We start from the raw sequence: 71,608 nt of genomic DNA on the forward strand, positions 1-71,608 counted from the left end.
CTCCGTGGGCAACCTAAGACCACCATCTGCTGCAGCTTAGATATCCTTTCTCTAGATCTTGATTACGCTTCTGTTCATCAGCAAGATGATGATCCAGTGTCAGAACATTCCTGGCTGCCCCGAGTGCCTGAAATCACCAATTCTCTACTTCTTTACTCACTGCTGTTACCTGCTCTCTGAGTTCTGAGACTTCCCTATCTCGAGCCTCAGCCTGTTCTCCTAACGTTTGAATGCCCAGCATGAGACACTGCATCACTAACGCTTTTCTCTTTTTACCACTTTTTAACCCAAACACTTTAATCTTTTTTAACTGGACACTCTTCACTAAGGACTGCCGTGTCTCTCTCCATCCTCCTGTCATTGTTTCCTGTCTTATCCCATAGGTTCCCCCTTTCGACTCAATCCACTCATTAAGAAATGGCTGGAGCTCAACTGAAATATCCCCTGAGCCTCCCATTACTAACTGAAGGTTCCTTTCATCACGACAACTAAGAGAATGCTCACCCATCGAACTGATGTGTGGGAAACACTTCTTCCAACAACTCAGCCAACTTTCTGCTTCATGTCGGGGACTTCGAATAAGCTAACGAACTTTTGAAAATCACGTCGGGGTCACCAAAATGTTGCAAACGGCTGTCTTGCTCTTTTTGCTTCGTTGATTTTACCGTCGAATTGCCCGCACACACTCCGTTGTAGTAAAGGCAGGATCGGGTCTTTTATTTAAACATTCATACTAAACAAACCAAGTATGAAAGTTACTGAGAACACTTCACAAAGGCAGCTTGCTTCGATTTCCGTGGCTGCTTGAGACACACACCTTCCGAATGTCCAGTGTCTCTGCTGTCTATGTCTCTACAGTCCATAAATGTCTCATCTTTACACTGAAAAAGCCTTTGAACTCTTATTCGTTCCATTTAGACAATCCTGACTAACTGCTTTCTGAATCTTTTAACAGACAGACTTAATATTGCTTGTTTAACCTGCAGATGCCATTAAATAGTAACAAGGTTACACTCAAATGCTAAACATACAGACATCATCAAATCGTTTTGTCCTGAGTTTCCATTATTCCCACCGTAACAAGGTACCCAAATATTTAACATCCAGACAATGACCAGTTACTCATCTCACTGGCTGGAAGGCACCACATTGTCCAACAGTCTCGTTACCATCCAAACTTCAATCTTCCTGTTATTTAATCCAAACTTCAGACTGCATGCTGAAGCAAAGAGTTCAGCAATGCGGGACTGTGCTAACACAGAGCACAGGATTTGACAACTAGACTTGTAGATCAAGCATCAATGACAAAGGCAACAAAACTGCCCACCAGCACCAGGTGTCTTTCACTTGTTTGTCCCAAATTATTAGCAGCTGCGACAGCACACATTCAGTTTCCAACGAGATTTAACTCAGATCGCTGGATTCATGTCCAGAGTGCTCACCATTACACCATGGAACCAACGATGCCAAATTCTTTGAAACATTTCTCAAAAACAAGATCATCTCCAACATTACACTTTGGCTCGGCCTTTTCTCATCCACACCGTCAGTTTCCCCACTTTACGCTCTGCTCATTATCGATGCAGAGCAATTCACACAGATACTGTCGAGGCTATGGGTTCTCAAGTAGCTGTTTCTGTTTCATACTGTTCATCACAGCTTGTACTTCAGTCTTGCCAGGTAAAAAGTGCATTGGCATTGCAATGCATTTATGCAAAATACTTGGCATGAAAAGAAAATGCAACTTTTTATTGATTGCAAAACATGCATTGCCTACATTTCAAAAAGCGTTGCTTTTATTCATGCTGCTGAATGCATATTGCACAGATAATCTCAGCACACATTGTGAAGGTAAATGCAGCAACAAACTAGTTTCTCCTCCGCTGATTTGTAACAGGTAACTGATGGTTGAGCACACGATTTGATAACTAGACTTGTAGATCAAGCATCAATGACAAAGGCAACAAAATTGCCCACCAGCACCAGGTGTCTTTCACTTGTTTGTCCAAAATTATTAAATTATTGACTCTCATTCAGTTAGCATTTCTTTAATTATGCAAATGAAGATCATCGGTTAATTAATGATGTTTTCCGGTGAATGCAGGATAACATTTTACAAAAAGCCCCAACGCGGGGCTCGAACCCGCGACCCTGAGATTAAGAGTTTCATGTTCTCCCAATTGATCGAGCGGGGCTTCTGCCAAATGCGGGTTTTTGTCATTGATTGCAGCCAGGCGCCTGTTGGCTCCGCCCCAGATGTTTAAACTTGCTGTCGAGGAACTGCCAGGATCTTCTTGAATGGTGGACCAGGCTCGAGCGGCCGAATGGCCGACTCCGGCTCCGAATCCTTACATGTTTATCATCTCATGACTTTTCACAGGAGAACAAACTCGCCCCTGAGCATGCATGAGGAGAAAGCTCCAGAAAATATTCCCGCCCGGCAAGCTTTCGCGTGTGAGGCGAACGTGTTAACCGCTGCACTGCGGAAACATCTCCACTTTCAGCACCAGGTCAGACGGAAATGTTAAGCGAGCAGGTGAACTGCAGAATGCCACTTTTGAAGAGTTGGTCGAGGTGTCAAACAATGAGTTTCGCTTCATGATTAAAAGCAGAAAGTGTCAGACATTGGATTTGAACCCACTCCTCCGCATGCAATTACAATCCAAGCACAGCACCTTTGACCGCTCAGCCATCCTGATTCGGTGCTACTGTGTCTGGCCTCCTGCAGGTTGATTTTGAACTTTTGTGTCCTAACACATGAAATAAATGAGGGCAGCAGGCGTATCTCTGCCTGACACCGGGGAAACAGTGAGACAGACCTTGGTGCAAGGGTCTGGTTATTAAGACACAGTAAAGAAAATATTTATTCCGGAATTATCCCAAAGGTCAGGAACCCTGACATGATTTCGATAGCAGTGTCCTCATCTCGAGTGAGATGTGTTACCGTTGCCCACTTGCTCTGCACAACGAATATGAGATGTTTATCAATATGAACGTTCCTCAAGATAAGGGCTTTAAAATCCCCGCCCATTCCCACTCGGAGTCAGAAGCAGCGCTCACTTGCCAGTAACCGTCCGTTTTTTTGTTGAACTTTTGTTTTTATTACACGGGAAAGCATCATTACTTAACCCAAAGCAATCTTTTGCACAATGAAAGAAATGCTGACTGAGGGACAGTCGATACTTCAATCATTTCTTCTGTGTTTTGCATGTTAACTGTTAAACCAGATCCCATTTTACACAATTTTTGTCGGGGATTGTTTCAAAATCTTCATTGCTGATGACACCGGGAATCTGGGGCAACTTTTGTCAAATTTAACAGCACCGGTTAATCCGACCATGCACAGAAAATAGAATCAGTAGTGAAGATAAAATCCCACGGTGCTCATTTTCAGATTCAACATCGTAGGATTTCAAATAAAGTGCAAGAATTTTGCAGTGAAAAGATTTGGAAGTGTTATTTGAATTTTTGTCTTTAATGGCGACTTTGTGGCGTCTGACTCCCGTTCATGCCTCTGCTGAATAAGAAAGGAGAGTTTGACGTTGACCAGACTGCACTGCCCCTGATATTTGTGAGCTCATCCTTTATATTCAGTGGTTTCTCACCCTTTGATGGGCTGCAGTGTAGCGCATATCACGTTGGCCTCACACGCGAAAGATCCCCGGTGGATCCGTTTTCTCTCACTGAAAGTTATCTATTTATTGAAGTGGAATAAAGAGCAATTAAGGAATAAGGGAGCCCTTTTGCCGGGAGAATAAATAGCAAATAAAAACAGCAATTGCTGGAAATCTCAGCTGGTCAGGCAGCATTTGCCAGGAGACGAAACTCACCTCGGATTGTTCCACTATAGCAACTTTAAACATAATGTCGCCGCCCGGGATTGAAACAGGGACCTTTCGCGTGCAAAGCGAACGTGATAACCACTGCACTACAGAAACCTCTGGCACAGCAGCCACAACAGAGGGGAGCTGACCAGTGAGCTCCCTCTGTGCTGATCGGGAATGTGTTGGCTCACCTTAAACAACTTCTGTCCCACACTGAAAGCTGTCAATCCTTCTCCTCCGCTGCCCTTTACAGAAATGTCACGGATCACCCAGCCACCGTGTTCACTTCCACATCCTCACAGTGGGGCCACAGAGGCTCCTACCGTCTCCCCGCGATCAGCGAACTCAAAATTAAACCCGGAACACGTGTCCAGCAACGGGCAGGAGAAACAAGAGAATCTGTAAGTTCGGTCCGTAACAGAAAGTAATGGGGTTATTCATGGTGATTACAGCAATTACTAATCGTCTCACAGACCTCACTTATTTTTATTTGACGAATTGATTGAGTATTGTTACCACGTTGGTGCGCCGGATCTTAACCCCTCGACCACCAGGGAACAGCTATGATACATGTAGATATATTTATATATATTTATATATGACCGTGAATATCAACGGCGAGCTGCCGAGACCTCATGGCGCAACGATAGCGCGTCTATATTTAAGTGAGAGAAATTATTTTCTACAGTGAAACCCATTTCATCGTTTGTTCCCTTTTAAACACTAGAAACTAAGACGAGGAATAAATAGAGAAATCAAAGCACAACGATATAGGCAAGAGGAAGAGAGAAGGGGAAATAATGTCCCCACCCAGAACTAATGCAGAAACCCCTCTGCTGCGCTCGGGGTGGCCACCCACAGTCTGGATACACTAACGTCCGAACAGCTCATTGACTGTTGGAGTGGGATCGTGCGGCGCTTCAGAAGACAGGTCGAAAAAGCAAAGTCACTGATTCGGTCTCATGTGCTCCGGCTACAAAGAATAGATACACACAATAACATGCTTTTATAATTGTTACACTTTATCGCCATTCTTGTCAAGCAGTTGTTTCGTTGGTCCAGGGATATGATTCTCACTTCAGGGTTGTTAATGGCAATTTGCGAGAGATTCCACGTTTCAATACCGAATGAGACCTTTCAATTTGCATAGAACTTATGCAAACAAGTGTTATGTATGTAAACCTGTAAATACCTTGTTTAACCACCAGAGGGCTCATCCCCTGGAGTCCCAAGAGATCCCACAATCCCTTGGGAGCACTTGTACTTAAGGAGGCCTCACAGGCTGGAGAAGCACTCTGGAGACCTGCAATAAAAGACAAAGGTCACAAATTACTTTGAGCTCTTTAGTCATGCAATATAACTGGCGATGAGATACAGATGACGAACCCCACCGCAACGATGCAGAGACCAATGGGCATCCTGGAGAAATTTTCGGAGGAAGATGATTGGGAAACCTTAGTGGAGCGACTCGACCAATACTTCGTGGCCAGCGAGCTGGAAGGAGAAGCGAATGCTGCCAAAGGAAGGGCGATTCACCTCACTGTTTGCGGGGCATCATCTTATGGCCTCATACAAAAGCTGCTTGCTCCAGCGAAACGCACAGAGAAATCGTATGTTGATTTGTGCACACTGGTCCGTGAGCATCTTAACCTGAAGGAAAGCGTTCTGATGGCGAGGTTCCGGTTCTACATGTACAAAAGGTCTGAAGGCCAGGAAGTGGCGAGCTATGTCGTCGAGCAAAGACACCTTGCAGGCATTTGGAATTTGAAGGACATTTGGAGCACATGCTCAGGGACTTCTTTGTACTTGGCATTGGTCATGAAGTAATACTTCGTAAACTAATTTTGACAGTCGACACCCCAACCTTGAGTAAAGCTATAGCGATAGCCCAAGCGTTTATCGCCACCAGTGACAATACCAATCAAATCTCTCAGCACACGAGTGCTGTACAAGTACTGTAAACAAAGTAATGTTGTTTTCAAATCGTTACGTACAGGGCAGGGCTCACATGCCTGCAGCTGTACCTTTGCAGATGTCTCAGAGTCCATCATCAAGGGTGATGAATGCTACGCCATTAACATCTTGTTGGCGCTGCGGGGGTGATCATCGTTTCCATTCATGCCGCTTCAAGGGATACGTTTGCAAGGGCTGTGGAACAATGGGACACCTGCAACGAATGTGCAGGCAAGCTGCAAACCCTGCAAACCACTATGTTGCAGAGGAGGGCAGATGCACGGCAGATCACAACGAACCAGAGCATCAGACTGAGGAGGTAGAGGTATATGGGGTGCATACATTTACCAGAAAGTGCCCCCGATAATGTTGAAGGTTGAATTAAATGGACTCCCGGTATCAATGGAGCGAGACATGGGCGCGAGCCAGTCCATTATGAGCAGAAAGACTTGATAAATTGTGGTGCAGCAAGGCCTCAAGGCCAGTCCTGACTCCCATTCGCACTAAACTGAGAACTTACACAAATGAACTGATTCCGTAATCGGCAGTTATACTGTAAAGGTCTCCTACGATGGAGCGATACACAAGTTACCACTCTGGGTGGTACCGGGTGATGGCCCCACGCTGCTCGGCAGGAGCTGGCTGGGGAATATACGCTGGAACTGGAACGATATCCGTGTGCTCTCGCCCGTCGACAACATTTCGTCTGCCCAGGTCTTAAACAAATTCCCCTCGTTGTTCGAACCAGGCATCATGAAGTTACAAGCAGCAAAAGTGCAGATCCACCTAATTCCCCGGGGCGCGACCTATCCATGACAAAGCGAGAGCAGTACCGTACACGATGAGAGAGAGGATGGAGATCGAGCTGGACAGGCTGCAACGAGAGGGCATCATTTTGCCGATCGAATTCAACGAGCGGACCAGTCCGATTGTTCCAGTCCTCAAGGGAGAGGGCACCGTCATATTCTGTGGTGATTACAAAGTAATTATCAAATGTTTCTCCCTTCAGGATCAATACCCACTACCAAAGGCAGACAACCTTTTTGCGACGCTGGCGGAGGAAAGACGATCACGAAGCTGGACTTGACCTCAGCCTACATGACGCAGGAGCTGGAGGAATCATTGAAGGGCCTCACCTGCATCAACACGCACAAAGATCTCTTCATTCACAACAGATGCCCATTTGGGATTCGATCAGGCGCGGCAATATTCCAGAGAAACATGGAAAGCTTACTGAATTCGGTCCCACGCACCGTGGTCTTCCAGGACAACATCATGGTTACAGGTCGGGACACAGATGAGCATCTGCAGAACCTAGAGGAGGTTCTTAGTCGTCTTAATCGCGTGGGGCAAAGGTTAAAATGCTCGAAGTGCGTTGTCCTGGCGCCTGAAGTGGAGTTCCTGTGGAGAAGAATTGCGGCGGACGGCATCAGGCCCACCGATTCGTAGATGGAGGCAATCGACAACGCACCTAGGCCACAGAACCTGACGGAGCTGCGGTCATTTCCAGGACTCCTGAACTACTTTCGTATCTTCTTACCGTGTCTCAGATCACTGTTCGAACCACTGCACGCTTTACTGCATAAAGAAAACGAATAGGTATGGGGTAAAAGCCAAGAAAATGCCGTTGTAAAAGCTCGAAAACTGTTATACTCAACCAAATTGCTTGTGCTGTATGATGCATGTAAGCGTTTGATGCTAGCATGTGATGCGTCGTCATACGATGTTGAGTGTGTATTGCATCAAGCTCATGAATCTGGGAAATTGCAACTGGTTGCTTATACATCCAGGAGTCTGTCTAAGGCTGAGAGGGCCTACAGCATGATCAAAAAAGAAGTGTTAGCATGTGTTTATGGAGTAAAAAAAATGCACCAATATCTGTTTGGGCTCAAATTTGAATTGGAAACTGACCATAAGCCACTTTTATCCCTCTTTTCTGAAAGTAAGGGGATAAATACAGATGCATCGGTCCGCATCCAGAGATGGGCGCCCACATTGTCTGCATACAACTACGCCATCCGCCACAGACCAGGCACAGAAAACTGTGCCGATGCTCTCAGTAGGCTGCCATTGCCCACCACAGGGGTGGAGATGGCACAGACCCCAGATTTAGTTATGGTAATGGAAGCATTCGAGAGTGAGCAATCACCTGTTACCGCCCGACAGATTAGAACCTAGATGAGCCAGGATCCCTCATTGTCCTTAGTAAAAAACGGTGTGCTCCACGGGAGTTGGTCTAGTGTTCCGTTCGAGATGCAGGAAGAAATAAAGCCGTACCAGCGGCGCAGAGATAAAATGTCCATACAGGCAGACTGTATCAAGTAGTGGTGCCAAAAAAGGGCAGGGACACTTTCATTAGTGATCTCCACAGTACCCACCCAGGCATTGTAATGACGAAAGCGATAGCCAGATCACACATGTGGTGGCCCGGTATCGATGCGGACTTAGAGTCCTGCGTTCACAGATGTAATACATGCTCGCAGTTAAGCAATGTACCCAGGGAGGCGCTGCTAAGTTTTTGGTCTTGGCCCTCCAAACCGTGGTCTAGGGCACATGTCGACTATGCAGGCCCGTTCTTGGGTAAAATGTTCCTTGTGGTTGTAGATGCGTACTCCTAGTGGATTGAATGTGAGATGATGTCCGCTGCCACCACTGAAAGCTTGCGGATCATGTTTGCCATGCACGGCCTACCTAACGTTCTTGTCAGTGACAATGGGCTGTGCTTCACCAGTGCTGAGTTCAAAGAGTTCATGACACGCAATGGGATCAAACATGTCACATCTGCCCCGTTTAAACCAACATCCAATGGTCAGACAGAGAGAACAGTGCAGCAATCAAGCAGAGCTTGAAGAGGGTAACTGTGGGCTCACTGCAGTGTCACCTATCCCGAGTCCTGCTTAGTTACCGCACAAGACCCCACTCGCTCACTGGCGTTCCCTCCGTGGAACTGCTCATGAAAAGGGCACTTAAGACAAGGCTCTCGTTAGACCACCCTGATCTACTCAAACAGGTGGAGAGCAGGTGGCTTCAAGAGAATACATATCATGATCAAGCAAATGTGCCACGCGAAATCGAGATTAATTATCCTGTATTTATGTTGAACTATGGACAAGGTCCAAAGTTGCTTCCCAGCACTGTCGTGGCCAAAGAGGGGAGTAGGGTGTTCCTGGTCAAACTTTCATATGGACTCACCTGCAGGAAACACTTGGACCAAACCAAACTCAGATTCACGGACTATCCAGAACAAACCACAATAGACTCTACCTTTTTCGCTCCTCCAACACACACACAAGTGGCACTCAACCCAGCGGTTGACCACGAAGCAGAACCCATCACCCGCAGCAGCCCAGCAGGACTCACCACGCCCAGCAGACCAGCGAGGGCCCAACAAATGACTCACCAAAACCAGCATTTGCACCGAGAAGTTCAACCAGGGAAAGGAAGGCCACAGAAAGACTCAAATTGTAAATAGTTACACTACTGACTTTGGGGAGGCTGGGGGGAGCGGTGCGGGGGGAGTGTTGTTACATATATAAACCTGTAAATGCCTTGTTTAACCATCAGAGGGCTCATCCACTGGTGTTCCAAGGGATCCCACGATCCCTTGGGAGCACCTGTGCACCAGGAGTCCTCATAGGTTGGATAGGCACACTGGAGACTTGTAATAAAGGACGACGGTCACACCTTACTTTGAGTTTGCAGTATCTGGTCAGATTCTTTATTCAAGACATAACACTCTGTATTTAGGAGACTGGTTTAAAATGTTTATTGCTCATGTGACAAGGAATCTGGGGCGACTTTTGTCCAATTTATTTCACAGCAAAAATAGTCTCAAAAATCACGTTCCGCCCGGGATCCTTTCGCGTGTGAAGCGAACGTGATAACAACGACGCTACGGAAACACTGCGGTTCAAATGATGTTAGGAACATAACCAGATTTTTAAACTTGCTGTCGAAGAACTGCCAGGATCTTCTTGAATAGTGGACCAGGCTTGAGGGGCCGAATGGCCTACTCCGGCCCCTAATCCTTCCATGCTTATGATCTTATGACCTTTCACAGGAGAACAAACTCTTCCCTGAGCATGCATGAGGAGAAAGCTACAGAAAACATTCCCGCCCAGTGAGGTTTCACTTGTGAGGCAAACATGTTAACCGCGACACTGCGGAAACATCTCCACTTTCAGCACCAGGTCAGACGGAAATGTGAAGCGAGCAGGTGAACTGCTGAATCCCAGTTTTTTGGAGTGAGTTGTGGTGTCAAAAAATGAGTTTCACTTAATTATAAAAAGTAAGAAATGTCAGATTCAAATCCACATCTCCAGAGGAGACTGCGAACGGAACACAGCACCTGAGACCGCTCGGCCATCCTGACTATTCAGTGCTGGGTGTGGCCACCTGCAGGGTGATTTTGAACTGTTGTGTCCTGTCACATGAAATAAATGAGGACAGCAGGCGTATCTCTGCCTGACACCGGGGAAACAGTGAGACAGACCTTGGAGCAAGGGTCTGGTTATTGCCAAACAGCAAAGAAAATATTAATTCTGGAAGAACAATTTCCAAAAATACAGTAGCCCTGACGTGATTTGAACACGCAACCTTCTGAGCTGGAGTCAGACACGCTACCATTGCGCCACGAGCTCTAGACCAAAAGCATGGGATGTTCATCGATATGAAGGTTTCACAATACAAGTGGCTTTAAAATCCCTGCCCATTCCCACCAAGTGTCAGAAGCAACACTCACCTGCCAGTCACTGTATGTTTTTTTCTGAAACATTTGTGCTGCTTTCACGGGAAAGCATCATTATTTAACCCCTCACCTTCTTTTGCACAATGAAAGAAATGCTAACTGAGGGACAGTCGGATACTTCAATCATTTGTCCTGTGCTTTGGGGAGCGGGCAGGGAAGTGGACCCGAGTCCATGATCGGATCGGCCATGATCGTATTAAATGGCGGAGCAGGTTCGAGGGGCGTATGGCCGATTCCTGCATCTATTTCTTATGTTCTTATGTTCTTCTGCATATTAACCCATTTTACACACTGTATTTTAGGATTCTGGTTCAAAACCTTCATTGCCGATAACACCAGGAATCTGGGGCAACTTTTGTCAAATTTAACAGCACCGGTTATTCCTACCGTGCACAGAAAATAGAATCAGCAGTGAGGATAAAATCCCAATTCAGTAGGATTTCAAATAAAGTGAAAGAATTTTACAGTGAAAAGATTTGGAAGTGTTACTTGTATTTGTGTCTTTAATTAAACTTTGTGGCGTCTGACTCCCGTTCATGCCACTGCTGAATAAGAAAGGAGGGTTTGACGTTGACCAGACTGCACTGCCCCTGATATTTGTGAGCTCATCCTTTATATTCAGTGGTTTCTCGCCCTTTGATGGGCTGCAGTGTAGCGGATATCACGTTGGCCTCACACACGAAAGATCCCCGGTGGATCTGTTTTCTCTCACTCAAAGTTATCTATTTATTGAAGTGGAATAAAGAGCAATGAAGGAATAATGGAGCCCTTTTGCCAGGAGAATAAATAGCAAATAAAAACAGCAAATGCTGGAAATCTCAGCAGATCAGGCAGCATTTGCCAGGAGAATAAACTCGCCTTTAATTGTTCCTCTATAGCAAGTTTAAACATAAAGTTCGTGGCCAGGATTGAACCAGGGCCCTGTCTCATGTAAAGAAAACGTGATAACCACTGTACTGCAGAAACCTCTGGCACAGCAACCGCAACAAAGGGGCGCTGACCAGTGAGCTCCCTCTGTGCTGATCGGGAATGTGTTGGCTCATCTGAAACAAATTCTGTCCCACACTGAAAGTTACAATCCTTCTCCTCCGCTGCCCTTTACAGAAATGTCATGGATCACCCAGCCACCGTATTCACTTCCACATCCTCACAGTGGGGCCACAGAGGCTCCGATCGTCTCCCCGCGATCAGCGAACTCACACAGTTTGTAAAATTAAACCCGGAACACGTGCCCGGCAAAAGGCAGGAGAAGCCAGATAGTCTGTAAGCTCGGTCTATCACAGAAAGTACAGGTATTCATGGTGATTACAGCAATTATTAATTCTTTGAGGATGTAATGAACAGGGTGGATAAAGGGGAACCCGTGGATGTGATGTATTTTGACTTCGAGAAGGCATTTTTACAAGGTGCCACATAAAAGGTTACTGCACAAGATAAAAGTTCACGGCGTTGGCGGTAATAAATTAGCATGGATGGAGGATTGGCTAACTAACAGAATACAGAGAGTCGGGATAAATGGTTTATTCTCGGTTTGACAATCAGTAATTAGTTGGATGCCGCAGGGATCGATGCTGGGGCCCCAACTATTTACAATCTATATGAATGACTTGGGAAAAGGGATCGAGTGTAACATTGCCAAGTATGCTGATGATACAAAGAGGGGAGGAAAAGCAATGTGTGAAGAGGATACAAAAAATCATCAAAAGGATATAAACAGGCTAAGTGAGTGAGCAAAAATTTGGCAGATGGAATACAATGTTGGAAAGTGTGAGGTTATGAACATTGGCAGAAAAAATCAAAGAGCAAGTTATTATTTAAGTGGAGAAAGATTGAAAAGTGCTGCAGTACAGTGGGACCTGGGGTAATTTTGCATGAAACACAAAAGGTTAGTATGCAGGTACAGCAAGTGATAAGAACATAACATAAGAAATAGGAGCAGGAGTAGGCTATACGGCCCCTCGAGCCTTCTCCTCTATTTAATATGATCATGGCTGATCCGAACATGGGCTCAGGTCCACTTCTCTGCCCGCTCCCCATAACCGCTTATTCCCTTATCAGTTAAGAAACTGTCTATCTCTGTCTTAAATTAAATTTATGATCAGGAAAGCCAATGGAATCTTGGCCTTTATTGCAAAGGGGATGGAGTATAAAAGCAGGGAAGTCTTGCTGCAGTTATACAGGGTATTGGTGAGGCCACACCTGGAATACTGCGTGCAGTTTTGGTTTCCATATTTACGAAAGGATATACTTGCTTTGGAGGCAGTTCAGAGAAGGTTCACTAGGTTGATTCCGGAGATGAGGGGGCTGACTTATGAGGAAAGGTTGAGTAGGTTGGGCCTCTACTCATTGGAATTCAGAAGAATGAGAGGTGACCTTAACGAAACGTATAAGATTATGAGGGTGCTTGACAAGATGGATGCAGAGAGGATGTTTCCACTGATCGGGGAGACTAGAACTAGGAGGCATGATCTTAGAATAAGGGGCCGCCCATTGAAAACTGAGATGAGGAGAAATTTCTTCTCTCAGAGGGTTGTAAATCTGTGGAATTCGCTGCCCCAGAGAGCTGTGGAAGCTGGGTCGTTGAATAAATTTAAGACAGATATAGACAATTTCTTAAACGATAAGGCAATAAGGGTTTATGTGGAGCGGGCAGGTAAGTGGACCCAGTCCATGATCGGAGCAGCCATGATCGTATTAAATGGCGGAGCAGGCTCGAGGGGCCGTATGGCCAACTCCTGCTCCAATTTCTTATGTTCTTATGTTCTTATGTCCCTTTGTTCCTCTACACTTCTCAGTGTCCTACCATTTAATGTGTATTCCCTTTCCTTGTTAGCCCTCCCAAAATGCATGACCTCACACTTCTCCAGATTAAACTCCATTTGCCACTGTTCTGCCCACCTGACCAGTTGATTGATTTCCTCCTGCATTCCGTAGCTTTCTTCTTCATTATCAACCACACCGCAGATTTTAGTATCAACTGCAAACTTCTTAATCATAACCCCTATATTCAAGTGTAGATCATTGATGTAAATCACAAAAAGCAAGGGCCCTAGTACTGAGCCCTGTGGAACCCCACTGGAAACATCTTTCCAGTCTCAAAAACACCCACCAACCATTACCCTTTGCTTCATACCTCCGAGCCAGTTTTGGATCCAACTTGCCACTTTGCCCTGGATTCCATGGGCTTTTACTTTTGTGACAAGTCTGCCATGTGGGACCTTATCAAAAGCTTTGCTACAATCCGTACACACTACATCATATGCTTTGCCTTCATCGACCCTCCTGGTTACCTCCCCAAAAAATTCAATCAAGTTAGTCAGACACGACCTTCCCTTAACAAATCCGTACTGACTGTCGTTGATTAATTCGTGTCTTTCTAAGGGAAGATTTATCCTGTCCTTTAGGTTTTTTCCAATAATTTACCCACCACCGAGGTTAGGCTGACTGGCCTGTAATTACTCGGTCTCTCCCTTTCTTCCTTCTTAAACAAAGGTACAACGTTAGCAGCCCTCCAGTCCTCTGGCACCACACCTGAAGCCAGAGAGGATTGGAAAATGATGGTCAAAGCCTCTTCTATTTCCTCTTTTGCTTCACTTAACAGCCTGGGATGCATTTCATCCGGGCCTGGGGATATCCACTTTCACAGCTGCTAAACCTCTTAATACCTCATCTCTCACTATGTTTATTTCATCTAATATTTCACACTTCTTCTCCTCGATAGTAGTGTCTGCATCGCCCCTCTCTTTTGTGAAAACAGACGCAAAGTATTCATTCAGAACCATCTCCACATCTTCCGCCTCCACACACCGATTACCCTCATGGTATCTAATAGACCCACCCTTTCTTTAGTTATCCATTGCTCTTAATATATTTCTAAAACATCGTGCATATGCTGGAGAAATAAAGAGCTGATGTTGAATTGAGACCTACTCGACTCGACTCTTTAGAAGAACCAGAGGTGCTCTCGGTCGAAAAGGAACTGAGACAGTACGGGCACATTTCACCCGGACAAGGTCCGGTCTTTGAAGTGCTACATCAACAGCCCCTCTCTTTTGTGAAAAAGAGGCAAAGTATCGATTAAGAATCATAGCCACGTCTTCTGCCTTCACACACAGATTTCATTTGTGGTCTCTAATAGGCTCCACTCTTTCTCCAGTTATTCTCTTACACTTAATGTCTTTGTGTTTGTGTTTTTCCTGATTTTACTTGTCAACATTTTTTCATGCTCTCTCTTTGCCTTCCTGATATATTTTTTAATTGCACCCCTGCACTTCTTATATTCCTTTCGAGTTTCTACACTTGGTGGTCTCACAATTGTACAGTTGTAGCAGGATTTCCCTGCTTTTATACTCCATCCCCCTTGTAATTAAGAATAACATTCCATTTGCCTTCCTAATTACTTGCTGTACCTGCATACTAACCTTTTGTGTTTCATGTACAAGGACCCCAGGTCCCTCTGCACCGCAGCATTTCGTAATCTCTCCCCATTTAAATAATTATTTGCTTTTTTATTATTGCTACCACAGTGGATAACCTCATATTTCCCACATTATACTCCATCTGACAAATTTCTGCCCACCCACTGAGCCTATCGATATCGCTTTGCAGATTGTTTGCGTCCTCCTCACAACTTGCTTTCCCACCTATCTTTGTATCATCAGCAAACTTGGCGACATTACAAACATGCAGAGCACAGAACAAATTATTGACGGATTGACTTTCTCTCAGTTCGCATTTCTTTCATTGTGTAAAATAAGATTATCGAACCATTAATTATGTTTATCCCATGAAACCGCTGCAGTCCGTGTGGTGAAGTTGCTCCCACAGAGCTGTTCGCGAGCGAGTTCTAGACTTTTAACCCATTGACGATGAAGGAATGACCGATATATTTCCAAGTCAGGATGGTGTGTGACTAAATCTAACAATGGCTGGTGCCGCAGGCACCAAACATTTTAAAGCAATGTACTAAAATGCAGTGTGTAAAATGAAACAAGATAATAATTCACAGAAAAATAGAAACATAGAAAAAAGGTGCAGGAGTCGGCCATTCGGCCCTTCGAGCCTGCACCGCCATTCAATGAGTTCATGACTGAACATGCAACATCAGTACCCCATTTCTGCTTCCTCGCCATACCCCTTGATCCCCCTAGTAGTATGGACTACATCTAACTCGTTTTTGAATATATTTAGTGAATTGGCCTCAACAACTTTCTGTGGTAGAGAATTTCACAGGTTCACCACTGTCTGGGTGAAGAAGTTTCTCCTCATCTCGGTCCGAAATGGCTTACCCCTTATCCTTTGACTGTGACCCCTGGTTCTGGACTTCCTCAACATTGGAAACATTCTTCCTGCATCTAACCTGTCGAACCCCGTCAGAATTTTAAACATTTCTGAGATCCCATCTCATTCTTCTGAACACCAGTGAATACAAGCCCAGTTGATATAGTCTTTCTTGATATGGCAGTCCCGCCATCCCGGGAATCAGTCTGGTGAACCTTCACTGTACTCCCTCAAAAGCAAGAATGTCCTTCCTCAAGTTAGGAGACCAAAACTGTACACAGTACTCCAGGTTCGGCCTCACCAAGGCCCTGTACATCTGTAGTAACACCTCCCTGCCCCTGCATTAAATCCCCTCGCTATGAAGGCCAACATGTCATTTGCTTTCTTAACCGCCTGCTGTACCTGCATGCCAACCTTCAATGACTGATTTACCATGACACCCAGGTCTCATTGCACCTCCCCATTTCCTAATCTGTCACCATTCAGATAATAGTCTGTCTCTCTGTTTTTACCACCAAAGTGGATAACCTCACATTTATCCACATCATACTTCATCTGCCATGCATTTGCCCACGCATGACATGTAAAGCAGGGAAAGTAATGTCTAAAATGGGGCTGTATAAAATTAATGTGAATATTTTTCTGCCTGACAGGGTTTTGGAAGCAGATTTAATAGTAACTTTCCAAAGGGAAATATAGTTGAAATGAAACATTTGCAGGGTGCTGGGGAATGGGACTAATGGAAATTTCTTTCACAGAGCCAGTACAGATAACAACATAAGAAATCGGAGCAGTAGTAGGCCATACGGCCCCTCAATCCTGCTCCACCATTCAATGTGATCATGACTGATCGTCGATCTCAACTCCACTTTTCCGCTCGATCTCCCGATCCCTTGATTCCCTGAGACTCCAAAAATCTATCGAACGCAGCCTTGAATATATTCAGAGACTCAGCATCCACAGGCCTGTGGGGCAGAGAATTCCACAGGTTCATAACCCTCTGAGTGAAGAAATTCCTCCTCATCTCTGTCTTAAATGGCCGACCTCTTAATCTGAGACTGTGCCCCCTGATTCTAGATACTCCAGACCGGAGGATAAAACCTCTCACCATCAACCCTGTCAATCCCCTTCAGAATATTGTGTGTTTCAATGACATCACCTCTCATTCTTCTAAACTACCGGAGAGTATAGTCCCATTCTACACAATCTCTCAACTTAAGACAGTCCTCTCATCCCAGGAATCAATCTTGTGAACCTCTGTTGTACCGCCTCCCAGGCAAGTGTATCCTTCCTCAGATAAGGAGACCAAAACTGTGTGCAGTACTCCAGGTGTGGTCTCACCAGGGCCCTGTACAATTTCTGCTGCCCACCTTTGGTTCGTTTGCCATGACGGAGCTCCGAGTAGAGCACTTGCTTTGGGAGTCTCGTGTCTGGCATGCGGACTATGTGGCCTGCCCAGCGGAGCTGATCGAGTGTGGTCAGTGCTTCAAAGCTGGGGATGTTAGCCTGAATAAGGCTGTTGATGTTGGTGCATCTGTCCTCCCAGGGGATTTGTAGGATCTTGCGGAGACATCATTGGTGATATTTCTTCAGCAACTTGAGGTGTCGACTGTACATGGTCCATGTCTCTGAGCCTTACAGGAGGGCAGGTATTACTACAGCCCTGTAGACCATGAGCCTGGTGACAGTTTTGAGGGCCTGGTCTTCAAACACTCTTTTCCTCAGGTGGCCGAAGGCTGCACTGGTGCATGGAGGCCGTGTTGAATCTCGTCGCCGATGCCTGCTCTTGTTGATAGGAAGCTCCCGAGATATGGGAAGTGGTCCATGGTGTCCAGGGCCGCGCCGTGGATCTTGATGACTGGGGGGCAGTGCTGTGCGGTGAGGACAGGCTGTTGGAGGACCTTTGTCTTACGGATGTTTAGCGTAAGGCTCATGCTTTCATACGCCTCAGTAAATACGTCGACTATGTCCTGGAGTTCAGCCTCTGTATGTACGTGGACGCAGGCCTTGGTGAGGCCTCACCTGGAATATTGTGTACAGTTTTGGTTTCCTAATCTGAGGAAGGACATTGTTGCTATTGAGGGAGTGCAGCGAAGGTTCACAAGACTGATTCCCGGGAGGGCAGGACTGACATGTAAAGAAAGACTGGATCAACTAGACTTTTCTTCACTGGAGTTTAGAAGAATGAGAAGGGATCGCATAGAACATATACAGGTCTGATGGGAGTGGACAGGTTAGAGGCAGGAAGTATGTTCCCGATGTTGGGGAAGTCCAGAACCAGGGGTCACAGTCTAAGGACAAGGGGTAAGCCATTTAGGACCGAGATGAGGAGAAACTTCTTCACTCAGAGAATTCTGAAACTGTGGAATTTTCTACCACAGAAAGTTGCTGAGGCCAATTCGTTAGATATATTCAAAAGGGAGTTAAATGTGGCCATTACGGCTAAATGTATCAAAGGTATGGAGAGAAAGCAGGAAAGGGGTACTGAGGTGAATGATCAGTCATGATCATATTGAATGGTGGTGCAGGCTCGAAGGGCCGAATGGCCTACTCCTGCACCTGTTTTCTATGTTCTTATGTTTCTATGTTTCTATGCAAAGCACAGAAAAAAATGTTTGAAGTATCGACTCTGCCTCAGTTAGCATTTCTTTCATTGTGCAAAAGAAGGTGACGGGTTTATTAATGATGCAATCCCGTGAAAGCAACACAAAAGTTGAACAAAAAAACATACGGTGACTGGCAGGTGAGCGCTGCTTCTGACACCCGGTGGGAATGGGCGGGGATTTTAAAGCCCCTTTTATTTGGAAACCTTCATATAGTCAAACATTTCCGATGTGCTGTATCGACCTCGTGGCGCAACGGTAGCGCGTCTGACCCCAGATCACGTCGAGGTCACTGTTCTTCAGAGTAATTCGGGAATTAATATTTTCTTTGCTGTTTGGCAATAACCAGACCCTTGCTCCAAGGTCTGTCTCACTGTTTCCCCGGTGTCAGGCAGAGATACTCCTGCTGCCCTCATTTATTTCATGTGACAGGACACAAAAGGTCAAAATAAACCTGCAGTTGGCCACATATAGCCCTAAATAGTCAGGATGGCCGAGCGGTCCAAGGTTCTGTGTTCAGGTCGCAGTATCATCTGGAGGCGTGGGTTCACATCACACTTCTGACACTTCCTGTTTTTAATCATGAAGTGAAACTCATTGTTTGACACCACGACCAACGCCTTAAAAGTGGGATTTTGCAGTCCACCTGCTCGCTTAACACTTCCGTCTGACCTGGTGCTGAAAGTGGAGATGTTTCCGCAGTGTAGCGGTGAACACGTTCGCCTCACACGCGAAAGCTCACCAGGCGGGATTATTTTCTGGAGCTTTCTCCTCAGGCATACTCAGGTGCGAGTTTGTTCTCCTGTGAAATGTCGTAAGATCATAAACATGTAAGGATTAGGGGTCGGAGTAGGCCATTCGGCCCCTCGAGCCTGGTCCACCATTCAAGAAGATCCTGGCAGTTCTTCGACAGCAAGTTTAAACATCTGGGGCGGAGCCAACAGGCGCCTGGCTGCAATCAACGACAAAAAGGTGCATTTTGCAGAAGCCCAGCTAACTCAGTCAGTAGATCATGAGATTCGAAATCTCAGGTTCAGAGGTGCGAGCCCACGTTTGGTGATTATTTTTCATAGAATTATATAATCAGAAGTTTACAGCATGGAAGGAGGCCATTTCGGCCCATCGTGACCGTGCCGGCCAATAACAGGCTCTCCAGCCTAATCCCACTTTCCAGCTCTCGGTCCATAACCCTGCAGGTTACGGCACTTCAGGTGCACATCCAAGCACTTTTTAAATGTGGTGAGCGTTTCTGTCTCTCCCACCCTTTCAGGCAGTGAGTTCCAGACCCCCACAACCCTCTGTGTGAAGAAATTTCCCCTCAAATCCCCCCTACACCTTCTATCAATGACTTAAAATTTATGCCCCATGGTTGTTGACCCCTCTGCTAAGGGAAATGGGCCCATTCTATCCACTATATCAAGGCCCCTCATAATTTTATACACCTCAATGATGCCTCCCATCAGCCCACTTTGTTCCAAGAAAAACAAACCCAGCCTATCCAATCTGTCCTCATAGCTAAGATTCTCCACTCCCGATAACATCCTCGAAATCACCTCTGTAAGTCTCCAGTGCAATCACAGTCTTCTTCCTGTAAAGTGGTGACGAGAACTGCACGCAGTACTCCAGCTGTGGCCTAACCAGTGTTTTATATTCAAGCATAATCCACCTGCTCTCTTATTCTAGGCCTCGGCTAATAAAGGCCAGCATTCTGTATGTCTTCTTAACCAGCTAATCCACCTTGCCTGCTACCTTAAGGGATCTGTGGACATGCACTCCCAGGTCGCTTTGTTCGTCTACAATTCTCAATGTCCTACCATTTAATGTTCAATCTCTTTCTATTGTGTCTGTAAGCACTCAAGTCATGACTCCATGAGGCAAGGTATTGTACTTGAACTGTGGTGACCTTAGTCCATTTATTGTAGTTCCTGAGTGAGGGTGCAGTATGGTGATCTCCGTTTTATACCTGGTTTCCTGTCAGGTGACCCCTAGGTCTCCACCAGTTGCACTCTCTGGTGGTACAGGCATAGTGTATACAGTGTGAAGGTACATCCAGTAGTCTTATGTAACTGTACATTGAGTGTACAGGGAGTATACAAATTTTATATATACACAACATCACTCTCCCCTTAGTCTTGTGACACTGGCTTTTGCATTGTGTGCTCTGGCCCGAGACCCAAAGCCCTTGCACCTTGTCTATGCTTTGGCTTGGTTCTCTCCCTGTGGACCCCCAAGTCCTTATTACCACGACATTGGGAAATGTTCAGCAGTGGATGGTTGAAGGTTGCAGTGGGGGTTATGTGGGATCTGGGTGTGATCCATGTGTGTCCATGGCTACATACACCCATTCCCCCCCCTCGCCACCCCCCCCCCCCATATATAGACCATGTGTGTGGCTCAACACCTGCATGTGCAGACCTGTACTGACAGAAAGAACAAAAAAACATCGGATTAGTTACATCACTGTTTGAGTTCTGCAGTAGTGGAACAAGTACATTTTACAGGTAAGGTACATACGTGGTATCACAGCCTTGCCCCTGGGTTGTGTCGGTGCAGGTGGGTGAGGACACTAGTTCCAGAGTAACCAGACTGTGTCCAGGTTGTCTGATTACGGAGCTGTGTCCCCTGCCAGCTGGGTGGGCTCAGATCGCTCACCTGGCTGAGTCTCAGAGCCTTTGCCGTTGCCTAGTGATGGGCAGAGCCACAGGAGTGTGTGGCCTCCCTGTCCTCCTTTGAAGGCTGCAGTGTCTCCCTGCTGCTCTTCAGCGATAGTGGGACCCTGGTCATCCCAGGTCCTGTTGGGAGAGCAGGAGGGTGCTATCCGCTCGCTCCCAGTACTGGCCCTGGTGGCCAGAGAGGTTGAGCTGATCGGGGGCAGGGTACCGGTAGTGGTGCCTTTGCCGTCCGATGACCACTGGCCCTGCAGCTGGTATGCTCCCTCTGTGTGTGGCCACACTCCCTGGGGTATCACATTGGTCCCGGAGGGGCAGGCTACATGGTCGCGGGACCTGGGTGCTGACGGGAGGTTGCCCTTGGTTTTGTCGGCATGCTTGTAAATCCCAGCACCGCACGTCATCACTTCGTTTACTCTCACAATACATTGGTTCTGAACGCAATCGCCTGACTTATCATGATTAGTTACATTTACAAACTTGAAATTGTCAGTTACATCTTTTACATATGTATCACCATCATCGCTGCATAAAGAGTGGAACTGTCCCTTTAATTGTGATGGGTTGCCGGTCTCCTTTAAGAGGGTCTTGCAATCTTTACCCCAATCCTGTTCGCCACTCGGCATCACGTGTTGCTCCCTTTTGGTCTGGCTGCCGCCATCTTGACTTCAGGCGCTTCACCTCGTGGTTCCGACGCAATCTTCTTTCTCTCCATGAGGTAGGATGCGGTGATCCTTTTCTCCCCAGGTTCTGCCACGGAAGCCAGGAAGTTATCTTCTGTGTGAATTTTCTTCCTCTGGAGTCCTGCCACTGGAGCCTGGAAGGTGAGGTCTGGTTGTTTGGGCTGGATCATCTCGCCGTTGGGTTGAGCGGTCTGTGTCACCGCCTCACAGTCGAGTTGGGCGGTTGGTTTTTCTGGGTTGTGCTGGATCCAACTTCGGGGCCATGGAGGACGTCGATCGCTGGATGTTGGAGCTTTTCCCAGCTCCAAGTGATCTTTTTCATCCATCTTCTTCCTAATAGCTTTGGACCATCACCAGCAATGATCCACAAAGGTAACCTGTGCATCTCGCCGCCATGGGACACCTGGACATCCACGCTGCCAACGACTGGGATGTATCGTTTGTGTAGGTGAGCAGTTTCACTTCGATCGGTATCATTTTAGGTCGTTCGATTGGATTGTCCCAGAGTTTCTCAAAGGCCGCCTGATTCATCAGTGACTGGCTAGCCCCTATGTCCACCTCCATCGTGACTGGAACATCGTTGATTTCAACTTCCATTTTCAACGGGGAACTCTCGGTGGTGCAGGTAAACACTCCGTACACCTCATCGTCGCTGGACTCCGGATGATCGGCCAACTCTTCATCGACTCGGTGAGTACAATTTCTCTTGCATATTCGCTGGAGGTGGCCCTTCATGTTACAGCCTTTGCAAGTATAGTCTTTATAGCGGCACTAGTGGGCCCTGTGATTTCCTCCACAGCGCCAGCATGGGGTTGGCCGGTTGGCCCCATGTGGCGGACTCAGAATTCTGGGACTCGGTGTTCTGTTCTCTCTTCCCTGAGAGAGCCTGCTAGCAGCAGCCCTGCCTCTAAAAGGCAACTTTCGGTTCACAGTACTTGCTGGGTTAGAGTCCTGGGGATGAGACATCCACTTGGAATCGCAGGCCGAGATCATGAACGCCTGGCTCACGTTAATTGCCTCTGCAGGGTGACCGTGGTGTCCGCAGAGAGCAGCCTGTGGAGAAGGCCCTCGTGACCTATTCCAGTAACAAAGATGTCCCTTAGTACTTCGGTGAGGTGATCGCTAAAATCACATGGTGCAGCCAATCATCTCAGCTCTGCAGCATATTTTGCGATTTCTTGGCCTTCGGATCCACCGGTGGGGAGAGAACCGGTGTTTGGCTGTGAGGATGCTCTCTATAGGTTTGAGCTGTTCCTGTATCAGCGTTACGAGCTCCACATATGTTATTGTCTTCTCTGGGACTAGCAGGTCCCTGACAAGGCCATAGACGGTGGGCCCACAACTACTGAGCAGGATAGCACAGCACTTATCAGCCAGCGATGTCGGGTCGTCTCCCCCCACGTCATTCGCAATAAAGAAGTGTTCGAGCCTTTCCACAAAGGTCTCCCAATCTTCCCCATTGGCGAATTGTTCAAACGTGCCAAGGTTAGCCATTGTCACATGGAAATTCGTATTCTCGTCACCAGTTATTGTGTCTGTAAGCACTCTAGTAATGACTCCATGAGGTGAGGTATTGTACTTGAACTGTGGTGACCTTCGTCCACTTATTGCAGCTCCTGAGTGAGGGTACAGTACTGTGAGCTCCCTTTTATACCTGGTTACCTGTTGTGTACAGGCGACCCCGAGGTCTCCACCAGTTGCACCCTCTGGTGGTACAAGCATAGTGCATACAGTGTGAAGTTACATCCAGTGGTCTTCTGCAACTGTACATTGAGTGTATAGGATGTATACTTATTTTATACATACACAACAAAGATCATCGGTTAATTAATGGTGTTTTCCCGTGAAAGCAGGATAAAATTTATCAATGATTTAATTTCTGCATTTAGAAAGACATGGGTTAATCACTGATAGTCAGCATGGGTTTGTTCAGGGAAGGTCTTGTCTGACTCACTTGATTGAATTTTTTGAGGAGGTAACCAAGTGGATCGATGAGGGCAGTGCGTATGATATAGTGTATAAGGATTTTAGCAAAGCTTTCGCCAAGTTCCCACATGGAAGACTGGTCACGAAAGTAAAAGCCCATGGGACCAGGGCAAAGTGGCAAGTTGGATCCAAAATTGGCTCAGAGGCAGGAAGCAAAGGGTAATGTTTGATGGGAGTGTTTGGGACTGGAAGGATGGTTCCAGTGGGGTTCCACAGGGCTCAGTGCTAGGTCCCTGGCTTTTAGTGGTAACATCAATGATCTAAACTTAAATATAGGAGGTATGATTAAAACGTTTTCAGGTGATTCTAAATTAATCCAGAGAAGTGTGAGGCTGTGCATTTGGGGAGGGCAAACAAGGAAAGAAACACACATTAAATGGTCGGACATTGAGAAGTGTGGAAGAACAAAGGGACCTTGGAGTGCATGTCCACAGATCCCTGAAGGTAGCAGGCCAGTTGGATAAGGTGGGTAAGAAGGCGCACGGAATGCTTACCTTTATTGGCTGAGGCATGGGATAGAAGAGCAGGTTGGTTATGCTTGAAATGTATAAAACACTGGTTCGGCGACAGCTGGAGTATTGCATGTAGTTCTGGTCACCGTATTACAGGAATTATGTGATTGTACGAGAGGGTACAGAGGAGATTTACGAGGATGTTGCCAGGCGTGGAGAATCTTAGCTGTGAGGACAGATTGGATCGGCTAGGTTTGTTTTCATTGGAACAGAGGAGGCTGAGGGGAGACAACATTGAGATGTATAAAATTATGAGGGGCCTAGATATAGTGGATAGCAGAGGGGTCAACAACCAGGGGGCATATATTTAAAGTAATTGGTAGAAGGTTTAAAGAGGATTTGAAGGTAAAATTCTTCATGCAGAGGTTTGTGACGGTCAGGAACTCACTGCCTGAAAGAATGGCGGAGGCAGGTACCACAGGTAAAAAGTATTTGGATGTGCACCTGAAGTGCCGCAACCTGCAGGGTTATGGACCCAGAGCTGGAAAGTGGGATGAAGCTGGATCGCCTCTTGTTGGCCGGGGTGGAAGTGATGGGCCAAAAAGCCCTCCTTATGTGCTGCAAACTTTTATCATTCTATAATTCTATGAAAAACGTAAATGTCCAATGTTGGTGTCGAAACCACGACCCTGAGATTGAAAATCTTATATTTCACTGACTGAGCTCGCCAGGCTTCTGCCAAACATACCGTTCTCTCACTGATTGCAGACAGTCGCCTGCTGGCTCTGCCCCAGATGTTTAAACTTGCTGTCGAGGAACTGCCAGGATCTTCTTGAATGGTGTACCAGGCTCGAGGGGCCGAATGGCATACTCCGGCCCCTAATTCTTACATGCTTATCATCTTATGAACTTTTCACAGGAGAACAAACTCGCCCCTGAGCATGCATGAGGAGAAAGCTACAGAAAATATTCCCGCCTGGTGAGCTTTCGCGTGTGAGGCGAACGTGTTAACCGCGACACTGCGGAAACATCTCCACTTTCAGCACCAGGTCAGACGGAAATGTTAAGCGAGCAGGTGAACTGCTGAATCCCAGTTTTAAGGAGTTGGTCGTGGTGTCAAACAATGAGTTTCGCTTAATTATTAAAAATAAGAAATGTCAGAAGTTGGATTCAAACCCACACCTCCAGAGAAAACTGCAATCTAATCACAGCACCTTAGACCCGCTCGGCGGTGTGTCTGGCCACCTGCAAGTTGATTTTGAACTTTTGTGTCCTGGCACATGAATTAAATGAGGGCAGCAGGCGTATCTCTGCAAGACACCGGGGAAACAATGAGACAGACCTTGGAACAAGGGTCTGGTTATTGCCAAACAGCAAATAAAATATTAATTCTGAAAGAACAGTGACCCCGACGTGATTTGAACACGCAACCTTCTGATCTGGAGTCAGACACGCTACCGTTGCGCCACGAGGCCTACACAATTTGTTTGAGATGTTCCTCTATATGAAGCTTTCACAACACAAGGGGCTTTAAAATCCCCGCCCATTCCCACCAGGTGTCAAAGCAGCGCTCACCTGCCAGTCACCGTATGTTTTTTTCTTAAACTTTTGTATTGCGTTCATGGAAAAGCATCATTAATTAACCCCTCACCTTCTTTTGCACAAAGAAAGAAATGCTAACTGAGGGACAGTCGATACTTCAATCATTTGTCCTGTGCTTTGGGGAGCGGGCAGGGAAGTGGACCTGAGTCCATGATCACATCGGTCATGATCGTATTAAATGGCGGAGCAGGCTCGAGGGGCGTATGACCGACTCCTGCTCCTATTTGTTTTGTTTTTCTGTTCTTCAGCATGTTAACCCATTTTACACGCTGTATTGCCGATGTCACCAGGAATCTGGGGCAACTTTTGTCAAATTTAACAGCACCGGTTATTCCTTCCGTGCAGAGAAATTAGAATCAGCAGTGAAGATAAAATCCCATGGTGATCGTTTTCAGATTCAACGCAGTAGGATTTCAAATAAAGTGAAAGAATTTTACAGTGAAAAGATTTAGAAGTGTTACTTGTATTTGTATCTTTAATTAAACTTTGTGGCGTCTGACTCCCGTTCATGCCTCTGCTGAATAAGAAAGGAGGGTCTGACGTTGACCAGACTGCACTGCCCCTTATATTTGTGAGCTCATCCTTTATATTCAGTGGTTTCTCGCCCTTTGATGGGCTGCAGTGTAGCGGATATCACGTTGGCCTCACACGCGAAAGGTCCCCGGAGGATCCGTTTTCTCTCACTGAAAGTTATCTATTTATTGGTTAAATAAAGAGCAATTCAGGAATAAGGGAGCCTTTCTACCAGGAGAATAAATAGCAAATAAAAACAGCAAATGCTGGAAATCTCAGCAAGTCAGGCAGCATTTTCCAGGAGACTAAACTCACCTCCGATTGTTCCCTTATAGCAAGTTTAAACATCATGTTTCTACCCAGAATCAAACCGGGTACTTTTCACGTATAAAGCAAATGTGATAACCACTGCACGACAGAAACCTCTGGCACAGCAGCCCCAACAGAGGGGAGCTGACCAGTGAGCTCCCTCTGCGCTGATCGGGAATGTGTTGGCTCACCTTAAACAACTTCTGTCCCACACTGAAAGTTCTCAATCCTTCTCCTCCGCTGCCCTTTACAGAAATGTCACGGATCACCCAGCCACCGTGTTCACTTCCACATCCTCACAGTGGGGCCACAGAGGCTCCTACCGTCTCCCCGCGATCAGCGAACTCGCCCTGTTTACTAAATTAAACCCCAAACACGTGCCCGGCAAAGGGCAGGAGAAGCCAGATAGTCTGTAAGCTCGGTCTATCGCAGAAAGTATTGGTATTCATGGTGATTACAGCAATTATTAATCGTCTCACAGACCTCAATTATTTTTATGCGATGAATTGATCGCGAATTGAAACCAGGTTAGTGCACCGGATCTTAACCCCTCGACCACCAGGGAACGGTTATGATACATATAGATATATTTATATATATTTATATATGAACCTGAATATCAACGGCTAGCTACCTAGACCTCATGGCGCAACGGTATTGCGTCTATCTTTGAGTGAGAGAAATTGTTCCACAGTGTTACCCATTTCATCTTTTGTTCCCTTTAAAACGCTAGAAACTGAGACAGGGGGAATAAATAGAGAAATAAAAGCACAGGGATATAGACAAGAGGAAGAGAGAAATGGGAAAGATACTGTCCCCACCCAGAACTAATGCAGAAACCCCTCTGCTGTGCTCGGGGTGGCCACCCACAGCCTGGATACACTAACGGGAGAACACCAGCGGCAGGTCGGGGCCATAAAAGGAACGGTGAGCGGCCCTGGGAGCTGCTTGGAGGTCCCTGGAGACTACTCCAGGGAGCAGCGCGAGCTGGTGCAGGAGGGCGGCGGCAGCGAAGAGTGACGTCATCAAGGTGCAGGTCTGTGATTGGAGCGTGGGCAGATACAGCAGGACCGGCGAGATCGGGCCAAAGGAGCGGCGAGAGACTGTAGAGGGACGTGATCGGGGCCCAGCGGAGGCATGAGTTTGGGGCCAGGGGCCCAGGGTTAGCACGGGCCAGCCAACACTGCGATATGTGTGTGCATTCGGTCCGTGCAGCAGAGCTGGTCGCCTGTCGTCTTGCTTAACCCTTGCCACTGGACCAAGACCTCGCTCTGTCAAGCCCGTGTGATGGCTGGGGTGCAACGGCCACCACACGTTTAAAAAATCCACGCACAGGCATCTTCCACCCTTTGGGATGTCGTTCGGGTCATTCATTGAAACGCCTGTGAACTCATCCTTTTTCGGCGTGGAAGGAAGTCATCCTCGTTTCGAGGGACCGCCTATGATGATGATGATGATGGATACAGTAACGTCCCAACAGCTCATTGACTGCAGGAGTGGGACCGTGCGGCGCTTCAGAAGACATGTCGAAAAGGCCAAGTCACTGATTCCGTCTCATGTGCTCCTCCGATCAAGAATAGCAACACACACTAAAAATGCTTCAATAATGGTTACATCTTATCTCCACATTTGCTGAGCAGGTGGTTTGTTGTTCGACGGGTATGATTTTTGCTTCGCAGTTGTTACTTGAAATTTGCAGAAAGATCCTGGTTTCAAATCCCAGACCAGTCTTGAGATTGCATTGAAATTTTGCAAAGAAGGACTTGGATTTCTGCAGCGTCTGTCAGTAACTCATGACGCCTCAAAGCGCTGTACAGCCGTGAAGTCCCTTTGAAATGTTGCCATATGAGGAAAGATGTGCCCAAATCACCTCACACGCACCTCAACTCTTTGCAAATGAGTTCATAGAATCAAAGAAGTTTACAGCACGCAAGGAGGCCATTTCGGTCCATCGTGTCCGCGCCGGCCAACTAGAGGCTCTCCAGCCTAATCCCACTTTCCAGCTCTAGGTCCATAACCCTGCAGGTTACGGCACTTTAGGTGCACATCCAAGCACTTTTTAAATGTGTTGAGGCTTTCTGCCTCTACCACCCTTTCAGGCAGTGAGTTCCAGACCCCCACAACACTCTGCGTGAAGAAATATCCCCTCTAAACTTTCGACCAATTACTTTAAATTAATGCCTCCTTGTTGTTGACCCCTCTGCTAAGGGAAATAGGTCCTTTCTATCCACTATATCTCGGACCCTCATCATTTTATACACCTCAATGAGGTCTCCCCTCAGTCTCTGTTCCATGGAAAACAAATCCAGCCATTCTAATCTGTCCTCATGGATAAGATTCTCCACTCCCGGCAACATCCTCGTAAATCTCCTCTGCACCATCTTCAGTGCAATCATGCCCTTCCTGTAATATGGCGACCAGAACTGCACGGAGTTCTCCAGCTGTGACCTAACCTGCCCCACCGACCCCATCTCTTGCATTCTGTGCCTCGGCTAATAAAGGCAAGCATTCCATATTTCTTCTCAACCCCCTTAGCTACCTGGCCTGCTACTTTCAGTGATCTGTGGACATGCACTGTCTGGATTCTGGGGAGGACCCAGCAGATTGGAAAACTGCAAATGTAATGCCCCTATTTAAAAAAGGAGGCAGACAAAAAGCAGGAAACTATAGACCAGTTAGCCGAACATCTGTGGTTGGGCAAATGTTGGAATCCATTATTAAAGAAGCCGTAGCAGGACAGAGAAACATCGAAACATAGAAAATAGGTGCAGGAGTAGGCCATTCGGCCCTTCGAGCCTGCACCACCATTCAATAAGATCATGGATGATCATTCAGCTGAGTACCCATTTCCTGCTTTCTCTCCATACCCCTTGATCCCTTTAGCTATAAGGGCCACATCTAACTCCCTCTTGAATACATCTAACACACTGGCATCAACAACTCTGCGACAGAGTATTCAACAGATTAACAACTCTCTGAGCGAAGAAATTTCTCCTCATCTCACCAGGGCCCTGTACAATTGTAGCACGACTTCCTTACTCTTGTACTGTGGGCTATATATTAGGTACTATGGGGCGAGTGCCCTGTTTTTTTGCTGATTCGATGGTTGTATAAAAAGTTATTAAAATTTGACAGTTGCTCGGCAAACATATTTGTATTTCCTTCAGTGTACTCCTTACTCTTCAAGGGCTAGATTTTCCCCAAGCAGTTTTGTCGGCGCACTGACCTCAAGCGCACCGACTTTGTGCGCTGGAAACGGCTCGGGGAAAAACTCGCCCCATCCTGGCCGCTGTGTACAGTCCCCGGAGTCCTGGCGTGGTGTCGATGGTGAAGTGGGGGGCGGAGCCAAATGCCTGCGCCGAAAACACTGCCGGCACCTTCGCGCATGGGCAGTAGGGAGAGAAAACTTGGCACTCTGCCATTTTTAAACAGTGTCAAACCCGATGAAAAGCACAGCAGCTGCTCAGCTTCTCCGGTCGCTCGGCGGGCTCTCCCCCCGTCCCTCCCCGATAAAACGTACAGCTCCAGCAGCTGCAACTTCTCCGGTCCACAAGCTCACACTTCTCCGGTGTGTCTTCCCTCCCCTATCCCAGGGATACAGGGACCGAGTGCAATGGAGCAAAGTTTGCTGATGGTTCAAAGATGGGTGGGAAAGTAAATTGTGATGCAGCAAAGAAAATCTCAATTCCGGAAGAACAATATGGAAAAGTACAGTAACCCCGACGTGATATAAACACGCAGCCTTCTGATCTGGAGTCAGACACACTACCGTTGCACCACGAGGTCTACAGTGCAGAGTGCCCATGTTTGTATACATGAAGGTTCCGGAAACACAGTTTCATTTACCCTGCATTGGTGCAATGAAAGGGCTTTAAAATCCCCGGCCACTCCCACCGTGGGTCAGACAGCATCAGAAGCAGTGCCCACCTGTCACTCACCCTCTCACGCCCGCTTTCATCACCTTCTGCCCGCGGACTGCAGCAAATCCAGTTCATCATCATCATAGGCAGTCCCTCGAAGCGAGGATGACTTGCTTCCACGCCAAAAAAGGATGAGTTCACAGGTGTTTCAATGATGGACCTAATATTCCAGGTCCCGAACTGTATGTTGAAGGGTGGAAGATGCCTGTGCGTGGATTTTTTTTAACGTGTGGTGGCCGTTGCACCCCAGCCATCACACGGGCTTGACAGAGCGAGGTCTTGGTCCAGTGGCAAGGGTTTTCCAAGACGACTGGAGACCAGCTCTGCTGCACGGACTCAGTGTGCACACATATCGCAGTGTGGGCTGGCCCGTGCTGCCCCTGGGCCCCTGGCCCTGAACTCACGCCGCCCCTGGGCCCCGATCACATCCCTCCACAGTCTCTCGCTGCTCCTGCTGTACCTGCCCACGCTCCAATCACCGACCTGGACTTTGATGACATCACTCTTCGCTGCCGTCGCCCTCCAGCACCAGCTTGCGCTGTACCTTGCCGTGGTACACCACCACGCTGCTCCCAGGCCGCCGCTCACCGCTCCTTTTATGGCCCCGACCTGCCGCTGGTGTTCTCACGCAGGTCGGAGCCTCCACGCTGCTCCCAGCAAATCCAGTTACACGCCGTGTCACCGCACAATTCTCAGCTGTGATTGTAAGCTGACTATATTTAAAGCTATCGCAGAGGCTGCAAGCAGTGTTCCCTGGTAGTCTAGTGGTTAGGATTTGGTGCTTTCACTGCCGTGGTCGGGGTTTGATTCCCGGTCAGCGAAAGCATTTTTACAAAGCAAGCTGACAAATATATTTCAAGTCTGTGAGATCCTGAATAATTGTTATCATCATTAATCCACCCACATGTGTTGCACACTGAAGGAAATACAAATATGTTTGCTGAGTGACTGTTGAATTTTTATATTTTTTATACAACCGTAGAATCAGCAGAAAAACAGGATATTCGGCCCATAGCACCTAATATTCGGTCCATAGTACAAGAGTAAGGAAGTCTTGCTACAATTGTACTGGGCCCTGGTGAGACCACACCTGGAGTACTGCGCACAATTTTGGTCTCCTTTTCTGAGGACGGATATACTTGCCTGGGAGGTGGTACAACGGATGTTCACCAGATCGATTCCTGGGATGAGAGCACTCTCCTATGGTGAGAGATTGTGCAGAATATGCCGATGCTCTCTGGAGTTTCGAAGAATGAGAGGTGATCTCATTGAAACAGACAATATTCTGAAGGGGATTGACAGAGTACATGTTGAGAAGCCCGGCTAGCTCAGTCGGTAGAGCATGATACTTTTAATCTCAGGGTCGTGGGTTCGAGCCCCACGTTGGGCGTTTCCTTTTCATTAAACTTTCATGTTGCTTTCGCGGGTAAATATCATTAATGAACCCATGATCTTCTTTTGCACAATGATAAAAATGCGAACTGAGGGAGAGTTGATAATTTAATCAAATATTGAAAGAAGCGCCTCAGACCGCTCGGCCGTCCTTACTGTTCGATGCTCCAGTTACAAGTTATTACTCTGGAAAGTTTCAGACCGGGCGCTTGTTCAGTGCTGCTGGAAGGCCCAGTGATCGGGATATCCTCTCCCCCGGGGGTTTCCTGAGCCTGTGCTCGGTGTACGGGGAGCTTTGGCCCGAATCTGAGGTAGCTTGCATCCCAGGGATGGACAATAACGCTCTGAGCTCTGGAACTGGGGAAAAGCGAATAATTAATGAGTTGTTTGCGGGTTTCAAATGCAGCTTAGATCTGCTGGTGTAAACCGATAGTGTTGTTTCACAGAATGAAAGAAATGCTGACAGGGACAGTCAAAACTTCAATAAGTGAACTTTAATAATTCATGAAACTTTAATCCTTGATGAAGTTTTATCCCCGATCTGATTTTACACAATCTGTATTTGAGGAGACTGGATTAAATGTGCATTGCTCATGCAACAATGTATCCAAAACAGCTTTTATTTAATTTTATTGCAGACAAGTTTTTGTTTGAGAAATAATGTTTCTGCGCAGGCTTGAACCGGGAACTTTTCACGTGTGAGGGAAATGTGATCGCCTCCACACGACAGAAATTGCTGCTGAGCTCAGAGAGAAGTGTTCAGGAACAAGCTGAAATGCTCAATCCCTCTATCTGCAAAAAGTTCCTTTCACAAACATTTCTCTGACCAGAACGGCACCAAACAACAATGTCCTCCTTTTAAAGTCATTAAACTCCCCAATTTCTGCGTCTGCAATTTTAAGGACAAGGACTGAAAGCGCTTTGCGATCAGAAAATTGCAGGAAACCCCTGTGGTTAATGACAGGGCTTTTGATGGTTGATTTCTGTACACATCTTGTGTTATGTATTTAACCCATGACAACCTGTACACACCACCACCAGAGGGCCTACCTGTCGGAGTCCCAAGGGATCCCAGTATCCCTTGGGAGCACAGTATGTAAGCAGGCCACCCATGAGGTACCTGTACTCTGGAGTCTTATTAAAGGAGCGAAGGTCACACTTACTAATTATTCACAATACTAAGTTTCATCCTTTATTATGAGCGTATCAATTGGCGACGAGACAATGAACAACCACGCAAAAATGCAAGGAACATTGGTATCCTGGAGAGGTTCGCAGAAGTGGACGATTGCGAAGCCTTTGTGGAGATACTTGACCAATACTTCGTGGCCAACGAGCTGGAAGGGGACGGGAACGCTGCCAAATGAAGGGCGATCCTCCTTACCCTCTGTGGGGCAGCAACCTATGGCCTCATGAAGAATCTTCTAGCTCTGGTGACACCAACAACTAAATCCTATGAAGAATGTGTACGCTGGTCTGCGAGCATCTAAATCCTAAAGAAAGCGATCTGATGGCGAGCTTTCGGTTCTACACGTGCCAACGGTCGGAGGGCCAGGAAGTGGCGCGCTATGTCGCCGAATTAAGGCGCCTCGCAGGACATTGCGAATTTGAGGGATTCCTAGAACAAATGCTGAGAGACATTTTCGTGCTTGGCATTGGCCATGAGATAATTCTTCGCAAAATGTTGACTCTCAGAATCTGAGAAAACACATAACGATAGGTCAGACAATTTACACCAGTTCCTTTAAACACAATAACGTAATTTATTTCTCGTGGACTGGATGGAGGACCATGGTCCATGTAAAAAATTGTTATCGTTTTCCATGAACTAAATGTTCATAAAAGTATGGGAGTGGGAACTCACTGGATAACAGCACAGCTGGCAATGTTTGCGGAATATATTCGTGCAGCCAAAACGCACAATGACAACCTGGAATTGTGCGGCACCGAATCCTCGGGAAAAAAAACAGTTAAAGGCTTCGTCCCTGGGTGGGCTCGAACCACCAACTTTTCAATTAACAGCCGAACGTGCTAACCCATTGCGCCACAGAGACGAACTTAACTGTAAATTGTAAGACATCCCAAACCAGGGTGTCAGTCAGTTAAAGCTTCAGATTTCTCCGACCGGGATGGAACTTGTCCACTCTCAGTTGTACTTTTCCCAAATAAAGGGTGGGACATTCATTGTGGATGCGTGGAAGCAGTCTGGTCCCGCACACTGCAGACACTTCCATGTCACCGCCAACCAGCTCTCCCACAACCGGTGTGATCTACCTGCCAGCCTTCCGGTGCCTTGTCTGTGACAAAGTATACTGATTGTCCCGAAGCCAGTCGTTGGTTTTAATTACTTTTCAGCTCCTGACTGCAGATATTCCTGTGATTAAACCTGAACAAAAGGATTACAGGGACAGTTGGATTCATCATTTCTTTGCTTGGTGAAATTTCAAAGATTGAAAGTGACGTACATCAACCCCAAACCTCGTCACCTACTCGCTAACTGCCACACGCTGCTCCCGTGAGATGGAAGCCCAGTTGCTGTTTCAAGCTTGAATACAGGTACAAGCAGAACTCATTCAAAGAAAGTCCAAGTCCCTAAGGCACCTGATTATTTGCACCGAACTCCTTCGCAAAGAGTTGAGGTTCGTGTGGGGTGATTTGGGCACATCTTTCCCCACACTACAACACTTCAAACATAACTCAACAACTGTAAAGCGCTTTGGGGCATCATAAGTTCCTAAAAGGTGTTGCAGAAATGCAAGTCCTTCTTTGCAAAAGTTCTATGTAATTTCAAAATTCGCAGCAGAATAATGTGTTCGCCCAATCACGTCTGGGTCACTGTTCTTTCAAAATTAATATTTTCTTTGCTGTTTCGCAATAACCAGACCCTTGCTACAAGGTCTGTCTCACTGTTTCCCCGGTGTCAGGCAGAGATACGCCTGCTGTCCTCATTTACTTCATGTGACAGGACACAAAAGTTCAAAATCAAACTGCAGGTGGCCACACATAATATTGAGCAGTCAGGATGGCCGAGCGGTCTAAGTTGCTGCATTCAGGTTGCAGTCTGCTTTGAAAGCGTGTGTTCCGTAGTGTAGTGGTCATCACATCCGCTTAACACGCAAAAGGTTCCTGTTTCAAAACCAGCTGAAAATGTGTTGAATTAAATATGAGAAGCATTGAATAATGTGCATTTCTGGTTCAGTATTAACAAAGCACAATGTCTCCCAGCCCTGTTATATTTGTTGAATACTCTGTACACTTCGGAACACATTCAAACTCTACAGTTTCCAGCCCTGACGGTGCAGAAAGCCCCTCTCAAAGCTGCACATTCCGGCTGCTTTCAGTTGAGTTGTGAGAGATTATTGACGCATCCTGCAGCTGTGAAAAGGAAAGATGTGTTCGAGGGGTAATCAAATGAGGCCATGTGGGTTGAATTAAAGAACAAAAAAGGGACGATCACACTACTGGGAGTGCACTAGACTCCCAGGCAGTTAGAGGGAGATAGAAGAACAAATATATGGGCAGAATGTTGAGAAGTGCAAAACCTATAGAGCTGTAAAAGTGGAGGATTTTAACTCCCCGAATATTAACTGGGAAAATGATAGTGTGAATGGTACAGATGGTGGAGAATTCCTAAATGCATTCAGGAGAACTTCTTTATCCAGTATGTAACAAGCCCATCAAGGGAGGGGTGGTTCTGGACTGGGTCTTGTGATCGAAGAGGGGCACGTATAAGGGGTATCAGTGGGAGAGCATTTTGGTGCGAGTGATCATACTCAGTAAGGTTTAGGGTAGTTATGGAAAAGGAAAAATGGGACCAGGAATAAAAGTTCTCAATTGGGGTAAAGCCAATGTTGCTGAGCTAAGATTGAATTTCTCCAAAGTGGACTGAGAACGGGTACTTGCTGGTAAATCAGTTTCAGAGCAGTGGGAGGCATTCAAGGAGGAGATCCTGAGGGTATAGAGCAAGTATGTTCCCTTAAAACAAAGGTGGGACTAACAAATCTAGAGCTCCCGGGATGTCAGGGGACATACAGGGAAAGTTAACGAAAAAAGGGGAAGCTTATGACAGATACCAATAACTCAATACTGCAGAAAATCTCGAGGTGCAGAGGTGCAATTAAAAAATATATCAGGAAAGCAAAGAGAGAGCATGAGAGAATGTTGGCAATTAAATCTGGGAAAACCCAAAGATGTTTTATAAATACATTAAGAGCACGATGATAAGAAGATAAAGAGTGGGGCCTATTAGAGTCCATAAAGGGAATCTGTACGCGGATGTGGAAGACTTGGGTAGGATTCTTTGTGAATACTTTGCATCTGTTTTCACAAAAGTGAGGGGCGATGTGGACTTTGCAATGAGGGTGGAGAAATGTGAAATATTAGATGAAATAAACAGGGTGAGAGAGGAAGTATTGGTGGTCTAGCAGCTTTGAAAGTGGATAAATTCCCAGGCCAGAATGAAATGTATCCCAGGCTGATAAGAGCAGCAAAAGAGGAAATAGCAGAGGCTCTGACCACCATTGTCCAATCCTCACTGGCTACAGGTGCGGGGCCAGAGGATTGGAGCACTGCTAACGTTGTACCTTTGTTTAAAAAGGGAGAACGGGATTTAGTAAATACAGGCTGGCCAGCCGAACCTTTTACAATTATTTGTAAAAATCCTGAGGGACAGGATAAATCTTCATTTGGAAAGACATGGATTAATCAAGGATAGTCAACATGAATTTGTCAAGGGAAGGTCTGACGAAGTTGATTGCATTTTTCGAGGAGGTAACCAGGAGGGTTGATGAGGGCAGTGGTATGATGTAATGTATATGCACTTTCGCAAAGCTTTTGATAAGGTCGCACTTGGCAGACTGCTTACGAATGTAAAAGCCCATGGGATTCAAGGGCAAAGTGGCAAGTTGGGTCCAAAATTTGTTCAGAGGCAGGAATCAAAGCGTAATGGTTGATGGGTGATTTTGTGATCCAGTGGGGTTCCGCAGGGCTCAGTGCTGGGTCCCTTGCTTTTTGTGGTATACATCAATGACGTGGACTGAAATGTTGAGGGTATGAGTAAGAAGTTTGCAGATGACTCTAAAATAGGCTGAGTGGTTGATAATGAAGAAGAAAGTGGCGGACTACAGGAAGATATCAATGGACGTCTCACGGTGCTTTGCAGCCAATGAAGTACTTTTTGAAGTGCGGTCACTCTTGTAGTGTGGGAGACACAGCCGCCAATTTGCACACGGCAGGCTCCTATAGGCAGCAGCGTGATGATGACCAGATCATCTGTCTCTGTGATGTTGATTGAGGAGTAAATATTGACCAGGACACGAATCCTGGCCACATTGATCCTCCCACCACTTCACACTGTTCTCCGAGGGACCAGCGCGATGATACTAAAACAACAAGCGAAGTTGGTAAGCTATCCATGCAGTCCATCGGAATCCAGCCACACCACCTTATACCACGATAACATCTCTCCATGGATTCTGGAATCTGGATCAACAAACCATAATCCCATCTTAGAAGGAATTCCGGGAGGTGCTTCAAGTTTTATTCCATATATGTTAACAGTTTTATGTTAACCCTGGTCGTCATTTTGGAGCGTGAGCAAGAACATCGGCAGGGCCCAGGTCCAGAGGAGTGGGAAGGTCGGGGCGGATGAGCGGTGAGTGTTTGTGGCGAGATGCGGTGAATGTTTATGGTGGAAGAGCTTTGACAGATTGTGGAGGAGGTGTGACAGATGAGGGGACGGGGCCCAGAAGAGCCGAGGGCCCAGGGGCAGCACGGGCCAAGCCCACACTGCGATATGTGTGCACTGGTTCCATGCAGCAGATCTGGTCTCCTGTCGTCTTGGTTAACCCTTTCCACTGGACCAAGACCTAGCTCTGTCAAGCCCGTGTGGTGGCTGATGTGCAACGGTCACCCCACGTTAAAAAAATCCACACAAAGGCATCTTCCACCCCCTCAATTGGATTCAGGACTGGAACATCGGGTCTTTCATCGAAACACCTGTGAACTCATCGAGGGACCGCCTATGATGATGATGATCAATGTACTGGTCAGTTGGGCAGAACTGTGGCAAATGGAATGCAATCCAGATAAGTGTGAGGTAATGCATTTGGGGAGGTTTAACAAGGCAAGGGAATACACATTAAATGGTACGACACTGAAAAGTGTAGAGGAACAAAGGAACCTTAGAGTGCAGGTCCGCAGATCCCTGAAGGTAGCAGGCCAGGTAGTTAAAGTGTTTAAGAAGGCATATGGAATACTTGCCTTTATTAGTCAAGGCATGGAATACAATTGCAAGGAGGTTATGCTTGAACTGTACAAAACACTGACTACACCACAGCTGGAGTACTGCGTGCAGTTCTGGTCACCACATTACAGGAAAGATGTGATTTGACTGGAAAGGGTGCAGAGGAGATTTACTAGAATGTTGCCTGGTCTGGAGAATTTTGGCTATGAGAATAGTTTGGAGATGCTGAATCTGTTTTCTTTGCAACAGAGACGTCTGAGCGGAGACCTGATTGAGGTGTATAAAATTGAGGGGCCCAGATAGAATGGATAGGAAGGTCCTGCTCCCTTGGCAGAGGGGTCAACAACCAAGGGGCATAGATTTAAAATAATTGGGGGAGGGTTAGAGGGGATATCAGGGGACATTTCATCACCCAGAGGGAGGTGGGGGTCTGGAACTCAATGCCTGAAAGGGTGGTAGAGGGAGGGACCCTCACCACATTTAAAAGATACGTGGATGTGCACTTAAAGTGCCACAACCTACAGAGATCTGGACCGAGAGCTGGAAAGTGGGATTAGGCTGGATAGCTCTTGGTCGGCCGGCGCGGACACGATGGGCCGAAATGGCCTCACTCTGTGCTGAAACTTTCTGATTCTATGATTCTATTAATATCGATATATATTTATAATATATACCATTACCAGAATTTTTCCTTGGTGGTCGAGTGGTTAAGATCCCGAGCACTAACCCTCTTTCTATTCTCAATCAGTTTATCACATGAAAATAATTGAGGTCTGTGAGAGGATGAATAATTGCATACCTCGGGAGCCTATTATCAGCGAGGGCAGGCATCGACGACGAGGTTCAACACTGCCTCCAGTGCGCCAGTGCAGCCTTCGGCCGCCTGAGGAAGAGAGTGTTCGAAGACCAGGCCCTCAAATCTGCCACTAAGCTCATGGTCTACAGGGCTGCAGTGATACCAGTCCTTCTGTATGGCTCAGAGACATGGACACTATACAGTGGGCAGCTCAAGTCGCTGAAGAAATACCATCAATGATGTTTCTGCAAAATCTTGGAAATCCCCTCGGAGGACAGATGCACCAACGTTAGCGTCCTCAATCAGGCCAACATCCCCAGCATTGAAGCACTGACCACACTCGACCAGCTCCGTTGGATGGGCCACATTGTTCGCATGCCTGACACAAGACTCCAAAAGCAAGCGCTCTACTCTGAAATCCTGCACGGCAAGCGAGCCCCAGGTGAGCAGAGGAAACGTTTTAAGGACCCTCAAAGCCACTTCATAAAATGCAACATCCCCACCAACACCTGGGAGTCCCTGGATAAAGACCACCCTCAGTGGAGGAAGAGCATCTGGAGGGCGCTGAGCACCTCGAGTCTCATCGTCGAGAGCATGCAGAACACATGCACAGGCAGCGGAAGTTGCGTGTGGCAAACCAGTCCCACCCACCCTTTCCTTCAACTGCTGTCTGTCCAACCTGTGACAGAGACTGTAATTCCTGTATTGGACGCTTCAGTCACCTGAGAACTCACTTTTCGAGTGGAAGCAAGTCTTCCTCGATTTCGAGGGACTGCCTATGATGATGATGAATTGCTGTACTCACCGTTAATAACCCCGTTACTTCCTGTTACACACTGAGTTTACAGACTCTCTGGCTTCTGCTGCCCTTTGCGGGACACTTGTTCCGGGTGTAACTTTACAAACTGGGTGAGTTCGCTGATCGCGGGGAGACGGCAGGAGTCTCTGTGGCCCACTGTGAGGATGTGGAAGTGAACATGGTGGGTGGTAATTACGTGACATTTCTGTAAAGGGCAGCGGAGGAGAAGGATTGAGAGCTTTCAGTGAGGGACAGAAGTTGTTTAAGGTGAGCCAACACATTCCTGATCCTCCTCTCTTCTTCTGAGGCAGTCCCCCGGAGTCGAGGATGACTTGCTTCCATATCAGTATCGGTCCCGATCAGCACCGAGGGAGCTCACTGTTCAGCTCCCCTCTGTTGTGCTTCCTGTAACAGAGGTTTCTGTAGTGTAGTGGTTATCACGTTTGCTTTACATGTGAAAAGTTCCTGGTTCTATCCCAGGCGGGAACATTATGTTTAAACTTGCTGTGGATGAACAATCGGAGGCGAGTTCAGTCTCCTGGCAAAAAAGCAGATGCTGCCTTTGCGGTACCAGAACTGAACACAGTCCCCCAAGTGAGGTCTAACCAGGGCTTTGTGTAGCTGCATACAACATCTGTCCCCTTGTTTTCCAATTATACGAACATAAGAAATAGGAGCAGGAGTTGGCCACACCGTCCCTCGAGCCTGCTCCGCCATTCAATAAGATCATGGCTGATCTGATCATTGACTCAGCTCCACTTCCCTGCCCGCTCCCCATAACCCCTTATCCCCTTATCATTTAAGAAATTATTGATTTCTGTCTTAAATATATTCAATGTCCCAGCTTCCACAGCTCTCTGTGGCAGCTAATTCCACAGATTTACAATCCTCTGAGGGAAGAAATTTCTCCCCATCTCAGTTTTAAATGGGCGGCCCCTTATTCTAAGATCTAGTTCTAGTCTCCCCCACCAGTGGAAACATCCTCTCTGCATCCACCTTGTCGAGCCCCCTCATATTCTTATACATTTGGATAAGATCACCACCCATTCTTCTGAATTCCAATCAGTAGAAGCCCAATCTAAACAACCTTTCCTCAGAAGTCAACACCCTCAACTCTGGAATCGACCAGTGAACCTTCTCTGAACTGCCTCCAGAGCAAGTATATCCTTTCGTAAATATGGAAAACAAAACTGCATGCAGTATTCCAGGTGTTGACTCAACAATACCCTGAATAACTGTAGCAAGATTTCCCTGCTTTTATACTCAATCCCCTTTGCAATAAAGGCCAAGATTCCATTGGCCTTCCTGATCATTTGCTGGTGATCGAGTTCGCGAGATATGAAGGCCAGCTTAACATTAGTCTTATTTGATTATTTTCTGTACCTGCCCATGACATTTACATAAAACCATGTTGACTCTGTCGAATCATGTTATAATTTTCGAAGTGCCCTGACACCACTTCCTTAACAATGGATTACAGCATTTTCCCGATGACTGATGGCAGACTAACTGTCCTGTAGTTCCCGGTTTTCTCTCTCCCTCCTTTCTTGAATAGCGATGTTACATTTTCTACCTTCCGATCCGCTGGGACTGTTGTAGAATCTGGACATCGTGGTGCAACGGTTACGGGTCTAACTCCCGATCAGGAGGCTGCGTGTTCAAATCAGTTAATTTAGCTGTTGTTCTTCCGGAATTGATATTGTGTTTGCTGTTTCACAATAACCAGACCCTTGCTCTAAAACCTGTCTCACTGTTTCCCCAGGGGCACGTTCATGTTACAATAAACATTCTGAATCAGATGCCTGAAGAACAGTGTGTAAAATGGGATATGGTTCAACAGTTAACATGCAAAGCCCAGAACCAATTGGTCAATTATCGACTCTCCCTCAGTTAACATTACTTTCACTGTGCAAAAGAAGCTGATCGGTTAATTAATGAAGTTTGCCCGAGAAAGCGACATAAAATTTAACAATAATGATTCACCCAACCTGGGGCTCAAACCCACAACCCTGAGAATAACAGCCTCATGTTGTATCTGCTGAGCTAGCAAGGATTATGTAAATCACGTTCCCTGTCCGTGAGGCGCCTGTTGGTTCCGTCCCATTTCCCAGTGTTTCCCGATCCTGTCTGTCTCTCTGGCTCTGATTAATCTGTGTGTGGCCACCTCTAGTTTGATTTTGAACGAATACCTGTGTTTGTGTATTCAGTAAAAACAGAAAATGCTGAAAACACTCAGCAGGTCGGGCAGTATCTTTGGAGGTGGGGAAGTGGGAATAATCGATGGATTTGTTTGCGGTTTTGATCTGTTGCTGGGAAGTGAGGCAACGCTGCAGGATGCTTTTTTTCAAGGTGTAAGCAGAGGTTTCCGTCGTGTAACGGTTATCACCTTCGCTGCACATGTGAAATATCCCCGGTTTGAGCACGGACAGAAACATTATTTTAGCAAATATTTTTCTGTGGGATACATTTTAAAAAATCGTCCCAGGTTCCTTGTATCATGAGCGATGGGCATTTTAACTCACTCTCCTAAAATACAGTGTTTGTAAAATCAGATAGGGGATAAAACTTCATCAATGATTAAAGTTCCTTAACGCTGTAAAGTTCAGTTGTTGAAGTTTCCATCGATGCATTGCATAAACATAACTGAGGTGTGTGAGAGGATTAATAATGGGCTTTAATCGTTAATGACCCCATTACTTTATGTTTTCGACCCAGGTTACACACTCTCCTGCTTCTGAAAGAGTTTAGATGCATGTGGGGTGATTGGGGCACATCTTTCCCCACATTACAAGGCTCCATCGGTACTTCATTGACTTTAAATCACTTGGGGACACCCTGAGTTGTTGAAAGGCCACGTAAAAATGCAAGTCATTCTTTGCAAAAGTTCTAACCGCAAGTTCAAACTTTGCCGGCAAATGGAGGCTCACCCAGAATTTGTTCTGACACCACGACAAAGTCCTTAAAAGTGGGATTCAGCAGTTCAGCTGCTCGCTTAACATTTCCGTCTGACCTGGTGCTGCAAGTGGAGATGTGTCCGCAGTGTAGCGTTTAACACTTTCGCCTCAGACACGGGAAAGCTCACCGGGTGGAAATATTTTGTTGGAACTTTCTCCTCATGCATGTTCAGGGTAGAGATTGTTCTCCAGTGAAAGGACATAAGATCATAAGAACGTAAGAATTAGGAACATGAGTCGGCCATTCGGTCCATTTTAAAGTTTTCAAAATGATTCCACGCGGGGACCTTTGGTGTATTTGGGGAACATGATAACCGCTACACTACAGACACACAGTGGTAGATGTTGTCTAAGGAACATAACCAGAGCTCCAACCAACACAGCTGGCCGATACTTCAGGAGCTGGTTTTACGAGAATAGAATGACGGTGCTATATTTAGGAAGGCTGTGAGAGTGGCAGGAATTGATCTCGTGTTTCCCAGACTTTATACACAGGAACATCGGAACAGGAGGAGGCCATTTGTCAGCGAGTGGTTCGGATCCGGAATGCGCTGCCTGAAAGGGTGGCAGAGGCAGAATTAATCTTATCTTTCAAAATGGATTTGGATAAGTATCTGAAGGAATGATATCTCAGGGGTACGGGTAAAGGCCGGAGGAGTGGGACTAGTTGAGAATCGGCACGGGCTCGACAGGCCGAACGGCCTACTTCCGTGCTGTAACCGTTCCATGATTCTATATTATGTTTAAACTTGCTGTGGATTAACATTCGGAGGCGAGCTTAGTCTCCTGGTAAAAACGCTGATGCTGTCTGGCCAGCTGAGATTTCCAGCAATTCTGTTTTTATTTTTTATTTATGGATTGAGTCGGTACAACTAGAGCTTTCTGATTCAGCAGATTCGGGGGGCATGGAAATTTGGAAGTTTAACGACTTTGAAAGGAACATTTTTGACTTGTGCAGCTTCGGTCAAAGAAATGTTTGTGTTATGATTTTTTCACAGAAATGGATTCAGAATTACACCTTCTGGCTTAACACTTCTCTCTGGGCAGGCAGTTAAGCAATGGTTTCCATAGTGTAGCAGTTATCATGTTAGTCTTTCACACACAAAAGGTCCCCAGTTCAAGCCCAGGCAGAAATATCATTTTAGATTATATTTGCTGTGAAATAAATTGAACATAAATACCCCAGGTTCCTTGTCTTTTGAGCAATGAACATTTTAAACCAATCTGATAAAATACAGAGTGTGTTAAGTCAGATAGGGTGTAAAATGTCATCGATGATTAAAGCTGCTGAAATTATTCCAGTTCAGTTTTTGAAATATCGACTGTAAGTCTGCAAAACAATCCGGGTGGGAATATTGGCCCAAAAATTCCGGTTGGAGGCTTCCCGCGGACAATTCCCTTCCGACCGGAGATGTTTTACGAACCTACCTGGTGGTCTAGGAGGCACCGTGGATTCCACTGGGGAGGCCTTCTCTTCCCGCGCTGCGAAGCACACTCCTGTTCGGAGGGATCCCACGTGTGACTGCTCAGCCAATCAGGTACGTATTCCACAGTTTTCCCATGAATAGCAATGGGACTCGCGGACCTCCGGGTTCTCAGTGCTATTCATGAGAACAAAAAACACACACACACTGAGAAATAATAAAAAACAGACCTCACATAATTAAAATTAATTGAAATTAAAGTAAATAAACGCATTAGAAAAAAACAAGGTAGTTCCAATTTTTTTTAAGCTTTGTAATTTGGGTTAAAAATAAACTTACCTTAGTTGGCAGAGTTTTTCACAATACATTGTGTTTATTTTATTTTATTTTATTGTGGTTATGAGTGTTTTTAAACACTTCCGCCTGTAAAATTACGCTATGCGCTTGCTTTTTCAGCTGCAAGGATTTTGAGGATATTTGATGGGCAAGATATCCGTAAATCCCGCAATCCGTAGAAACTTTGTACGGGCCCAGGATGTTGTAATTTCCCTAAACTTATTGTGGATGAAGAATCGGAGGCAAGTTTAGTCTCCTGGCAAATGATGCCTGACCTGCTGAGATTTTCAGCATTTGCTGTTTTTATTTGCTATTTATTTTCCTGGCAAAAGGACTCCCTTATTCCTTAATTGCTCTTTATTTCACTTCAATAAATTGATAACTTTCAGTGAGAGAAAACGGATCCACCGGGGACCTTTCGCGTGTGAGGCCAACGTGATATCCGCTACACTGCAGCCCATCAAAGGGTGAGAAACCACTGAATATAAAGGATGAGCTGACAAATATCAGGGGCAGTGCAGTCTGGTCAACGTCAAACCCTCCTTTCTTATTCAGCAGAGGCATGAACGGGAGTCAGACGCCACAAAGTTTAATTCAAAACACAAATACAAGTAACACTTCTAAAGCTTTTCACTGTAAAATTCTTTCACTTCATTTCAAATCGTACTGTGTTGAATTTGAAAATGAGCACCGTGGGATTTTATCTTCACCACTGATTTCCTGCATTGTTTCACATTGCAACATTAAGTTGTGAAAATACTGGCAAAACTGAGCCCCGGATTATTTTACGTCGGGGTCATATTGCTTTTGGATAATTCCAGAATTAATATTTTCTTTGCTGTTGAGCAACAACCAGACCCTTGCTCCAAGGTCTGTCTCACTGTTTCCCCGGTGTCAGACAGAGATGCGCCTGCTGCCCTCATTTATTTCATGTGACAGGACACAAAAGTTCAAAATCAACCTGCAGATGGCCACATGCAGCATGAAATAGTCAGGATGGCCGAGCGGTCTCAGGTTCTGTGTTCAGTTTGCAGTTTTTTCTGGAAGTATGGGTTCGAGTCCCACTTCTTCATTATCGTCATTAAGCAAAACCCATTTGCTTGGCACCACGACCAACTCCTTAAAAGTGGGATTCAGCAGTTCACCTGCGAGCTCAACATTTCCGTCTGAAAGTGGAGATGTTTCCGCAGTGTAGCGGTTAACACGTTCGCCTCACACGCGAAAGCTCACCGGGTGGGAATATTGAATATTTTCTGGAGCTTTCTCCTCATACATGCTCAGGGACGAGTTTATTCTCTTGTGAAAAGTCATAAGATCATAAACATGTAAGGAACAGGAGCAGGTAAAAATACATCTCCTCACCCCACATCCCCCGCCCCGGATTTTTCCTTTTACCAATTATCTTATGTCTTTGTCCTCTGGTTACCGACACTCCTGCCCGTGGAAGCAGTTTCCCCATAATTCTGGAAACCTCTATTAAATATCCCCTTAACTGTGATTACTGGGGTTCAATGTGGGGAAGGGTCAGTTCATCCACTTTGCACCGAAGAATGATCGACCAGTGCATGATCTAAAAACATGATGTCAGAGAAGATTTTTTCTGTGAAATAGCCGGTCCTGTTAATTTTAACAAAAGTTGCACCGGGTTCCTGAAGTCATAAGTGATACGCCCTTACTGTACAGTATAAATGCACACGAGGCCCATGCTTGAGAGAAGGTCAGTCTGTGACCTGTCCTTTATTCCTTTGCATTCAAGTGATGAAAGTGGGTGAAGCTTCCCCTTTTATACCTGAAGGTCCAGGTTAGCAATGCCTCCCACAAGTTCACCACCTAGTGGTCATTGTTCTCACAATGTACAACTTGTCAGTTTATACATGGGTTACAATGCTGGTTGAATACATGACATCACCTCCTACCCCAAAGTCTTTTTGGGATCACAAGTTGAGTCTTTCTGGTGGTTTACGCTCTCTTGTAGAGCGCCTAAGTTGGGGCTCCGGTTGTTGGGCGCTGGCCTGTGTGTCTGCTGTTTGCAGTGCCTCAGGCCTATCCGGACTGCCCACAGTGACTGGGCTCTCCTCCCTTCGGTTCCGGTGTTCGGTCACCTGTGCTGGAGTGAACTCTATATTGTGTTCTTCCTCTGCTTCTTCTATGGGGTTGCTGAACCACCTTTTTGTTTGATCCACGTGTTTGCGGCAGATTTGTCCATTGGTAAGTTTAACTACCAGAATCCTGTTGCCCTCTTTGGCAATCACAGTGCCTGCGAGCCATTTAGGCCCTGCAGTGTAGTTGTGGACAACAACAGGGTCGTTTACACCAATATATCGTGCCCTCACATTCCTGTCATGGTAGTTATATTGTGATTGGCGCCTGCTCTCAACAATTTCTTTCATGGTGGGGTGTATAAGGGATAACGGGTTTTGAGCGTCCTTATCATTAGCAGCCCTACGGGTGGAACCCCTGTGAGCGAGTGTGGTCGGGATCTATTGGCCAACAGGAGGCGTGATAATTGGCTTTGTAGGGAACCCTCTTGGATTCTGATCATCCCCTGTTTGATTATCTGCACTTTTCGTTCTGCCTGGCCGTTTGAGGCTGGCTTGAATGGTGCCTTTCTGACATGGTTAATTCCATTGCCTGCCATGAAGTCCTGGACCATTGTCGCTGACCAAGATGTCTGGTAGACCGTGGGCGGCGAACATTGCCCGTAGACTGTCTACCGTGGCAGAGGATGTGCTTGAATTTAAAATATCACGCTCAATCCATCTGGAGTGGGCGTCTACTACAACCAAAAACATTTTTCCGATGAAAGGACCTGCGTAGTCATCATGGATGCGTGACCAAGGCTTGGCGGGCCATGGCCAGGGGCTAATGGGGGCTTCCGTGGGCGCATTGCCCAGCTGGGCACACGTGTTGCACCTGCGAAAACAAAGTTCCAGATCTGCATCTATCCCTGGCCACCAAACGTGTGACCTGGCAATTGCCTTCATCATGACAATGCCCGGATGCTCATTGTGGAGTTCTCTGATGAACATCCCTCTGCCCATCTGGGGCATGACTAAGTGGTTTCCCCAAAGTAGGCAATCAGCCTGAATCGAGAGTTCATCCCTGCCCCTGTGAAATGGTTTAAATTCCTCGGGGCATGCTCTGCACGTGGCTGTCCAGTCCCCATTCAGGACACATTTCTTGAGAAGAGACAATAGCGGGTCTCTATTTGTCCAGACTTTAATCTGACGGGCTGTCACAGGTGAGCCTTCGCTTCCGAAAGCTTCAACAGCCATGACCATCTCAGCAGCATGCTCGGTCGCCCCCTCAGTGGTGGCTAGTGGGAGCCTGCTGAATGCATCGGCGCAGTTTTCAGTGCCCAGTCTGTGCCGAATTGTGTAGTCATAGGTGGCTAACGTGAGTGCCCACCTCTGTATGCGGACCGATGCCTTCGCATTTATGGCCTTGTTGTCGGCCAAAAGTGACATTCGGGGTTTGTGATCTGTCTCCAGCTCAAATTTCCTGCCAAACAGGTATTGGTGCATTTTCTTTACCGAATATACATATGCGAGCGCCTCCTTTTCTATCATCCCGTAGCCCCTTTCTGCCTGGGACAGACTTTTGGAGGCATAAGCTACCGGCTGTAACTGACCCTTGGCATTGACATGCTGCAACACACACCCGACAGCATAGGACGAGGCATCGCACGTTAACACAAGTTTCTTACATGGGTCATATAGCGTTAACAGATTGTTGGAACATAACAAATTGTGTGCTCTATTAAAAGCCCTTTCCTGGCTGTCCCCCCAGACCCATTCGCGACCTTTGCTTCGGAGCACGTGTAGCGGCTCTAGCAGCGTGCTCAATTTGGGAAGAAAGTTACCAAATAGTTCGGGAGCCCCAGGAACAAACGCAGCTCCATCGTGTCACGGGGTCTGGGTGCTCTCTGGATCGCTTCCGTCTTGGACGCAGTAGGGCTCATCCAGTCTACTCCTACCCTCATCCCCAGGAATTCTACCTCTGGAGCTAGGAAGATGCACTTCGCCTTTTTCAGTCGCAGCCCTACCCGGTCCAGTCTGCGTAGCACCTCCTCCAGGTTGTGGAGGTGTTCTTCAGTATCGTAACCCGGGATGAGGATGTCGTCCTGAAAAACCATCGTCCCTGGAATCGACTTGAGGAGGCTTTCCATATTTCGTTGGAAGATCGCGGCGGCCGAGAGAATCCCGAACGGACATCTGTTGTACTCAAACAACCCCTTGTGTGTCGTGATAGTGGTCAGCTTCTTCAACTCACTCGCCAGCTCCTGGGTCATGTAAGCTGAGGTCACGTCCAATTTTGAAAAAAGTTTGCCACCGGATAGCATCGCAAAGAGGTCCTCCGCTCTCGGTAGCGGGTACTGGTCTTGGAGTGACACCCGATTGATGGTGGCCTTGTAATCACCATATATCGTGACCGACCCATCCGCCTTGAACACCGGTACAATCGGGCTCGCCCAGTCACTGAATTCGACTGGCAAAATGATACCTTCCCTCAGCAGGCGGTTCAATTCAGCTTCTATCTTTTCCCGCATCACGTATGGCACCGCTCTGGCCTTGTGGTGTCCTGGCCTGGCTTCCGGGTTTATGTGAATCACTACCTTGGCCCCCATGAAAGTGCCAATGCCGGTTTGAAATAATGAGTCAAATTTGTGCAGGATCTGTGAGTATGATACTCGCTCCACAGAGGAAATAGCATTGGCATTGCCCCATTTCCAGTTCATGACAGCAAGCCAACTCCTCCCCAGTAGTGCGGGACCATCCCCCGGGACAACCCAGAGTGGCAACCTGTTCTCCGAATCTTTGTGGGTCACGATTACCGTGGTGCTGCCAAGCACCGGAATGATCTCCTTGGTGTATGTCCATAGTTGTGCGTCAATCGGTGAAAATTTGGCCCTACTGGCCTTGGACGCCCACATCTTTTCAAACTATTTGATACCCATCAGGGACTGGCTAGCCCCCGTGTCTTGCTCCATTGATACTGGGATGCCACTGAGGAGCACTTTCATCATTATCGGTGGCGTCCTGGTGTATGAACTGTATACGTGCTCCACATGAACTCACTGAACTTCAGCTTCCAGCGATTTCCCCCAGCATTCATTTCTGCAATTTCTGTAGGCATTTTGCTCATCTCTGCAAACTCCGGCTGAGTTTGTGCCTCCATGCCTCCAACATGAGCTGTTGTTGGAAACAAAAGATCCCTTGCTAGTCAATCGTCCCTGACAACCCCTGTGACTGTCCTTGAGTGTGCCATTAACAAGTGTTGATGGCCCCATTACTGGCCACATTGTCCCTTGCAATGGCGTGAATCGCCGTTCAGCTTGCCATTATCTCTGTCGAACTCCCCCTCTGGGTTCGACTACATGTTGGGCATGCCCGATTGCCCTTGTCTGCCTGGAGAACTGTGTTCTGCTTCAACAATGTTGATTCTCTGTCCCAACCATTCCTTAACACAGTATCTCTCGTCTATTCTGCTAGCCATGCTCACGTGTTTAAAATCCCAATTTCTTGTCGTCATTGATACATCCGTACTCTACAGCATAAATGCACACGAGGCCCATGCTTGATAGAAGGTCAGTCTGTGGCCTGTCCTTTGTTCCTTTGCACTCAAGTGATGAAAGTGGGTGGAGCTTCCCCTTTTACACCTGAAGGTCCAGGTTAGGAGTATCTCCCACAAGTTCACCTCCTAGTGGTCATTTTTCTCACAGTGTACAACTGAGGTCAGATTATATATGGGTTACAATGTTGGTTGAATACATGACAAAAAGCACTTAAAATTTTAAACCATTCTCCTAAAATACATTGTGTAAACAAGATAGGGATAAAAGTTCATCACATGGAAAGAGAAAATGAATGATTGAAGCTCGTAAAAGATCCTCTCGGAATGAGTGATCACAATATGCTTGAATTTGTAATACAGATTGAGGGTGAGGAAGTAGTGTCTCAAACGAGCATACTCTGCTTAAACAAAGGGGACTACAGTGGGATGAGGGCAGAGTTGGCTGAAGTAGACTGGAAACACAGACTAAACGGTGGCACAATTGAGGAACAGTGGAGGACTTTTAAGGAGCTCTTTCATAGTGCTCAACAAAAATATATGCAAGTGAAAAAGAAGGGGGTAAGAGAAGGGATAACCAGCCGTGGATAAACAAGGAAATAAAGGAGAGTATCAAATTAAAAACCAATGCGTATAAGGTGGCCAAGGTGAGTGGGAAAATAGAAGAATGGGAAAATTTTAAACGACAGCAAAGAATGACTAAGCAAGCAATAAAAAAGGAAAGATAGATTACGAAGGTAAACTTGTGCAAAGCATAAAAAGCAATAGTTAAAGCTTTTACTGATATATAAAACGGAAAAGAGTGACTAAAGTAAATGTTGGTCCCTTAGAAGATGAGAAGGGGGATTTAATAATGGGAAATGTGGAAATGGCTGAGACCTTAAACAATTATTTTGCTTCGGTCTTCACAATGGAAGACACAGAAACCATGCCAGAAATTGCTGGTCACAGGAATGTGGGAAGAAAGGACCTTGAAACAATCACTATCACTAGGGGGGTAGTGCTGGACAGGCTAATGGGACTCAAGGTAGACAAGTCCCCTGGTCCTGATGAAATGCCAGGGTAGTAAAAGAGATGGCGGAAGTTATAGCAGATGCATTCGTTATAATCTACCAAAATTCTCTGGACTCTTGGGAGGTACCAGCGGATTGGAAAGCAGCTAATGTAACGCCTCTGTTTAAAAAAGGCGGCATACAAAAGGCAGGTAACTATAGGCTGGTTAGTTTAACATCTGTAGTCGGGAAAATGCTTGAAACTATCATGAAGGAAGAAATAGCGGGACATCAAGATAGGAATAGTGCAATCAAGCAGACGCAGCATTGATTCATGAAGGGGAAATCATGTTTAACTAATTTACTGGAATTCTTTGAGGATATAACGAGCATGTTGGATAGAGGTGTACCGATGGATGTGGTGTATTTAGATTTTCAAAAGGCATTCGATAAGGTACCACACAAAAGGTTACTGCAGAAGATAAAGGTACGCGGAGTCAGTGGAAATATATTAGCATAGATAGAGAATTGGCTGGCTAACAGAAAGCAGAGAGATGGGATAAATGGGCCCTTTTCAGGTTGGAAATCGGTGGTTAGTGGTGTGCCACAGGGATCGGTGCTGGGACCACAACTGTTTACAATATACATAGATGACCTGGAAGAGGGGACAGAGTGCAGTGCAACAGAATTTGCAGATGACACAAAGATTAGTGGGAAAGCAGGTTGTGTAGAGGACACAGAGAGGCTGCAAAGAGATTTAGATAGGTTAAATGAATGGGCTAAGATTTGGCAGATGGAATACAATGTCGGAAAGTGTGAGGTCATCCACCTTGGGAAAAAAAACAGTGAAAGGGAATATTATTTGAATGGGGAGAAATTGCAACATGCTGCGGTGCAGACGGACCTGGCGGTCCTTGTGCATGAATCCCAAAAAGTTAGTTTGGAGGTGCAACAGGTAATCAGGAAGGAGAATGCAATGTTGGCCTTCATTACAAGAGGCATGGAGTACAAAAGCAGGGAGGTCCTGCTGCAACTTATAAGGTATTGGTGAGGCCGCACCTGGAGTACTGCATGCAGTTTTGGTCACCTTACTTAAGGAAGGATATACTAGCTTTGGAGTGGGTACCGAGACGATTCACTCGGCTGATTCCGGAGATGAGGGGGTTACCTTATGATGATAGATTGAGTAGACTGGGTCTTTACTCGTTGGAGTTCAGAAGGATCTTGTAGAAACATTTAAAATATTGAAAGGGATAACAAGATAGAGGCAGAGAGATTGTTTCCACTGGTCGGGGAGACTAGAACTAGGGGGCACAGACTCAAAATACGGGGGCGCCAATTTAAAACCGAGTTGAGAAAGAATTCGTTCTCCCAGAGGGTTGCGAATCTGTGGAATTCTCTGCCCAAGGAAGCAGTTGAGGCTAGCGCATTGAATGTATTCAAGTCACAGATAGATAGATTTTTAACCAATAAGGGAATTAAGGGTTATGAGGAGCGGGCGGATAAGTGGAGCTGAGTCCACGGCCAGATCAGCCATGATCTTGTTGAATGGCGGAGCAGGCTCGAGGGGCTAGATGGCCTACTCCTGTTCCTAATTCTTCTGTTCTTATGTTCTTATGTACCACTATCCCCCATATTATCATTTCTTTAATTCTGCAAAAGAAAGTTATCGGTTAATTGAACATGATTAAATGAATTCATTTTTTCACATTTGCTGCATGTTGACATTTATATAGGGCTATTAGTTTGAAAACCGTGTTGTAAATATTATCTCCCTGACCAAGAATCGAACCTGTGTTGCGGTGGTACAAGGGGTGGATTCAGTGAATCATTTGAATGTGATCTCAAGTGGCGTAAATTTCAGATCACGTTTACTGTCGGCACCTTTAATAATGACTCCACCAGGCAGGGTATGATACTTAAACTGTGTAGACGTGTAGTCCTTTATTTGAAGCTCCTCGAGTGAGGACACCAAGCTGTGAGCTCCTTTATATACTGGGTTGCAGGTAACCTTTCGGTCTCAAGCAGCAGCATCCTCTGGTGTTGGTCAGGTGTGTACAGTGTAAGAGTACATTCAGTGTTGCATAGCAGTGTTACAGACTTCACACAGTAAACAGGCATGCATACACAACAGTTACAATCTGTTTCGGTGTGAATCAAGTGAACTGAAAATGACAATAATGTCATTAACTATAAAGATGCAGCAATAAAATGGTATATCGGTCCCTGGTTGTCGAGTGGTCAGGAGTCCATGCTCTCAAATTTGTGTCCTGGGTTCAATTCCCACTCTCGGAAGTTGTACTTTTAGTTCAAAACCTCATAAAAAAAAAGAGATCATTTATTTTACAGATCTATATGCAAATCATGTATAAAAAATAAGAATCATTGACTTGAACATCATTAATTAATACATAAATTATTTTGTAAATCTTTTACCATTTATTTTGCCATGAGCATGTGAGGAACTTTTATTCCGATCTCATTGGGTTTAATTGTGGTACAAATGACGAACCGGGTGCTGGGTTAAGGAAAGGTTTACGTACTGTAGCCGTTATCATGTTCACCTCCCACATGAAATGTCCCTGGTTTGAGCCTGGGCGCGTGCTTTATTTTAGAATATATTTGCTGTGAAATACATTGAACAAAAGTAGCCCCAGGTTCCGTGTCTTATGAGCAATGAACATTTTAAACCAATCTTCTAAAATACAGGGTGAGTAAAGTCAGATTTATGGATTGAGTCGGCACAACTAGAGCTTTCTGATCCAGAAGATTCGGGGGGTGCGTTAATTTGGGAGTTTGACGACTTTGAAAAGAACATTTTTTACTTGTGCAGCTTCGGTCAGAGAAATGTTTGTGAAAAGATTTTTTCACAGAAAGGGATTCAGAATTACACCTTCTGGCTTAACACTTCTCTCTGGGCACTAAGTTTAGCAGTGGTTTCTGTACTGTAGCGGTCCTTGCGTTTGTCTCAGACACGAAAGGTCCCAGGTTCGAGCCGCGGTAAAAACATTATTTTAGAATATAATTGCTGTGAAATAAATTGAAAAAAGTACCCCAGGTTCCTTGTCTTCTGAGCAATGAACATTTTAAACCAATTTCAAAAATTCAGAGTGTGTTAAGTCAGATAGGGTGTAAAATATCATCTGTGATGAAAGCTCCTGAAATTATTACAGTTCAGTTATTGAAGTATTGACTGTAAGTCTGCAAAACAATTCGGGTGGGAATATTAGGCCAAATATTCCGGTTGGAGGCTTCCCGCCGACAATTCCTTTCCGATCGGTGATGTTTTAATCACCCCACCTCCCACAGAGTTTAATTAATTGCATGTAATTATTTGAAAAAAGTTTGAATTAAAAAGTTACTTTCCGAACTCGGGCTCCCTCTGTGAATGCCTAACCACTAAACGAGCAGGATACGCATTAAATAATTTAATTCTAGACGTAATATTTTCTTTGCAGTTTCACAATAACCAGACCTATGCTCCAAAATCTGTCTCACCGTTTCCCCGGTGTCAGTCAGAGAAGCACATGGGACTGAATCAGTGACTTTGCTTTTTCGTCCTGTCTTCTGAAGCGCCGCACAGTCCCACTCCGACAGTCAATGAGCTGTTGGGAAGTTAGTGTATCCAGGCTGTGGGTGGCCACCCCGAACGCAGCAGAGGGATTTCTGCATTAGTTCTGGGTGGGGACAGTATTTCCCCTTCTCTCTTCCTCTTGTCTGTATCCCTCTGCTTTGTTTTCTGTATTTATTCCCCGGCCTCATTTTACGTGTTTAATGGAGAAGAAAAGATGAAGTGTGCGACACTCTGGAACAATTTCTCTCACTCAAATATATCTATTTATTGAAGTGAAATAAAGAGCAATTAAAGAATAAGGGAGAAGCCACTGTCGCCCTTTTGACAGGAGAATAAACTCGCCCATGGCTGTTCATCCACAGCAAGTTTAAACATAATCTTCCTGCACGGGATAATTTTGCGTGGAAAGCAAATGTGATAACGGCTCCACTGCGGAAACCGCTCTGACCAGAAGTACAGCAGAGGGCAGCTGACCAGTGAATGCCTTCTGTGCTGATCGGGAATGTGTTGGCTCACCTTAAACAACTTCTGTCCCTCACTGACAGCTGTCAGTCCTTCTCCTCCGCTGCCCTTTGCACAAACATGTCACTGATCCCCACCCACTATCCCACATCCCCATCGTGTTATCTTCCATGTTAGCACAGTGGGGCCGCGGAGGCACCTACTCTCTCCCCGCGGTTAGTGAACTCAGTCAGTCTGTAAAATTAAAGGGGAACAAGTGTCCCGCAAAGGGCAGGGGAAGGAAGAGAGTCTGTAACCTGGGTTTAATTGTTTGTCAAAGGCTACCCGTCCTGTTGTGTATTTCCAGCAGTTTCCTACTTTCACAGGTGGAGATACCGGGGCTGGACCATGCTCCTAAAATACAATGAGGTCAGGATAAAAGTTCCTCACGTACTCAGGGCAAAATAAATGATTGAAGTTCTACAATGGATTAATTAATGATGTTTAAATCAATGAATCTTTTTTACCACATTAGATGCATGCAACTCTTTCTTATAAGGTTTTAATTTTGATGGAAGTGCAATTTCACTGGCCGGAAATCGACCCAGGGCCGCGGTGGTGAGAGCGCCGAATCCTAATCACTGGACCACCAGGGAACGCTGCATTGCTGCATCGCTGCATCGTAATGCTTGGTGTCATTATTTTCCTTTTCAATTCACTTGTTTCACACCGAAACACATTGTGACAGTGATCTGAATTTAACGCAACGTGATTCCTTAAAATCACCTTTAAATGATTGGGTAAAACCATTCCTTATACCACCGAAAAACAGCTTCGATTCCAGGTCAGGGCGGTAACTTTTGTAACAGCTTTTTTCAATTCAAAAAATAAAAATTCATTTAATCACCGTTAAATAACCGATAACCTTTTTCAGGATGAAATAAATAATAATATACTTACTGAGGGACAGTAGTATCTTTAATCATTCATTTTCTCTTTGCATGTGATGAATTTTTATCCCGATCTCATTTTCATGCTGTATGAGAAATTGTAAGTGTTTATGACTCAGTTGTAAAACCATTGATTGTGTGTGTGTCTATTCTTGATAGGAGGAGCACTTGAGACCGAAGTTCCAGTTCGATATATGTATCAATAGAATCAATTTTCACCAGTTCCTTTAAACTCAATAACATAATTTATTTTGATTGGACTGGATGGAGGAACATGATCCATGTAAAAATTTTTTTATCATTTTACTTGTGCTGAATGCTCATAAAAGTATTGGAGTGGGAACTCACTGGATAACAGCAAAGCTTGCAATGTTTGCGGAATATATTCGTGCAGCCAAAATGCACAATGACAACCCGGAACTGTGCGGCACCGAATCCTCGGGGAAAAACATTAAAAGGCTTCGCCCGGAGATGGGTTTGGATTACCCACCTTTCAGTTACCAGCCGAATGCGCTAAACCATTGCGCCACAGATACACACTGCAAGACATGCAAAACCAGGGTGTCAGTCAGTTAAAGCTTCAGATTGCTCCGACCGGGATGGAACTTATCCACTCTCAGTTGTACTTTTCCCAAGTAAAGGGTGGGACATTCATTGTGGATGTGTGGAAGCAGTCTGGTCCCGCACACTGCAAACACTTCCATGTCACCACCAACCAGCTCTCCCACAACCGGTGTGATCTACTTTCCAGCCTTCCAGTGCCTTGTCTGTGACGAATTATGTTTCAAAAGTTTTGGCATAGTTGGTTCCATGGTGTAATGGTGAGCCCTCTTGAATTTAAATCTAGTGATCTGCGTTCAAATCTCAGTAAAACCTAAATTCTTGTTGTCCCTGCTGCTGAAAATTTGGGACAAACAAGTGAAAGACACCTGGTGCTGGTGGGCAGTTTTGTTGCCTTTTTCATTGATGCTTGATCTACAAGTCTAGTTGTCAAATTGTGTGCTCAACCGTCAGTTATCTGCTACAAATCAGCGGAGAACAAATACTTTGTTGTTTAATGCTGCCTTTGCCTGCACAATGTGTGCTGAGATTATCTGTGCAATATGCATTCCGCAGGATGAATAAAAGCAATGCTTTTTGAAATGCAGGCACTGCATGTTTTGCACTTGACAAAACGTTGCATTTTCTTTTCATTAATTTTACATTAATGCATTGCAATGCCAACGCACTTTTTACGTGGCAAGATCGATAATTAGCAGAGCAGAATGAAGAGATCGCAAAGTTTCTGTTTAAAGAATGGACTCAGTCGAGAATATTTTGTGGATTTTATTTTTCTGAGCCTATTTTCCCTGTGCTGGGGACACCCTGCGCAGATATGTGAAAAAGCTGGTTTTGTTAAATCCAGAGACCGCATGGCAGTGAGCTGGGACAAAAGACCTGTCAGTCATCCATTGACAAAAGAGCTGTCGGCCAGGAAGGGGGGCCACTGACAAAGCCACTCTAATTTGTAAAAGCACTTCTCACCTCCATCTCAGAAGGAGACACAGAACAATGAACCCACCAGCCTGGCCAGCCAAGGAGGAGTTGGGTCTTTCCCAACACAAAGGCTCAGAGAGATGCCCAGACTATGGGCCATCAGCCCAATGCATGGGTGGGATGGCCCATCACTGACTAAGTACCCGTGCTTAGAAACAAAGGGGTTTTAAAGATTGGCGGGAAAGATAGGGTAGCAAGACTCCCAGAAAGACAGGGTCCTTTCCACTTTATTTTTTGCTTGGAACTTGGTGTGAAGCTTGGAGCTTGTACCTTGCATCTTGTGTCTAGAGAGAGCCCCCTCTCCCTCTTGCTCTCGCTCCACCGATCGATGTACCAGAGGAAGGGGCCGCAGTACTGCAGAAGAAGCCACCGAGACTGAAGACCAGGCAGTGACTTCCCACAACTGAGCTGAGCAAGGAAACCGGCTGCGTGTGGTGGTGAACATGGTCGCGAGTGTCCCAAGCCAGTAACCAGATATCCCAGGCCAGCTGGGTAAGGGCTCAGGGTTTTCTCAGAAGTGAAGCTTTTCAGGGCTATTCTGGGGAGGGTAATTCATTGGTAGAGGTGGGGTTAGAATCCACCAGGGAATTACTGCGTGTTACTAGGTTCATTTCTGTACTGTATGTATGTTGTTTGTAACCGGGATTTTATTCTCCACAGAGCCATTTCGTTTAGCAGTGCATGTTTTAGCCAGTGTATGTTACACCAAATAAATATACTATGATTTATCACCGAAGCATCCCTTTCCGTGACTCATTTAATTTACACTCTGAATAATAATTCCCGGATCTAGAACTTTCGTAAGGTGGGGGCGATTCAAACCGTCCATCTGGCAATTGAGCGAAGATCACAAACACTTACAATATTTACGAAAGGATATACTTGCTTTGGAGGCAGTTCAGAGAAGGTTCACTGGGTTGACTCCGGAGATGAGTGGTTGACTTATGAGAAAATGTTGAGCAGGTTGGGCCTCTACTCATTGGAATTCAGAAGCATGAGAGGTGATCTTATCGAAACGTATAAGGTAATGAGGGAGCTTGATAAGGTGGATGCAGAGAGGATGGTTCCACTGATAGGGGAGACGAGAACTAGGGGGCATAATCTCAGAATAAAGGGCCGCCCATTTAAATCTGTGATGAGGAGGAATTTCTTCTCTCAGAGGGTTGTAATTCTGCCGAACTCACTGCCTCGGAGAGCTGAGAAAGCCATGACATTAAATAAATTTAAGACAGAGATAGCTTCTTAACTGATAAGGGAATAAGGCTTATGGGGAACGGGCAGGGATGTGGACTTGAGTCCATGATCGGATCAGCCATGATCATATTAAATAGCGGAGCATGCTCGAGGGGCCATATGGCCTACTCCTGCTCCTAGTTCTTAAGTTCTTATGTTCTGAACAGCGACACACACAAAAATGCTTTGATCATGGTTACACCTTATCTTCACGTTTGTCAAACAGTTGGCTCGTTGGTCTCGGGCTATGATTCTCCCTTTGGAGTTGTTCATTGAAATTTACGAGGGGTCCCAGAGGAGCCCTGATATTGCTCGCAATTTTTGAAATTGCATCGAACTTTTGCAAAGAAGGACTTCCATTTCTGCAGTGCCTTTCAGGAACTCATGTCACCCCAAAGCGCTTCAAGGCCGTTGAGTTATGTTTGAAGTGTTGTAGTTTGGCAAAAGATGTGCCCAGATCACCAAACATGAACCTCAAATCTTTGCAAAGGAGTTTGGTGCAAATAATCAGGCGTCTCAGGGACTTGGACTTTCTTGGAATAAGTTCTGCTTGTTCCCGCATTCAAGCTTGAAACAGCAACTGGGCTTCCATCTCACGGGAGGTTTGGGGTTGATGTGTGTCGCTTTCAATCTTTGAAATTTCTCCAAGCAAAGAAACGGTGAATCCAACTGTCCCTGTTAGCATTTAGTTCCTGTTTAATCACAGGAATATCCGCAGTCAGGAGCTGAAAAGGAATTCAAACCTAACACCGGCTTCGGGACAATCAGAATACTTTGTCACAGACAAGGCACCGGAAGGCTGGAAGGTAGATCACACCGGTTGCGGGAGAGCTGGTTGGCGGTGACATGGAAGTGTCTGCAGTGTGCGGGACCAGACTGTTTCCACGCATCCACAATGAATGTCCCTCCATTTATTTGTGAAAAGTACGACTGAGAGTGGACAAGTTCCATCCCGGTCAGAGCAATCTAAAGCTTTAACTGTCTGACACCCTGGTTTGGGATGCCTTGAACCTTATACTTCCATCAGTCTCTGTGGCGCAATGGGTTAGCGCGTTCGGCTATTAACCGAAAGGTTGGTGGTTCGAGCACCACCCAGGGACGAAGTGTTTAACTGTTTTTCACCGAGCATTCGGTGCTGCACAGTCCCAGGTTGTCATTGTGCGTTTTGGCTGCACGAATCTATTCCGCAAATGTTGCCAGCAGTGCTGTTATCCAATTAGTTCCCACTCCAATATTTTATGAGCATTCAGTTCAAGTAAAACGATAACAATTTTTTACATGGATCATGTTCCTCCATCCAGCCCACTCGAAATAAATTATGTTATTGGGTTTAAAGAAACTGGTGGAAATTGATTCTATTGATACATAGAAAGAACTGGAACTACGGTCTCAAGTGCTCCTCCTATCAAGTATAGACACACACACAATCAATGGTTTTACAACTGAGTCATAAACACTTACAATTTTAAACCATTCTCATACAGCGTGTAAATGAGATAGGGATAAAACTTCATCACATGTAAAGAGAAAATGAATGATTGAAGATACCACTGTTCCTCAGTAATTATATTATTATTTATTTCATTCTGAAGAAGGTTATCGGCTAATTAACGGTGATTAAAAGAATCTTACTTTTGCATGTTGGCTGCATGTCGTCAATTTTATTAGGTTTTGAATTTAAAAATGGTGTTACAAAATTTATCGCCGAGACCTGGAATCAAAGCTGTTTTTCGGTGGCATAAGAAGTGGTTTTACCCAATCATTTAAAGATGATTTCAAAGAATCACGTGGCGTTAAATTCACATCATGGTTACGATTTGTTTCGGTGTGAAACAAGTGGATTAAAAAGGACAATAATGTTAAATAAAGAGTAAAGCTACCACTACACAGTCACATCAAAGCCTCCCAGGGCAGGTACAGTACGCGTTAGACACAGAGTAAAGCTTCCTCTACATTCTCCCATCAAACTCTCACAGGACAGGTACAGCACGTTTTAGATACAGAGTAATGCTCCCTCTACACTATCCCATCAAACCCTCTCAGGACAGATACAGCCCATGTTAGATACAGAGTAAAACTCCCTCTCCACTGTCCCATCAAGCTCACCCAGGGCAGGTACAGTACGCGTTAGATACAGAGTAGTGCTCCCTCTGCACTGACCCATCAACACTCCCAGGGCTGGTACAGAACGGGTTAGATACACAGTAAAGCTCCCTCAACACTGTCCCATGAAACTCTCCAAGGGCAGGTACAGCATGCGTTAAATACAGAGTAAAGATTCTTCTAAACTGTCCCATCAAACGCTCCTAGGGCAGATGCACCACGGGGTTAGATACAGAGGAAAGCTCCCTCTACATTGTCCCTTCAAACTCTCAGGGCATGTACAGCACAAATTAGTTACAACATAAATCTCCCACGACACAGTCCCATTAAACTCTTCCAGGGCAGGTGCATGTTGCATATGCAATAACTCAGTCGGCTTACTACCGTGAACTCAATCAGGTGCATCCTGACCGTACTGTTCTAGCTCTCGAACAAAGGATTAAACATGGAGGCTTTCTTTATATACAAGAGTTGCATGTGTGTGTCTGTGGCCCAATGACCTTCGACGGTCGGTCCCCCTGCTGGCAAGTAAACCCGGGCATATATACATTACAGTGCAGCACGTGTTTAAATCTCCCTCTACACTTTCCCATCAAACCCTCCCAGGGCAGGCACAGCACAGGATAGATACAGAGCAAAGCTCCCACTATACTGTCCCATCAAACCCGTCAGGGCAGGTACAGTACGGATTAGATACAGATTAAAGCCCCCTCGACATTGTCTCATCAAAGACTCACAGAGCTGGTACAGCTCATCTAAGATATAAAGTAACGCTTCCTCAAACCTGTTCCATCAAATCCTCCCAGGACAGATCCAGCATGGGGTTAGATAAAGAGTAAAGCTCCCTCTACACTGTCCCATCAATCTCTCCCAGGACAGATCCAGCACGGGGTTAGATACAGAGCAAAGCTCCCTCTACACTGTCCCATCAATCTCTCCCAGGGCAGGTGCAGCACGGGATTAGATACAGAGCAAAGCTCCCTCTAGACTGTCCCATCAATCTCTCCCAGGGCAGTTACAGCACGGGGTTAGCTACAGAGTAAAGCTCCCTCTACATTGTCCCATCAATCTCTCCCAGGGCTGGTACAGCACTAGATAGATACAGAGTAAAACTCCCTCTACACTGTCCCATCAATCTCCTCCAGGGCTGGTACAGCACGGGGTTAGATACAGAGTAAAGCTCCCTCTACACTGTCCCATCAATCTCTCCCAGGGCTGGTACAGCACGGGTTAGATACAGAGTAAAGCTCCCTCTACACAGTCCCATCAATCTCTCCCAGGGCAGTTACAGCACGGGGTTAGATACAGAGTAAAGCTCCCTCTACACTGTCCCATCAATCTCTCCCAGGGCTGGTACAGCACGGGTTAGATACAGAGTAAAGCTCCCTCTGCACTTTCCCATCAATCTCTCCCAGGGCTGGTACAGCACGGGTTATGTTAGCACAAATCTTTTTCTGGAAGAATCACTCGACATTCGGGGTCGGTTCCAATCCCAAAATGGCCTTTATTACACAGGCCGGGAGAGAGCCTCTGGTCGAACTCCAGGCATTCCACTCCACCGAACAAAGAAATTCATCGATATTTATATGTTTTACAACAGTTCATTACAATTACTTAGCCCATGTCAGCTGGACACAATCCAATCATAACGACTATAAATTACCAATCGATTCCACTGGGACAATGGAATTGGCCCCCAGGCACCAGGGGACTGTGTGATCACCTCATGTTTCAGCTGGGGCTTATTCATGGCCTCGTGAGATTCTCCAGATCCCCTTATCTCTACTGTCCTTGGGTTCTGTCTGCACCTAACCTCCTTATCCTTACACAGTCACAGGAATTTCTTTGTTCAGTATTCTGCTGGGACATCTTGTCTGTGGTTTGTTGATTGAGGACGTCCTGCTGAGCTCACTCTTTCCAGTGTTCCTGTACATGGAACTGCAGTGTCATCAGCTACCCAAATATCTAGTGAAGCTAACTGTTAGCTGAATTCCCCGAGTGCTTTGCAGAATCCCTGGCAGCCATTTTGTATCTGGTTACCATTTTACACATACATATATGCAGACATATATTCAGCAGGTGCCTTTGCCTTTGCCCTACAACAATCCCCCCTTTCGGTAATGGACTAATCCTAGTTTCCTTTAACCGACAACATTATTTGTTACTCGACTTATATTTTTATGTACCACCGGTACTTCCTGTCACAACGTGCTGGCCAGTCACGTGGTTCAGAAGTCCCAGTTGCTTAGATCAAATTGATATAGTTCAGATTCCCCCGTCCCTCTGCTGGACAAGTCACTTTATTTACTTGAGCCCTTGTTCTGATACTCCTTTGTCGTGCATAATGCCTGCAGGATCAAAAGGCCATGACTCTCCATGTTAGTGCTAAGGCCAGCTGTATCCCTACCAGTATGTGTGATATTATTCCAATCCAGGGGTGGATGTTTACGTTCATGTCCCAGTCCCAGACCCTCCTTCACCAACTCTGGTTTTGTAACTCTTGGTCAGTATCCTTCTCCAGTATTTCAATCTTTGTCTGTAGTTGGTGGTAGAGTCTGACATACTGGCCTACTCTGAGTCTTAGTCCCCTTAATACTGCAACTAAATGTGGGATAGGGGCCTGCTCTGGCTCGTCATAATCCTGCAGGTGATTGTGGAGCTGATCGATGGCGTTAATGATTTTGGGCCTCGGTGTCTAACCTGGATAATGCGGGCTTGTCCTATTGTGAGGTCATAGGGCTGTGAAGCAAAAGTTTGGTTGCGATATCTGGCATTGTAAGCCATTGTACCGATATGAATGTGCCGTGGTAGAGACACAGTATTTCCCTTTGCCCCCGTAACCTGTTCTGGCAAAATGTGTGGGGGCAGGTACTATTTCCAATTCACATCCATCTGTTGGATTAAATCCACATTCGACTAGTTCTCCCTGTCCCACCGGGTGAGGGCACACCGTAATGTCACCCGTCTGCTTGCATCCCGTCAGGGAGATCCCATGGAGTGTGTTGTCTCTGCGGACAGCAGGGGCTGCGGTCAGATAGTAATGGAGGGAGGTGTTTTCCCGTATGATCCCGATATTCTACAGTTGATAAAGGGGAAACGGTCCTGAATCTTGTGTGACTATAGGTATCATCAGGGCTATTCCCACTCCGGCAGCTTTGCTCATTCGGCAGTTTGGGATCACTGGGCATACTCTGGTTAGTCCCTTCAGAGTGCAATTACCCAGTGTCCCCTTCAGTTTGGCCAACTGAGCCAGATGTGGGCTGTCTATCCAGTCTGGCAACTCCCCCCTTTGGATATGATCGAGGTTGTGCCGTATCTGTCACAACATCCATAGGCCATAAGCGTGACAGAGTTGTCCCTGTCTAAGTTTTGTGGTATCTTCTCTCTCTCTGTCAATAAGGTGATTGATTGTTTTTGCCTGAGCTTCCAGGACCGAGAGGCCATCCAATTGGATTTCGGCACCCTCTCTTCCAAGTTCGGATTGACCTTCCTGAGTCTGCTCTGCCCGTTCTAATAATCCCTTCATCACCCCTTTAAGCTGCTCCACCCTTTCATTTAGCCTTTGTATGTCCAGTGAGTTTACTATGGAGGTTCCGGCATTAAAACCGGTCGCAACATCAATAACTATTTCCCTCTTAGTCCTATGAACTGGCTCCTGTCCTCGGAATCTACTGGCACCCATGGTATCGGCAGCCTGCTGCATTACAACTTTACTGAATACATTATACATATTTCTTGCCTGTTCTGTACAATATTCCAGCATCTGTATACCTGAGATATTGATCAGGACAGGCACAATTTCATGCTTAACATTATCATACAATAGTTCACCCTCGTTGGACAGCACAATCCCATTTTCCAGTCCCCTTGTAATCGTTGGACATGACAATTCCATGGGCAGTGTGGTGGTTCTTATGGGGCGTGGTGTCGGAGGGGGTGAGAAGCATACCTACATTGATATTGCGGCAGCCTCTACCTCCTCATAGTACCACACAGCCCCACCCCCTCTTTGTGGGTGACTAGCGGTTGTGGCTGGGCAAGAGGCGCGCAAATTATTCCAAAGGTACATTCATCGGGCCCCCCCGGCCTCCCTTCGTCTAATGCAACTGCTTCTTGTACCCGTGGAGCATCGCACGCATACTCTATTCTTATCCGGATTAATTTGCAGCCATGCGTTAAAATAAGTTCTGTCCTTGCTCCAGTCCTTGGCTGCTGGAATGCATATTCCATCAGTCAAAGTAAACAAAACCCTGCAGTTGATACAGTTGTGTCTTTCTTGCGTGTGCTGTATCTTTCGTAGTCGGTCTGTATTTTCCAGTGCTTGTGTGGGCCTCAATGTTCCCAGTATCATGAGTCCCCAGAGTCAAAGTCACCACTGCGGTCCCATCTCGGTGATGGTTAAATCTGCAAATTTTAAACAGATAGCCTGGTCGTCACCAGGTGTTAGGTTCTGGTCTACTTGTGTCGCGGTCACTCTGTGGAATCGGAGGTATGGGTTAGGTTATCCATATTCTTTATAGTCGTACCATCTCGATCACTTCATGTCCCTGTCTGGGCTGCCGTCAGTTTTGTATTTGAGCCTGCTGTGCTCGAGCCTGCACGATGACCCATCTAAATATTATCCAAACTCTAATCAACGCCAATCCCACCACTATTCCTCCAAACATCCCAGTCTGCTTTACTGTTAGGTTGGGTTTGTGGAATACACCGACCCACCGTGGGATACATTGGCTCGATTGCCATAGGTGATGGTGCTTTGTCTGCACACTGCACTATCAGTCTGGTCCTGTTTTTTAAAATCTCTTCAGCTTATTTATCTTCGCTTTTAACTCTTGACCAGCTAGTTCTGTTTTATTTTTATTCTGACTATCCCACCATTTCCACTGTCTGTCAGGTGAGTCTTCTTTATTTTAGTAAGAAATTCAAATTAGTAAGGTCCAGTGTAAAACAGCTGTCAATGGAAAGGGTTAACTCCTTTACAGGTTTGTAAGAAGGCCTGATGTCATTACGTGACTTCGCGTAATCATCCAAATTTTTGTGCCTTCAAAACTTGCTTAGAAATTAGGAATCCGTTAAAACAGCAGAAATCATTCGTAAAGTGGTCACAATAAAAATCTTCTCATCGGGAAAGACAGCATTTTAGATTAAACTCCAATTTTTTTGCTGAACATCTAATTCAAGTACTTGCCAAAGATTTTTGTTGAAATAAGAACACACATTTTTAAGAGCTATTTTGTTTACTGAAATCCAATGTTCACACAAGCTGTTAACATGCCCACATTTCGGTTTTTTTTTAACAGTCCCGTTCAATGGGCAAATCTTGTGTTTTATTTCTCTCTCTGCTGAGTTCGCATAGCTTAGATCTTTTCTCCTTGTTATTTTCAAAACCCTTCTGCTTGTTTAGACTGTTCGGGACTTTTCTTGATTAATAACGTCTATTCTGAAAATCATTTCAAACTGCAGTGAAACTTTCTCGTAATTTAAAATAATTATCAATGGAGAGTGTCTTTTACCTCCTCCAATTTTTTTTTCCTTTTCACAATTAAACCAATATCTTTTTCACAGCCAATATCAACGAGTATTTAGTAAGTTTTAGAAACATAGAAACATAGAAAAATAGGTGCAGGAGTAGGCCATTCAGCCCTTCTAGTCTGCACCGCCATTCAATGAGTTCATGGCTGAACATGCAACTTCAGTACCCCCTTCCTGCTTTCTCGCCATACCCATTGAACCCCCTAGTAGTAAGGACTTCATCTAACTCCTTTTTGAATATATTTAGTGAATTCGCCTCAACAACTTTCTGTTGTAGAGAATTCCACAGTTTCACCACTCTCTGGGTGAAGAAGTTTCTCCTCATCTCGGTCCTAAATGGCTTACCCCTTATCCTTAGACTGTGACCCCTGGTTCTGGACTTCCCCAACATTGGGAACATTCTTCCTGCATCTAACCTGTCTAAACCCGTCAGAATTTTAAACGTTTCTATTAGGTCCCCTCTCATTCTTCTGAACTCCAGTGAATACAAGCCCAGTTGATCCAGTCTTTCTTGATAGGTCAGTCCCGCCATCCCGGGAATCAGTCTGGTGAACCTTCGCTGCACTCCCTCAATAGCAAGAATGTCCCTCCTCAAGTTAGGAGACCAAAACTGTACACAATACTCCAGGTGTGGCCTCACCAAGGCCCTGTACAACTGCAGCAACACCTCCCTGCCCCTGTACTCAAATCCCCTCACTATGAAGGCCAACATTCCATTTGCTTTCTTAACCACCTACTGTACCTGCATGCCAACCTTCAATGACTGATGTACCATGACACCCAGGTCTCGTTGCACCGCCACCCAACTTAGTGTCATCCGCAAATTTGGAGATACTACATTTAATCCCCTCGTCTAAATCATTAATGTATCGTGTAAACAGCTGGGGCCCCAGCACAGAACCTTGAGGTACCCCACTAGTCACTGCCTGCCATTCTGAAAAGTGCCCATTTACTCCTACTCTTTGCTTCCTGTCTGACAAATAGTTCTCAATTCATATCAGCACACTACACCCAATCCCATGTGGTTTAACTTTGCACATTAATCTCTTGTGTGGGACCTTGTCGAAAGCCTTCTGAAAGTCCAAATATACCACATTAACTGGTTCTCCCTTGTCCACTCTACTGGAAACATCCTCAAAAAATTCCAGAAGATTTGCCAAGCATGATTTCCCTTTCACAAATCCATGCTGACTTGGACCTATCATGTCACCTCTTTCCAAATGCGCTGCTATGACATCCTTAATAATTGATTCCATCATTTTAACCACTACTGAGGTCAGGCTGACCGGTCTATAATTCCCTGTTTTTTCTCTCCCTCCTTTTTTAAAAAGTGGGGTTACATTGGCTACACTCCACTCGATAGGAATTGATCCAGAGTCAATGGAATGTTGGAAAATGACTGTCAATTCATCTGCTATTTTCAAGGCCACCTCCTTAAGTACTCTGGGATGCAGTCCATCAGGCCCTGGGGATTTATGGGCCTTCAATTCCATCAATTTCCCCAACACAATTTCCCGACTAATAAGGATTTCCAGCAGTTCCTCCTCCTTACTAGACCCTCTGAACCCTGTTATTTTTTTTTCCATCGCTAACACTTTTTTTTTCAGCACTTATTTAGTACGTTATGTCTTTTTTTCCAAAGCTTTTAGTTTTATTTTTTAAAAGAGATCAGATTTAACTTTTTGTTTTAAATGTATCGCATTTTGTTGTGCCTTTTCTTTACCAGTGGTACTTGAAATCTTCACAACAAAATTAACTCTTCACTGTTCCCATCCTAATTTCTGCTCCCCTTTTGTAGAATTTGTATTTATTTTTGAATTACAAAATGTCAAATATGGTATTACTGGATTTTTTTGCCTAACTTCCGTTTTAGAAGCTGATCAAAAACTCTAATCTTTTGCTCTGTAACTTCAATTTTGTGGTCCTATATCTCATAAATTACATCTTTTTTAAGCTTCAGTTCCTGACGCAGTATGTGTACTTTTATTAAAAAGACTTCCAAACCCAAGATTTTCCTATACAACCAAAATGTTTATCAATGAGAATCACCTGAAATATCTCAAAATCACAATTCAAGTATTGTACTGCCAATCTGTAATTTAAAAATCTCTTTCCTGAGCTAAAAGCTTTCGCGTCAAGGTTTTACACAAAGGAAAAATGGGAGCGTACTTCCCCAGCCTGCAGCCTCCAGAGACACAGGCTTTTTTTAAAGACATTACAGCTTCCGTTCTCCATTCTTTATCTCATTCCTAGACAGACGTTCACAAAAGTCTCTTTTCATTCAGCAAAGTTTATTGTTTGGCTGGCTCTATTCTTGGATCCATACTTCACTTAAGATCATCACTATCAGGTTTTTTTATTTCTTACATATTGATGAACCTCCTCTGTTAATTTTATGTGGGCTTGAAGAATCAAGACCACGGCTTTCTCATCTTTATCTTTCCTTTCCTTCTCCCACCATTCCCGTTGATTTGCTGGCGGGTCCTGGGGGTTCCATCCTGACTTAATCATCTTCTCAATTAGTTTCTTTTGTTTTTCCGCCAGGTGGCGGGTAAGGGACCCTTCTAGTCGCCACTCGAGATTACCTGATTTATTAGCCATTCCTGGGTAGGACTAGAACCGTTAGGAATCGACTCTCAGAGGTCCACATTCTTCCTAGTGTAACTTGTAGCAGACCGTCTCCTGGCTACTGTCAGGTCACAAGTTCTGCAATTACACAAACTTATACAATTCTTAAAACGCATTTAAGCAATTCCCGCAGTGCCCCATGCCTCCTGAACGACTACCTACCACCGTTTTGTCTGTCGGTCCGACCTTGTTCACAGGTTTGGTTTCCTTTGGTCGCTGTGCACCGCCTGGTCTCCGGGGTATATTTTCAAATCACAAGACTGGGTCCAGGTGATGTCGCTCGGTATCACGATCCCACGGTCTAAGTGTATGCCCTACGCCTACTTAGTTCCTGGCCGTCACGTGGGACAAAAGTCCTCTTAATTCAGGCTCAGGCTAGGCGTTTGAGATATTAGACCATCTCCTCGTGTCGGTCAACCGGCCTCCACCTTCCGCACCCTTTATAATTAACATTTTTTGATACTCACCCAGGTTTTTCCAAGGACTTCCTGCGACTCCGCGAAATCCTCTTCATGACGCCACTGTCAGCGCAAATGTTTTCATGGAAGAATCACTCGACACTCGGGGTCGGTTCCAATGCAAAAACGGCCTTTATTACGCCGGCAAGGAGAGAGCCTCTGGTCCAACTCCAGGCACTCTACTCCGCCGAACAAAAAAATTCATCGATATTTATATGTTTTACAATCGTTCATTACAGTTACTCAGCCCACTTTGGCTGGACATAATCCAATCATAATGATTATAGATTACATATAGGTTTAAATGGGCCAATAGAATTAACACTGGTACATAAGGGGGCTGCATGATCAGTTCATGACAGTTGGGGGCTGATTCATATCCGTGTGATGTTTTCCAGACCTCCCTTATCTTCGTTAATCATTTGTTCCACCGGTGCCTAGCTCCTTATCTCCGTGGTTACGAGGCACCCCATCTGGGGGTCACTGACTTGACGACATTCCGTACTAGGTACCGCAGTGTTCTGTATACTATCTTGCCTCAAGTTGTTGATTCAAGACATTCCTGGTACCAGGCTCTGCAGGGTCAGCGCTCAGTCAGCAGTTTTAGCTAACATGGCTTACCGAGTCCCCATCATGCTTTGCTAAGCCCCCTGGCAGCCATTTTATATTTGGCTAACATTTTAAACATACATACATTTATATATTCAGCAGGTGCCTTTGCCTTCCTACAACAGTGTCTTTCAATTTGTTTATTTACCCTTTTTACCTGCTTGTTTCCTCTCTCTTTCAAACTCACTTTCTTTATTTTTACTTTCTAATTCCAGCATTACTTCCCTCCCTACTGAATCTATTCTCAGGTTCCCATCCCGCTTCCAAACTAGTTTAAACCCTCCCCAACAGCACGAGCAAACCACCCCGCGAGGATATTGGTCCCGGCTCTGTTTAGGTGCAAACTGTCCGGCTTGTACAAGTCCCACCTCCCCCAGAAGTGGTCCCGATGCCTCAGGAAACTAAAGCCCTCCTGCCTGCACCATCTCTCCAGCCACGTATTCACCTGCTCTATCCTCCTATTTCTGTACTCACTCGCTCGTGGCACCGAGTGTAATCCGGAGATTACGACCTTTGAGGTCCTGCTTTTTAATCTCTCTCCTAGCTCCCTAAACTCTGCCTGCAGGACCTCATCTCTCTTGCTACCCATGTCATTGGTCCTGATATGGACCACGACCTCTGGCTGTTCACCCACTCCCCGGAGAATGGAGGTGATGGTGTTCCCATGCGCCTGCTGCCCTTGTCCTTCTAGGCGGTAGAGGTCGCGGATTTGGGAGTAGCTGCCGAAGAAGCCTTGGTGAGTTGCTGCAGTGCATCTTGTAGATGGTACACACTGCAGCCACGGTGCACCGGTGGTGGAGGGAGTGAATGTTGGAGGTGGTGGATGGGGTGCCCAATAAGTGGGCTGCTTTTTCCTTGATGGTGTCGAGCTTCTCGAGTATTGTTGGAACCGCACTCATCCAGGCAAGTGGAGAGTATTCCATCAGACTCCTGACTTGTGCCTTGTAGATGGTGGAAAGGCTTTGGGGAGTCAGGAGATGAGACACTCACCGGAGAATACCCAGCCTCTGACCTGCTCTTGTTGCCACAGTATTTATGTGACTGGTCCAGTTAAGTTTCTGGTCAATGGTGACCCCCAGGATGTTGATGGTGAGGGATTCGGCGATGATAATGCCGTTGATAGCCGAGCCTGCTTAAGTTGCATGTTCCTGTCGCTGATTGCTGACAGGCGACTGTTGGCTCCGCCCCGTGGTTTTACCTCGAACTTCAAACCACGAAATCGGTTCTCCTGAATTCCAAGGTGTGTACGGAAATCAATCATCAAATGCCCTGTCATTAACCACAGGGGTTCCGGCAATTTTCTGATCACAAAGCGCTTTCAGTCCTTGTCCTTGTCCAGAAAATTGCAGACGTGGAAATTCGGGAGTTTTTGACTTTGAAAGGAGAACATTGTTGTTTTGTGCAGCTCCGGTCAGAGAAATGTTTGTGAAAGGAACTTTTTGCAGAGAGAGGGATTGAGCATTTCAGCTTGTTGCTGAACACTTCTCTCTGGGCA

At 45.9% G+C, this 71,608-nt stretch overlaps 5 non-coding genes across 5 annotated transcripts; 2 read left to right on the forward strand and 3 right to left on the reverse strand.

Annotated features, from left to right (window-relative positions):
* Positions 1-10,345: 10,345 nt before the first annotated feature.
* On the reverse strand, positions 10,346-10,416 carry trnaw-cca (transfer RNA tryptophan (anticodon CCA)). Its single transcript has one exon. It is a non-coding gene; the product is annotated as a tRNA-Trp (tRNA).
* A 15,184-nt stretch (positions 10,417-25,600) lies between these two features.
* trnaw-cca (transfer RNA tryptophan (anticodon CCA)) lies at positions 25,601-25,672 on the reverse strand. Its single transcript has one exon. It is a non-coding gene; the product is annotated as a tRNA-Trp (tRNA).
* Positions 25,673-31,858: 6,186 nt separating this feature from the next.
* trnak-uuu (transfer RNA lysine (anticodon UUU)) lies at positions 31,859-31,931 on the forward strand. Its single transcript has one exon. It is a non-coding gene; the product is annotated as a tRNA-Lys (tRNA).
* Positions 31,932-33,913: 1,982 nt separating this feature from the next.
* trnan-guu (transfer RNA asparagine (anticodon GUU)) lies at positions 33,914-33,987 on the reverse strand. Its single transcript has one exon. It is a non-coding gene; the product is annotated as a tRNA-Asn (tRNA).
* A 25,822-nt stretch (positions 33,988-59,809) lies between these two features.
* trnan-auu (transfer RNA asparagine (anticodon AUU)) lies at positions 59,810-59,884 on the forward strand. The gene has a single exon. It is a non-coding gene; the product is annotated as a tRNA-Asn (tRNA).
* Positions 59,885-71,608: the final 11,724 nt, after the last annotated feature.

Source organism: Pristiophorus japonicus, unplaced genomic scaffold, assembly GCF_044704955.1.
Source record: "Pristiophorus japonicus isolate sPriJap1 unplaced genomic scaffold, sPriJap1.hap1 HAP1_SCAFFOLD_163, whole genome shotgun sequence".
NCBI classification, from domain to species: Eukaryota; Metazoa; Chordata; class Chondrichthyes; family Pristiophoridae; genus Pristiophorus; species Pristiophorus japonicus.